General features: G+C 59.9%; 1 protein-coding gene across 4 annotated transcripts; it reads left to right on the top strand.

Annotated features, from left to right (window-relative positions):
* Positions 1 to 10,119: 10,119 nt before the first annotated feature.
* KCNH2 (potassium voltage-gated channel subfamily H member 2) lies at positions 10,120 to 45,968 on the top strand. Of its 4 annotated transcripts, XM_065939420.1 has the most exons (15): positions 10,121 to 10,423; positions 13,245 to 13,475; positions 30,461 to 30,625; positions 32,325 to 32,792; positions 33,392 to 33,603; positions 38,140 to 38,568; positions 39,285 to 39,672; positions 39,970 to 40,169; positions 40,638 to 40,890; positions 41,984 to 42,177; positions 42,434 to 42,533; positions 43,143 to 43,415; positions 43,503 to 43,689; positions 44,015 to 44,192; positions 45,435 to 45,968. In XM_065939420.1, exons 1-15 carry the CDS (start codon positions 10,348 to 10,350, stop codon positions 45,561 to 45,563), a joined length of 3,483 nt encoding a protein of 1,160 aa, XP_065795492.1. In that variant the 5' UTR covers positions 10,121 to 10,347; the 3' UTR covers positions 45,564 to 45,968. The 4 variants fall into 4 exon arrangements, with proteins under 4 accessions (XP_065795494.1, XP_065795492.1, XP_065795493.1 ...); XM_065939421.1 differs by lacking the exons at positions 10,121 to 10,423; positions 13,245 to 13,475 and adding an exon at positions 28,142 to 28,345; XM_065939422.1 differs by lacking the exons at positions 44,015 to 44,192; positions 45,435 to 45,968 and having other exon boundaries at positions 10,120 to 10,423; positions 43,330 to 43,415; positions 43,503 to 43,638.
* The last annotated feature ends 5,657 nt before the right edge of the window (positions 45,969 to 51,625 follow it).

The following is a 51,625-nucleotide window of genomic DNA, read 5'->3' as shown; positions in this document are numbered from 1 at the left end:
GTGGGGAGCTGAGGGGAAAGGAGGGGAGGGGGGCTGGAAGCGGTGAGGAGGGAGCGGGCGGCCCTCTGGGCCCCCCACCCCAGGCTGCGGGGGGAGGCGGGGGTTGATCCTTAGGATGTAACTCATGTTGGGGTTGGGAGCGGAGAGGTTGGCTGAGCTTCCCGACTGCAAGGCAGAAAGCTGGGTCTTTGTGGGTGGTGGTGGGGGCTATGGGCAGGGTGTGGGGTGTTCAGGGCTCAGGCCCTGGAAGGTGCTGGCAGTCCGCAAGGGGCTCCTGGCAGGCACCAGGGCAGCCATCTAGCGAGCCCTTCCTGAGGACGCCACAGGGAGGCAGTAGAGAGCTGGAGAGAAGAGATTGCTGCAAAGGCCTGAGCTCAGATCCTCAGATCCTCAGGGAGACCCAGGATGCGCCGGGGACCGTGGCGTGTGCCCGGCTGGGGTGGTGGGTCCACATTAGCTCCCTGGGACCCTGGAGTGGTTAGTCTGCATAAACCTGAAGCCGCTGATGATGACTCTGTGACCAGTCCACCCCCAAAGGAGCAGGGGTCCTCCTCTTAGAAAACCCCCCACCCCTCCAACCCCCTGCCTTGGAGCTCCTGGGGAGATGGTACTAACTTCCTGAGGAAAACCTGGTGTCTCCTTGATTCTCCTTGAAGTTTCGACTCTTCCTTCTCAGCCACAGTGTATTCTCTGCCTGTGTGTGTGTGTACATGTAAGTAGGAGGATGTGTGGTTGTGTATGAATGTGTGTGTATATGATGTATGTGTGTGTATATGATGCATGTGTATATGTGCATGTGTCTGCGTGTGCACATGCCCTTAGGCAGTGTGACCCTGTGCTCACTCCTTTCCCTGCCTTGTCTTCTGGTCCCTGCCCCTTCCAAAGTTAACGTGGACCAAGAACATCAGGGTGGAAGTGAATTTTTTCACATCCCTGGGGACTAGAAAATGCCCTTTGTTCCCGAGATCCCGAGTGAAAATGAGGTGTTTTTAGGGTCAGGCTGAGGTTTCCTGATGGACGACCATGGGGGTCCCTACGTAGAAGCTGTGGTTGTCGGGGATCAGCCTGACAGGCCCTAGCCACTTGCTCTCTCCTCCTCTCGCCTACAATCCCTCTGGCTGGCCCAGTTTCCTGGTGCGGTTGGTGGTGTGGTTCTGGGTCTCTAGGGAACGGGGACTTTGAGCATCCAGTGTGCCCAACATGGAAATTCCGTAGCAACAATCACCGAGGACTGGAAGGGCAGCCTCCCTTCCCACTGCCTCTCAGGTGCTGGGGCGGGGATGGGCTCTCTCTCCAAACCAGAGTGGAAGAGAAGCCTTTATATCTTTGCTTCTGCTCTGTGAGATGGAGAAACCCTGATCCCAAGCCCTGGTACACCTTCAGTCATTTTGTCTTTCTCCTGTCCTCCCAATCAGATTACAAGCCCCTTGACTTCCATCTCATCCTCTGCTGTCCCCTTCTCCTCTTGCCTTCCATCTTTCCCAGCATCAGGGTCTTTTCAAATAAGTCAGTTCTTCCCATCAGGTAGCCAAAGTACTGGAGTTTCAGCTTCAGCATCAGTCCTTCCAATGAACACTCAGGACTGATCTCCTTTAGGATGGACTGGTTGGATCTCCTTGCAGTCCAAGGGGCTCTCAAGAGTCTTCTCCAACACCACAGTTCAAAAGCATCAATTCTTCAGCGCTCAGCTTTGTTTATAGTCCAACTCTCACATCCATACATGACCACTGGGAAAACTATAGCCTTAACTAGACAGACCTATGTTGGCAAACTAATGTCTCTGCTTTTGAATATGCTGTCTAGGTTGGTCATAACTTTCCTTCCAAGGAAGAAGTGTCTTTTAATTTCATGGTTGCAGTCACCATCTGGACATGAGTTTGGGTAAACTCTGGGAGTTGGTGATGGACAGGGAGGCCTGGTGTGCTGTGGTCCGTGGGGTCGCAAAGAGTTGGACACGACTGAGCGACTGAGCTGACTGAACTGACTTTCAGTCACCAGCAAACGAGCCATTCCTGCTTTATTTGCTGTCAGTGCTGAGCTGGGCCCTTGCTGAGTCCTCGTTCTGTCGCCTGCCTTCCTTGGTTCTAGTCTAGGTGGCTGTAGGAATCAGCCTCCGCCTGCTCTATGTGCGTGGGTGCTCAGTCACTTCAGTTGTGTCCAGCCCTTTGCGACCCCGTGGACTGCAGCCCGCCAGGCTCCCCTGTCCACGGGATTCTCCAGGCCAGAATACTGGAGTGGGCTGCCATGCCCTCCTCCAGGGGATCTTCCCGACGCAGGGATGGAACCCTCGTCTCTGATGTCTCCTGCACTGGCAGGCGGGTTCTTTACCACTAGCGCCACCTGGGAAGCCCCTGCTCTAGAGGAGCCTGATTTATATGGTGTTTGGCCTTGTGGATCCAGAAGGGGGAGCCCTCCAAGCCTCCGCTTTCTTATTTCCAGGGGAGAAAGATAAGAATCCTGGCTTCCTGGACGTTTGGGGCCGGTGCCCCCATGATCGGTTTCTGCTGTCACTTTCACAGCCTCACCAACTCTGTCTTCCTACCAGGAGGGCCCATGCTGGACTGATGTTCTCTAGAGGGACAGAGATGAGGTGTCCTGACTGCTGTCCTCAGCTGGCCAAATTCCCCTTAAGCCTTGCTCCTTTGTGAAGACTTCCCTTTCCTTTCCAGCCTTAAAATGAATGATCTCTCCCTGTTCCGAAGTCACAGCTTCATGGTCTGCTACCTGGTACACTACCTGGTACTTGCGATCTTGGACCATGTGACTTACCTTAATTGGCTGCCATTGTTTGTAGTTGGTCCCTGTAGCTTTGTCTATTTCTGTGTAAGCATCTTTTCTTCCTAACTAATTACAAACTTTTTCAGGCCCAGGGGCTGGATTCCTCACATCATGGGGTGCATAGAAAGGGATGGATAATTGCTTGTGAGTAGATTGGGGAGATGGTGGAATGGGGGACTTGGTTGGACCTAAGTTCTCTTCTGCGATCCTTCATGTCACCTGATGATTCATGGGGTGGGATGGACACCCTTCAGGATACGGAGCTAGTGATGGGTTAGCATTACAAAGCTCATCCCTACCACCTAGCTGGGGTAGGCTGTGAATTCTCTCTCTTTTTTTTTAAAATATTTATTTTGTTTATTTGAGTGCACCAGGTCTTAGTTGCAGCATGTTGGATCTAATTCTCTGACCAGGGATTGAACCTCTACCCCCTGTATTGAGAGTTCAGAGTCTTAGCCACTGGGCCACCAGGGAAGTCCTGAGGCTGTAAATTCTGCCTGATGAATTTAACTGAATGAACAGTTTTTAACAAAATGAATAGTTTTGGAGAGCTGACATAGCCGCATCTGTATCTAGGGTTCTCTGGGTCTTGCATCTTCTGTCTGTCTCTCTCTCTCACACACACACACCTTGAATTCTCAATTTCTTTTTTAAAAAATAATTTTATTCATTTATTTATTTTTGGCTGAACTGTGTCTTTGCTGTGTGGGCTTTTCTCTAGTTGTGGAGAGTGGGGACTATTCTCTAGATGCAGTGCACAGGCTTCTTGTTATGGTGGCTTCTCCTGATGTGCAGCACGGGCTCGAGGGTGCGCGGGCTTCAGTAGTTGTGGCTCCTGGTCTCTCGAGCACAGGCTCAGTAGTTGTGGTGAATGGGCTTAGTTGCTTTTTGGCATGCGGCATCCTCCCGGACCAGGGATCGAACCCGTGTCCCCTGCATCGGCAGGCGGGCTCTTTACCACTGAGTCACCAGGTAAGTCCCCCAGTCTCCTTTAGCTCTTGCTGTATGTGGTATGTGACTGTGGACCCTGCCTGGTATACGCGACGAGGAAATCCCTTGACTGAGATCTAGGGGAACTGCTTCTGTTTCTCACTCATAGCATAACCTTAAGGAAGGGTCTGTACTGCTCTGAATCTCTTTTCTCATCTGAAACATGAGAATTATTTATTTCTGGCTCTAATATTTCATAAAGCACCAGAAACCTCCAGGGGAAAGAATTGCAAGCATAAAGCTCAGAGGAGGATTCGTATCCTTTCCTTGATGATGTGTGTGGGGTGGGAGTGAAAGGCCTGTTCTGGTCATATGGAAATGAGATGAGCTTCTGAGCACTGATTGGCAAAGCCAGCTCTAGATTCATCATATGCTGCCTCCTGGAGCTACGGACCAGTTCTGGAAGCATTTTCATGGCTTTGCGGGGCTGTTTAACTCACTTTTTTCTGGAGGAGAGCCCTGGTCTTGATCACCTGAGCTGCCCTTCCTGGTTTCTGGCTGAGCCTGGCATGAAGGGCTTTCAGCACCCTGGACAGAGACAGATCTCCAGGGCAGCCAAGAGAGCTTGGGATTGCCTGCCAGGCCAGCTTCTCTGGCAGAGTGGCACCAAAGACAGTTTGCTCCTTAATATTTTTCAGTCGCTCAAAGGCACTCTAAAATAAACCTCCAGTCTATGTCAAAACGGTGCGCTCATTCTGCAAATTCTGATGGCATGGCTTAACAGCAACTGCCACAACAACAACTATATCCTACAACAGTTTCAGGTACATATTAATAATAGGTGCTTAGTAAACACTTACTTTAAAGAACATATGAAAAACCCAGCCTCCAGACACGTGTCCTAGGCCCCCCCCCCCTTATAATCAGGTTTCCCCCTCCTCATTAGAACCTCCTATATAATAATTCTGGAGCTTCCACTACTTGTTGAGCTTCAGAGCCTTGCTTAAGTCCCTTTTTGTGTCGGGGATGGGGCCAAGCCCATCCTTTAATCAAAAGAACAGATAGATGGCTGTTAAGTTCTCAGGCAGAATAAACTTAACTTGGCCCCTCCTCTTTTTCATCTGGGAGTAAGTAGATGGGTGTGAGAACTCACATCTGATGCCTATGAGGACCTTGCCTTATGAAGATGTTCACTCCCTTCTTCTGTGCCTGAGCGAACCCTTCCAATCCAGGGGGGCTCAGCTCTCCCAGGAAGCCCTCCTAGCTCCCCCAGCACCCTCAGAGCCCTCTCTCCCCTGGACTCCCTCGCACATGTTGTCAGCAGAACAGAATCACACCAGAGCATTTTTATTTCAGGTTCGTTGGTTCTCCCTCCCCAGTTAGATTATGAAATCCTTGCAGGTGGGGGTCCATATTATACATCTTTCTGTTTTTAAGAGACCCCACAGTGATGAATACACAGCAAGGTGGACTGAGAGGTGGGTGGGTTTAAGGATCTTCTCACCTGCCCTTAAGGTATCTCTCACTCCACTTATTTTTAGTCTGAAATAAACATGTAGAATGGGCCAAGGTCCTATCTGTGGAGTAACCAATGGTCTCAAGGACTCCTAGGATCAGAGAGCAAAGGTAGGAGGTGGAAGTGGAGGTGGAGATGGGTAAGGAGGGCAAATGGAGAGTGGATTGGTGGGTAGGGAATGCTGTTGTGTAGAAGGAAAGAATCACTCACTCTTGGGGCTGGAAGGGATCTCAGAGATCAGCTTGTTTGGTCTCCTCGTTTTACAGGTAAGGAAAGTGAGATTTAGCGATCCTCCTAAGGTTACACAGCCAACAGGCCCCTTTCCATCACCTCTGACCTGGTTCAAGTCTTCCACATCTCTCCTTGGACTACTATTCAGCTTCATGTGGCAGGTGATATTTTTCCAAGATAGTCATGCCAACAGATCCATTGCACGTGCTTGTCTTATGTCAGTGACGCTCCTCCATTGTGAAGAGGGGGGTCTGTGCTCCTCTCTTTGAATCTGATGGGCCATCACTACGGCAAAAGGTATTTCGTGTGACTTTCTAGGTTAAGTCATTGAAGGTGGTGCAGCTGCTGCCTGGACCTCTCTGGGGACACTTGTCCTTGGAACCCAGCCACCACGCTGTGAGGAAGCCAGGCAGCCACGAGGAAAGGCTTCATGTAGGCATTCTGGCCCCAGTCCTGAGATCCCAGCTGACAGCCAGCAACAACCACCAAATGTGAGTGAATGAGCCTTTCAGTCCTGGGTTGAGTGGAGCAGACACAAGTGGTCTCGGTGGAACCGGCCCAAATGGCAGACCCATGAGCAAAATAAACGCTGTCATTGATTTAAGTCACTGAGGTTTGGGATGATTGAAACACCTTATGTCTGCCTCTGTTTCTCCAAACTATGATACACATTTCATTAATTCAGTGGATCTGTATTAGATGCCGATCATATGCTAGAATATGTATGAAGACAGACATGATTTCTACACTCAAGGACAATACATTTCCTCTGTTCCTCTGCACAACACTGTTCCTCTGCGCACACACAATAAAACCCATACTCCTCAGCCTTCTGCTCATGGTTCCAGCCTACCGCTCCACTGACACCACACCGAAATATTTCGTCCCCGGACCTGAATTCACTCTCCACTCTCTGCCTTCGTTCATGTTGTCCCTTCCACCTGCCCCGCCTTCTCGGTCTTCAAGGACCTGCTCTGGAACCTCTCCCCTTCACCAGGCCCTGCCGGACTCCTCCAGTTGGAGGTGATCGGCACCTCCCTGGAATCCCATGGCACTTACTGCAGACTGCACAGTTTCTGTCTGCACACTGCCTCTTCAAGCTGCAGCAGACTGTGAATCCCTGGAGGAGGGAACCTGGCTTGTCCCTTCTGTCCCTCACAGCACCTGGCAGAGGGCCCAGCACCTAGGAGGCCCCAGCAAACATCTGTTGACGTGACTAGTAGCAGAACCAGAAGGGAAAGTCAGGTGTCCTGAACCCTAGTCTCCAGTGCCTTGCTTGCTTCTCTGGATAGCGCCATGGCAGGGGAAAGTCCCAGCCGTGGAGGGTATCAGGTGGGTGGGAGAAGACCCTGGTTATGGCTAGGGGTGACAGGATCATTGCGCGTGAAGCTGCAGATGGCTGGGAGGGGATGGAGCTCTGGCTCCTGGCCAGGGCTTTGTGGTGGGTCCCTCCCTCTCTCCCTTCTTGCTCTCAGCCAGCCCTGAGCACCCATTTCTGGAGGGAAAATATGCTCTTTCTTTGACCTCCCTCTCCTCCAACAGCCATTCATTTCTGAGAACACCTTCCTTCTCAGGGCCCAGTCACACAGAAACCCAGGCCGCACCTGCTATCCATGCCTCCCCCTGCACCAAAAGGGCTGGCTCTGCGTTCTGCGTTCTTCCCCGGGGGTTTCCGAGGCGCCCCGTTCTCTGAGTTCTCTTTCCTGCGCCCACCTGATCAGCACTGCTTTCTGGTCCCAGTGGTTGTCACTGGCTCTCCTGGGCCCCATGCCGCTGCACCTTAGGGGTTCACCAACAGGAGCAGGCTTCAGTTCGTCTTTGTCTCCAGGAACAGGCGCCCTCAGACTGAGCAGGAGCAGAGAGTGGGGTGGGCAGGATGTCTTCCAAAGACTTTTCTCCCTGCTCTCTCTTTCTAGGAGCTGGGAAGGGCCTCTGTGGCTCACTGGCCGTGTGCAGCCTGTCCCCTCTCCAGCTGCATGGTCTCAGGCTGGGTGGGGGAGGGCGCTTCCTAGGACTCATCCCTGCAAATGGCTCTGTGAGCCCCAGTGGGGGTGGGGCGGATTCTGGTGGCTCGGGTATTAAGGCTGAGCACTTTCCTCTCTCTGCGGAAACTGGGGTCAGTGAGGGTGGGGAGGTGGGTGGGCAAGGGCGGCTTCTCTATCACCTCCTCTGCTGCCCCTGATTGCCTGGGGGCCTGGCACCTGTGGCCACAGGAAGGATGTCTATGCCCTGAGCTCCTCCGTATCTCCCTGTCCTGGGCTGCGGGGATGCTTCCATCCAGCTACCTTCAGGCTCTCTGCTCGACCTCCAGGAAGTCAGTAACCTGCATTTGGCTGTGACTTCTGAGTGAGAGGTGTGTATGTGTGTATGTGAGACAGAGAGAGACAGAGACTGGCCTCTCCTTAGCCTGAGGCCACAACTCCCGCCTTGCCTGCCTGCCTCTAAGCACAGGACAAGGGCTACCCTGTGCGGGCGGTGTCCTCTCTGTTGGGAGGATCACTGGTCCCTCTGATTCCTTCATCCTCCGGGGAACACGGGAGCCTCAGGGTGGACAGCTGGCCAGGCCAGAGGAAATGCCCCTTCCACTTCTTTCCCCACGCCCAGTCTCACTGCAGGCCCGTTCTCACTCTCTCAGTCCCTTGACCCGGAGGGGAAGACACCCCAGTTGGAGGTGGATCACCCTAGACTTAGGGCTGGCAAAGCAGCATCTAGGGGGTTAGCATCTAGGGTCATCAATTGGGCTCCTCCCGGCACCCTCAGGGGTGGGTGTGCCTCGTGCCAGGTCACCGAAGATGGGGCGCCTGTGCCACCGAGGGCCTTGGGCACCTTGAAGGGCGAGTGAGGAAGCTGCCGGAGGTGGTGAGGGCCGAGGGGATGACTGTACAGACAAGAGCCTCTGGTCTTTTTTAGCATCAGCTGGTGGAGCCACCTCCTTCTCTCCCACTGGCTGCCTCCCTGAGTCACTGCCCACCCACCAGCAAATTAAAAAGGGGTGTCATCTGCTGGTCAGTGGCCCCATCTGGCCCCCAGGGTTTGCCTCTTTCTGCTCCCGGGTGGAAGGTGAAAGTCTAGGTAGGGTTGCCTCCGCAAGACCTGGTTCCCCTGGGCCTGTCTCTTTCCAGCCTCCGCTTCCTCCTCTGCCCTTTGTTCCTCCCCTCCCCCCACATGCCGTGATGGTTCTCCCCGGTGACAAGACCCACCCCCTTGCTCCAAGGACAGAGGCAGCTGCAAGGCCTCAGGGGCCCCCCACATGGCCCCATCCATCTCGCCCGGTCTGTGATCCGGGCTGCAGGGGAGGGGACCCGCGGAGTCCGCGGCTCCCTCGCGGACTCCTCCCCGCCGGCAAGCCCAGCTGTCAACACTCGCCTGCCGGCCCCGGCCGTCCTGAGGCCCTTCCTGGCCGCTCCGGCCGGGGACATTGCGCCCCGGAGACCCTCAGGCAGACCCGGGCGGGCGGTGGGCAGGCGGCGGCGGCCACCCTGCCTTGCCCTTGAGCATCCCTGGGCCTCTTTGCCTAAATAAGGGAGCTGCAGCTGGAGGGAGCCAGCTGGCCGCGGGGAGGGGCCTGCGGCTGGGCCAGGGTTTTCCGAGGGGATGGGCCGCCGCCGCGCCGCAGGGCCCCGAGCCCGCCGATTGGGCCTGCACCGCCGGCCCCGCGCTGCAGCGGGAGGGCGGGCCCTTCGCACAAGGGGATCCCCAAGGCTGGAACCTCGCGTTCGGGGGCCTCTCTTTGATTCCGCAGTGAGGAGGCCGAAACCGCTGTCACCATGCCCCTCTTTGGGCAGGAGAGCCTGAAATCACCCCCAGAAAGGGCTGTGTGTGTGTGTGTGTGTGTGTGTGTGTCTGTGTGTTGGGGAGCGCCCCTACCCTGGGTGTGTGTGTGTGTGTGTGTGTGTGTTGGGGAGCGCCCCTACCCTGGGCTACCCCCCAATCTCACGCACCCTTATCTCAGATCTCAGTGACTGGGGGGCCTCCAGGTTGTCTGGCCCTTCACGCTTCTCGGGTCTCCCCTGACCCTGGCCTCGTCGCCCCAGGGCCCAGGCCTCGCCCGTGTGGCCGACAGCGGGCGTTGGGCGCACACCGTGTGTATACGAGCGGGTGCTCGGCGAGGTGGGGGACCCGGGCGTCCGGGCCGGTCCTCTCCCTTAGGGGAGAGGTCAGGTCCCTCAGTCCCTCCAGGAGAGAACTGGGCGGGGGCGGGGGCGGACCCCCCTTCCCCCCCCCTCCCCCGCTCCCACCCCCTCCCTGGAGCCCTCAAGGCCGGCCCTCGCACCTGTCCTCACGGTTCCCCTGCCTAAGGTCCCTTCCCCCTCTTGGGGCGCGCGAGTCCCGGGGGCTCTGGGGCTGAGCTAGGGGCTGGGGTGGGGGTGAGCCCTCGGCGCGGCTCAGCCAATGGGAAGGGCGGGCGCGCGGGGTGTGTGGGGGGAGAGGGCGGCGCTGCGGGCGCGCGGCGGGCGGGAGGGGGGCCGGGAGGCGGGGGCCGGAGCCCGAGGGGCGCGCGCCGCGTTAACCCTTCCGCGGCCGGGCCGAGCCGCAGGCGCAGCCCGAGCCGCGGGCGCCGGAGCGGCTGTCGGCGCGGCGGGCGGGAGCCGGGAGCCCGGCGCGCTCGGGCGGGCGGAGCGCAGCGCGGGGACGCGGCAGAGCGGGGCCCGCGGCTCGGGCTGGGGCCGGCAGACAGGTGTGCGGGCTGCCGGAGCTCAGGCCGGGCCCGCGGTCCAGAGCCGGCGCCGAGCGGAGGGACCCCGCGCCCGCAACCCAGTCCGGGCCGCGCCCGTGCTCTGCCTGGCCGCGGGGTGCGGGGACCACGGCCGGGCCGGGCCACCCGAAGCCTGTGTTGGGCCGGGCCGGGCCGGGGTGGGTGGGGGCCCGCCCGGCCCGCCCATGGGCTCAGGATGCCGGTGCGGAGGGGCCACGTCGCGCCGCAGAACACCTTTCTGGACACCATCATCCGCAAGTTTGAGGGCCAGAGTGAGTGGGGGAGGGGGCCAACGGGGAGGGGTCTCTGGGGGCGGGCCGAGCTCTCCTGGAGAGTCAATGGGGGGGCGTGCCCGCCCGTGTGCAGCCGGCAAGTGAGTCTGTGGTGGCTGGTGACCCCAAGGCCCTGCCCGGGGGTCGCAGGGGCCGGGCTTGGTGCTGGGGGGCCGTGGGCTTGGGGCCAAGGGGCCTGGGGTTGGGGCACGCAGCAGGAGGCTCAGGTTAGACTGCGATCGATCGATGGGGGGAGTGTGTGATTGTGACACCCTGAGTGTGCAGGGAAGGGAGGTAGGATGGGAGTGTGCAGGTATCTAACTCTGGGGGCCTGGGTGTGAATGGGGCTGTGTGGACCGAGAACAGGAGAATGTACCTGGCCGGAACTGTGGGACCTTCTGTACAGGTGCTGGTGGCGTCTGGAGACTGAAAGCCAAGCATGTAGGGTCAGCGCCTCCTGTGGTCTTGGGAGTGTGTGTGTGTGTCACCCGTGAGTTCGACCCTGCATGGGCAGTGGGGAGGTATCTGACAGGCTGTGAGCTCTGGGCCTTGGGGGTGACAGGGAGCCAGGACCCAGGCTGGGTTTTTGCGTGTCTAAGTAGCCTCTGTGTTGCAATGACCCTGTGTTGCTGTTTTTTCTCTGTCCTGAGCCCCTTGGTGGGGACTACAGCAGCCCTAATGCCGGCTGGTAGAAGAGGTTTTCAAAAGTGTCCCAGGCTAGGTGAACGTTCTGCGTGAGAGTGTTTGCACCCTCCTGGCATGCGTGTGTCTGTCCCCAAGGCTGCATGTGCCGTGGTGGGTGTGACTGCCAAGGGCCCTGGGAGCGGGTGACATTCCTTGCCTATGACCCTGTGAGCACAGGACGACGTGTGCTTGTAACCGAGGTGGGGGAAGGGAGGGGTCAGTTCGATGGGCAGCATTGTCTGAAGCGGAGGAACACGACGATCCTTAGGGGGAGGAGACTGCCGTGGTGGAGGGCACTGGGGCCAGGTCTTCCCTTCTCACAGGCTCGGGAGGCTTGGGAAGAAGCTGGGCTGGGAGCTGGGGGCCTGCCTTCCGGTCCCACCTCTGCCACTGACTGCTATGTGACCTTGAGCGATTCTCTTCCACATCTGGGAAGTAGGGGGGTCTGCCAAAGGGGCCTTTCGGGTCCTTTCTGTCTCGATGGTTCCAGGAGCTCAGTGAAGGAGGGGGGTGGGGTGGGTAGGGACTGCCTTCGAAGAAACTGGCTCTTCTCTCCAGGCCTGGGAGTGGGGGCCAGGTGGTTTTCCGTCTCCGAAGCTGCTGCGTGTGGGGCTGGTACCCAGGACTGCCTTGGGCTCAGGTGGAGTTGGAAGTTCAGTCAGGGGTCATTTCCTGTGAGAGGGCGCCCTGCCTTCTAGGGTTGAGGGCTGCCTGGGAATTTCGGGGGGGGGGGCGGGGAACTGACCTAAAGATGACCTGACTTCAAAAAGTAACTTCCTGGAGGCCCCAGGGCAAGCGAGGGGAGGAAGGCAGGAGAAGGCCAGCTCTTGATGTAGCAGCCCATGAGCCTTGCCCATGGGATCGCCCAGGGCTGCAGCCTGAGGGCTGTGCCCACTGGCAAGGGAGGGGGCAGGGTTCCCACTGCTACTGAAAGCCCCAGCATTAAAGGCTAAACTGGCCGGAAACTTCTGTGTTTATAAAAAGCTCTTATCCTTAGAGCATCTTTCCTGGCACAAGCTGGGGCCGCTGCCTGCCTACTGCTCACCCACCAGCCTGGCTCTTGGGGCAGGTGTGGAGGAAATGAGCCCAGTCTAGCGGCAGCGGGTCCACTGGGGCACGTCACCTTGATGGAACCAAAGTGGGGAAAACCTCGCATCCCTGGTGGGAAAGCCCCTTTCTGGGGTCTGTCTGCTTACATGCTGGCCGGCCCTGGGCTCTGGGCCCTGGACTCTGGGTGTTTTCGGGGTTTGGAGCTGCAGGTCCCTTTCCTTGCTCCCTGTGACCTTGGGCCTCTGCCCATGACCCTCCGCTAACTCCTCACCTTCTGCCAGACCTAGGTTCAAAAGCTGGTTCTAGCTTTTACAGGCTGCAAGATGAGGGCATGAACTTCTTTGGAGTCGCCGCTTCTTCACCTACAAAACGAGGATAATGATGGGGTTGTCAAGAGTATTAAATGAGAGAAGGGATTTGAGGTGCTCACGTGGTAGTATCTCCCTCCTCTTCGTCTTTTTCCATGCGCCCACTCCCCAGTCCCTGACTGCCCTTGGAGGGGGTGCAGAAGTCCCGGGAAGTGCTGACCTGGCAGGGGCCGCTAATGCTCCGAGGAGTGATTTCCTAGGGATCCCTGGGATAGGGAGTGCCTAGGGAGTGCCCCCCCTCCCCAAGTCTAGAGAGCCGGGGTCAGGAAGAGAAGCCAGAACCAGTGCAAAAGGGAACGCTGGCCGCCATCTCTGGCCCTCCCAGGCTCCGTCTCCAGGCCCAGTGTTTATCCCTCCGCCGCGGCTGCTGACACGCGTTGCCGACACCCGCCCAGACTGGCCTCGGCCCCGGGCGCGCGGAGGGGGCGGCGGGCTGCTGGCAGTCTGCCCGGGGAAGCCACGCAGCCAGCCCGCGGGCCAGGCGGCTGGGGGAAGGGGGCGCGCCGCCGGGCCGGGGCCGGCCGAGGCACCTGTGTCGGGGCACAGCTGCGTTCGTCCCCTGTTGGGGACCCCAGGCCCTGCTGTGCTTCCTGGGGCGGGGAGTCCCCGGGCGGGCAACTGGGTGTGACAAGAGAACGCGGGCAAGGGCTGGGGACCCCGGGGGGCAGGGGTCCCTGCTCACGTGCCCGCTTATCCCCGCCCCCCCTCCTCCATCCCAGGCCGCAAGTTCATCATCGCCAACGCTCGGGTGGAGAACTGCGCTGTCATCTACTGCAACGACGGCTTCTGCGAGCTGTGCGGCTACTCGCGGGCCGAGGTGATGCAGCGGCCGTGCACCTGCGACTTCCTGCACGGGCCGCGCACGCAGCGCCGGGCCGCCGCGCAGATCGCGCAGGCCCTGCTGGGCGCCGAGGAGCGCAAAGTGGAGATCGCCTTCTACCGGAAAGATGGTAGGTGCGGCCTGGGGCGGGGCGGGGCCGGGCCGCGGCGAGGGGCGGGGCCGCGGCGGGGGCGGGGCTGGAAGGCAGTGGGGGCGGGGCCGGTGGGTGAGGGGCGGCCAGAGATTGGCCGGGGTCCGGGTCGTTGACCTCTGCCGGGGCCTGGGGGTGGGCGTGAGCCCAGCCGGGACCTGTGCGGTGCGCCAGGTGGGAGGCGCGGGCTGCAGGGCGGTCCGGGTCTCTTGGCCTAAAGTACTATGTTGGGATTGTTTTATAGGGTGGCCAGGGGGCTGCTTGTCTGTGGTCTGGCGCCTCTGGTTCCTTCCTCCCTGGGCAGATGTGGGCGCGTTGAGCTGGGTGGGTTAGTTTGACGGCGCGGCCCTGGGATGGCAATATGCGTGCCCGGACGGAGGTAATGAAAGTCCAGGCTGGTGGTTGGGCGCTGACCTCCGGCCACAGGCCTCCAGCCACCCTAGTCCCTGCCAGGTGACTGGTCTGGGCGTTGTCCTCGAGGCGAGGCGGGGAAGGGCTGCAGGACTCTGGCTGGCTCTCAGCCGACCCTTTCCTGTGCCCCGTCTCTTCCGAGCTTCACCTGGGCGGGAGGTGTGTGCCTCTCCCCACAACCTCAGTTCCCTTTGTCTCATCTCGAGCGCCCCGCCCTGCACCCCTTCCTGCGCCAGGTGTCTCTGCTCAGCCACCGCCTCCCCGCCCAGCTGCTCTGGGTTTCCGGAGAGCGGATAAACAGAGCCCTGGGCGGGACTGCTCCCACACCCGCTCCTGCCCTGGCCTGGTGGAGCCCTGCTCAGGGAGGCCAGAGCAGCAAGGCTTCGGGGGACCTGCAGGTAGCAGGGGGCTGGGGAGGGGCTCCAGATGGTGCCGCTGGGCTGCCCACAGTGCTGCTGTCACGTGTGTATGTGACCAGCACTTACTGAACCCCTGGGAGCCGGATGAAGCAAGGTCTGGAGATGAGGCAAGGTACCAGACCAGAGGTTCCTGCCCACTCACTGCCTGCTTACCCACCGTGGACAGCATTCTCTGTCGCCCCCGCTGGGGGCAGACTGAGCCAGTAGCCCCTGTGTGCCCCTGGCTTTTGTTCAGGGTTCACTAAGACTTCCCTGCAAAGGCTTAGGTCCCCAGATGGTCTTGCTTTCACAAGTGTGCCTAGCTGTGAGACCCTTGGACAGAATCAGAGTGGCATATGGTCATAGGGACCCGTGGAAGAGGGTTTGCTGACAGCACAATGGGCACGCTGGCTGGGAGGCAAGGGCCGGGAAAATCAGATGCAAACTCTGAAGGTAGGGCCTTCCTTCCGACTCTTCCCTCACATCTCCCCAGAACCTTAATCAGAGCAGGTGAGCAGGTCTGCTTTTTATATCTGTCTGCCTGGCGATCTAGTACTAGTTAATGTCAGTGGGTGCTCTCTATGCACCGGACGCTGGGCTGACTGTTTCAGTTGCACTCTTTCGTGGAATCTTCACAACAAGGCTGGGAAGTAGATGCTAGTTTTTCTCCACTTTGTGGGATAAGGAAACTGAAGTTTAGGAAAATGAAGAAACTTTCCTTAAACAAAGATAAAAGAATCTGATTGCAATGCAGGAGACCCAGGTTTGAGTCCTGGGTTGGAAAGAGACCCTGGAGAAGCAAATGGCAACCCACTCCAGTTTTCTTGCCTGGAGAATCCCATGGACAGAGGAGCCTGGCGGGCTCCAGTCTGTGGGGTCAGAAGAGTGGGACTTGACTTAGCAACTAAACCACTATCACCAAGAAGCTCTCCTAGAGGATGCAGAGCTGGGAGTGGAACCATGTCTGTCCCATCAGATCCCTGTCCACTCTGCTCTGCTGTCGTGTGTGGAAAATGACACACAGTAGTTACAGATGTATCTATAGATACTGCCTGTTGTGGCATGCACACTTTTATTTGGAAAGTGTGCAAACCACTAGTGTCATGAAAAGAATGTGAATATGTAAGTCCTGGGTTTGGGACTCACACTGGAGATTCTGCAGTGTGGACCAAGTTGGTTATTGCCTTGGGCCCGTTTCTACTTCTGGGACTTCGTGCCTGCTGGGCCCCTCGGTGGCACACTAAGTGTCTTCGCCGTAGTGTGTGAGGAGCTGGCCCTCCATCCCTCCTGCCCCACCCAGGCTGCCTCCTTTGCTTTGGGAGAGGATGGCTCTGGGACCCCTTCTGCTGAGGTGCTATCATGGAATCTGGGTGACCTTGCAGATCACTTAATCCAGCCCACTCAAGTTACAGATGGAAAAGCTGTAGAAGCAGAGGTCAAGTTACCTGCGAATCAAAGGAGACAGTGGGACTGGAACAGGCCTCCCACCCAAGTTCAAGTTATTTCCCCACCCCATTTATTTCCCTACTCCAACTGGGGCTGTGACCCAGAAGGTTCTTTGCCAGCCCTCCCTGCCTGCCTGCCCCCTTCTCTGCCCTCACTAGTTTACATGGGGATCAGGTGTCTCCTGGTGGCCGACAGCCCGGCCTGGGCCCTCAGGTCACGTGGGTCCCTGCCTGTCCTGGCACTCGGGGCCCAGGGTGCAGGCAGGTCTCCTCTGCCGCCCTTCCTTGTCCCTCTGCTCAGCCCCTTGGGCAGATCTCCATGCCTGAGCTGGGCCACGTGTGCGTGTTGTTCATGAGCTCACAGCCTGGTGCATGGGCAGTGGAGGAGAGGCCAGTGCCGCCTCTTGTTTCTGTTCAGGCCTTTCTCAGGTTCTCTGCCCAGGCCGGCCAGGGCAGAGAGGGTCCCTGGGCTCCAGCCCCAGGGAGGTGGGTGGCTGGAAGGGGGGTGGGGCCTCCTGCTGGCAGGCGCCCCTGCGGACAGCTGTGCTGTGTCGGTGCCTCGAGCCTAGCTCTGTGTAGCGTCAAGGCCCTGAGCCAGACAGCCCCATTATTTAGCTGCTGGGACTGCTGGGAGGTGGGGAGGCCCGACTCGGGGCGGGAGAGCAACACGGGGTGCTGGGGGTGTTCTGGCTCTGTGTCCATGCCCCTTCACAGCAGGCCGGGGATTAAGGCTGAACTGGGGGCAGGGCCCAGCAGCGCAGGGCGGGCAGGTGGCCGGCACCCGCACCCCGGGCTTCAGGTGCTACCTGGGCAGGGAGCGATGCTGGTCATGCCTGCTTTCCAGGCCAGCCCGGGAGGGCCGCGGCCCCTTCCAGCACAGCCCTGCTCTGTCCGCTGAGCTCTTTGTTTCTGCCTCTCTGTCTCTACCGCCTGCCGGCCCTGTCCCCGTGGTCTTTGTCTCCTTCCCCCCGGCGGCTGTCTCTCTTTCTCTCCTCCCTTCGGCACCCTGGAGCCTCCCTCCTTGCCTCTGTCCCTCTGCCCTGGTGGCTTCTGCCTCTCGGTGCTCCAAGTTCTCTATCTGTCCTGGCCTGGTCTCCGTGTCCCCGTGTCCCCGGGAGCCTGTGCGTGGGTGGGGATGGGGGTGTCTCTAGAGAAGAGTCTGTCGGCTTCTTCACTCCAGCTGCAGGCTGGTTGTCATGGTAACAGGGTCAGAGGGCCCCCACTGCAACAGCTGAGCTGTGGGCTGGGGGAGGGGTGGGGGCCAGCAGGCCAGCGTGCTCCCCAGGGTCCCCAGAGCCTGTGGCGAGCCAGAACCCCAGGGGTGGCCCCATGCCTACTGATCTGTGGTCCCCAGACTCACACTTCAGCTTCCCAGGTGCTTGTGCAGGCACTCCTAGCTCCAGTGACACTTCCTCTGGGCCTCCTGTGACCGGCCACGTGGTGGTGGTTTAGCTGCTACGTCATGTCCAACTGCTGCGACCTTGTGGACTGTAGCCCGCCAGGCTCCTCTGTCCATAGGATTCTCCTGGGCAAGAGTACTAGAGTGGGTTGCCATTTCCTCCTCCAGGGGATCTTCCCGACCCAGGGATCAAACCCAGGTCTCTTGCACCGCAGGTGGATTCTTTATCCCTGAGCCACCTGGGAAGCCATATCCCGGGCCATTTCACTTATCTCCTCCCTGGTCCCTCAAGGCCAACTCCTCACTGTGACACACCTCCTTCTCCATCATGGCCCGAATCTCAGACACCCACTCCCTGCCACCCCGTCCCCTCCAAGCTGCGATCCTCAGGTCCCCAGACCCCCATCACTCAGGGTAGTTGGTGAGGGAGCCCTGGGGTAGGTTGAGTCTGGCAGGCAGGTCAGATGGAGGCTGGTGCCCGGGTGTATGTTCTGTGTCCTTGAGATGGAGCAGACCAGGGTGAGCCTGAGAGAAGTGAGGTTAGACACAGCCCTTTTCTTGGGGGGCTGGGGAAGCCGTTGGGGGCCCCCCTCCACCTTGGGCCTTCTGAACAGGGCCTGGGTCAGGCTGGAGTCGGGCAGGTGAGGCCCTTGCATGGTGGTGGCTGGGAGCTGGCAGGGGGGCTGCGTCAGAGCCCAGCAGCGCTTTCCCTCCCCGGCTCCAGACAGAGATCATTCCTGAGCCAGAGCAGGGTGCCCTGGCCTGCGTGGGGGGCTTCGTGTCCCAGCCCCACCCTGGGGGCCAGGCGGGCCTGCCTCCACCGAGGACGTGGGCCGCTCCTGGCCTCTTCTGGGGTCTGGAGAGTGTTGGGAGGGCGGCTCCTCCGTGTTGTGTCTGCCGGAGCCCCCGAGAGGAGCTATGTAAATATTTGTGCAGAGTGCGTCTGGGATGGGAGCAGAGTTTAACGATGGCCTTGGGTTCTGGGGAGGGGGGCCATGGGCAGCAGGAGGGCCAGCCTGGGGGCGTGAGACAGGGTGAGCCTCAGCCTCTTCTCTGCCCGGAGGTGGCTTCCAGGGAGGTGGGGCTTCAAAGAGCCCAAGATGGTCCTTTCACAGTTAAACATCGTCCCGAGGGGGCTTGGAAGGCCCCCCTTTGGGATCTGCTCGCCTGGGTGGAGAGTGAACCTCTCTTTATAAAGACGTTCTCTCATGTCACCCCTGCCCTGTAAGCAGGGAGGAGTGTGGACGCGGCTCTCCCTCAGTGTGAAAAACTTTCACTGACACTTTCCCCCTGCCATGGGGGGAGGCGCCCATGGGGTCAGGGTCGGAAGAGGGGGTACAGAGGGATGCCCGGCAAGAGTGATGAGCATGGGGGAGGCTCGGGGTGAACCACTGTCCCCCTGAAGTCCCTTCCTGTCCCTAGCCCAGGGCCCATAAAGAACTCCACGCTGTGACCTGTGGTGGGCCTCAGTCAGGCCGCTCTCTGAATTCTGTCTCGTGCGTACTGAACTAGAAGCACCTTGTGGGCAGGGCAGTATCTTCTTCTCCTTAACCCCCATGTCCCCTGCTCACAGTTCAGGGTGAGGCTGCCGCATCCGACTCCCCGGCTCTAGACTGTAAGCTCCAGGAGGGCAGACGGCGGCCTCTTTTGTGCTCCATTGTGACTGTCTGTCTCCTGCACAGGGGGAGCTGAGTTCCTGCTTGCTGAACAAATGAATGATTGAATGACTCTGGCTGAGTTGTAGGCGGGCTGTGTGACCTTGGACAAGTCACTTCCCATCTCTGGGCCACGGTGGCTCCCTCTGTGAAGAACCTTGGAATAAAAGAATGCCGAGGCTGGGAAGGGTCTTTTAAGAGGATGGGGAGGCTGTCAGAGCCAGAGGAAGGTGGGCCAGGTAGAGGTGGCCCGAGGTGGCCACCGAGAGCAGTGAGTCCCCCAGTCCTGCCGTGTTGGGGGGTGGTGGTCATGGTGGGGGAACAGGGATGGCATCTGGGGATTCTCAGTCTTCCCAGAGATGGACCCAGGAGGCCTGGATGGGGGGAGCCGAGCTGGGGCAGGGGGCAGTATCGTGGGCACCCTTGCTGTTGTGACTGCACTTATCATTTGCAAGCTGGGACGCAGGCTGTGGGCAGGTGGTTCTTAGCGGGGTCCTCCCGGGTGCCAGACTCACTCAGAAAAGCTAAGGGGACTTAGGCAGCTGGCAGGGGCCTGAGTGGGAACACCAGTCATTTTCCTCTTTCCACTCAAGTCCTGCCCAGCACAGAACCCCACCGCCCCTCTGGGCCATGCAGGCCCTGGCACTGGTCCGCGCCCCAGCCTGGCTTATCGCGTTGGCCTAGAAGGATCGGGACCCCCAGCCTTGATCTCTGTGCCCCTCCTGATCTGAAGCCTGTTGGTTCGCCCCCAGTACGCTCCTCACCGCGCCCTGTGCACAGACCCCCTCGTGCCCCACGGCTGCCTTCTGCCCACCCTGACCCTGCCAGGCGCCAAGCCTCGACCGCCCCGTCCTCCCCGAGCCCCGTCCACCTGTCCCCTGTACCTGCCCCCTCCCAGGGCCTCCCACTCCAGGATCTGTCTCTGACTCTCCTCTCTTCCCAGCGCTGAGACACCACCCCCACCCCCAGCCGCCACCTTCAGGAAGCCCTCGCGGACTGCACCCCTCCAACCCCGCTTCTGACTGAAGTCCACTCCCACCTCACTTCCAGGCGGTCATTTGGGCTGCAGTAGGCCCAGAGCCCCAGGAAATTTGGGTTAATAGAACAAAATGTAGATTCCTGACCAGGGATCAAACCCGTGTCCCCCTCTTTGGGAGGTGGATTCTTAACCACTGGACCACCAGGGAGGTCCCTCCTCTCTCTCTCTTCGTGGGTTTCTCCCTCTTTTCCTCTTTTCTCAGTCCCAGTCCCATTACCGTTCCCTTAGGCAGCCATTCAAATGTACTTCCTGTGAATGTGTTGCTTGCATATGTTCTTGCAGAATGTGTGTTTTGTCTGGCTGCGTATAGGTTTAATTTATGTAAATGATATGTGCTGTATATTGTATTCTGGTGTTCACTTTTGCTGCCCGGGAGTCCGCCTTCGAGTCCAGCCAGCTTGCTGCTTGATACTGAGTCGAGGGCTCCGGATTCTCTGGCGTGCGCCTCCCTCCTTTTACCTGTCCCCTCTCTTGGTGAGGTCTCTATGGTTGTCCCATAAGGATAACATAAAGGATGTTACAGTGGACATCCTCACGCATGGCCCCTTTTGGACTCATGTGAGGACATCTTTGGGATTTATCCCCAGGAGTGAGTGGCGTTGCTGGATCACAGGGTATGTGGACACTTAATTCAACCCAGCACTGTCAGGCTGTGCATGAGCGGGGCTGCAGCTAACACCACCCTCCTAAGCAGAGCATAGAATTCCCCTGCATCTCTGACACACTTGGCATTAGCCACCTTGCTAATTTCTGCAAGTGTAATAGGTGAAAGTGATATCTTACTGCTTTAATTTGCATTTCTTTGATTTCATGCGAGTCCTGAGCATCTTGTAAGTGACCGTTCCGGTTTCTTTCCTGTGAATTGCCTGCTCATATCCTGGGCTCACGTTTCCGTGAAGCTGCTGTCTTTTGTTCTTGTTGATTTGTAAGAGTTGCTTATGGATTCTGGAAATACAAATGCATACAGTTAAATATTCAGTGCGTGTGCTGGATGTTAATCCCCGTTGACTCAAGATATTGCAAGTATCTGCTCTCACTAAGTCCTCCGTCAGATTTATCCAACAAAGATACCTAATTTTGATACAAGCAAATTCACAGATCTTTCTAGCTTTCTTTATGCTTTTGAAGTTTTGTTTAAGAAACCCTTCACTGTCCTGAGACTACAAAGATCTACACTTTCTTCTCTTCACTTAAAAGATTCAGTCGAGTCTTTAATCCATCCTGAGCCTACCTCTGTCTGTGGTGTCAAATAGGGATCAAGTTGTATTTTTTTTTCCGTGTGCTGAGCCAATTTTCCCAACACATCAGTAAACAGCCTATTCTTTCCTGTTGCTTTGTGGGGCCACTGTTATCACTGGTTAATTCCCTATATACCTATGGGTCTGTCTTTGAGCTCTCTTGTTTTGTTTCAAGTATTTATTTGTTCATGAATCAAAACCCCATTAAAAGTATGGCAGTTAGTATGTCTTGGTATCTGGAAAGGCAAATCTTCCCTCCTTGTTCTTCTTTTTAAAAAAATTTTATTTATTTATTTTTGACTGCACTGGGTTTTTGTTGCTGTGTATTGGCTTTCTCTAGTTGAGGTGCATAGGCTTCTCATTGCAGTGGCTTCTCTTGTTGCAGAGCACAGTAGTTGTAGCACACAGGCTTAGTTGCCCTGCAGCATGTAGAATCTTCCCGGACCAGGGATTGAACTCATGTCGCCTGCATTGGCAGGTGGATGCTTTACCGCTGGACCACCAGGGAAGTCCCCTCCTTGTTCTTTTGAAAGGTTGAAACACATCTTTGAGGACCTATCTTCTTGTTTACGAACTCTAGAGAAAGTTTATCAAGGTCCTGGGAAGAGAAATGCCACTAGAATCTTGATTGGAATTAGATTGGCTTTATAGGTTAATTTGGGGGAGAATTGACATCTTTAGAATATCTGTCCCTTCTGAGAGTCTGGAGTGACTCTCCATTTATCAGATTATTTCTGCATCCTTTATTAGCTTAAAGCTTTTTTTTTCCCTTATAGAGATCTTGTGCATTCTTGGTCACTTCCTAGATACTTCAGATTTTGTTGCTGTTATAAAAGAGATCTTATCTTTGACTGCTTATTCTAATGGGCTTCCCAGGTGGTGCTAGTGGTAAAGAACCTCCCTGCCAATGCAGGAGACATAAGAGACGCAGGTCTGATGCCTGGATTGGGAAGATTCCCCTGGAGGAGGACACGGCAACCCACTCCAGTATTCTTGCCTGGAGACTCCCATGACCAGAGGAGCTTTGTAGGCTCTAGTCTGTAGGGCCACATGGAGTTGGACATTACTGAAGCGCCTTAGCACACACATGTTCTGATAGCTTTATGCTGGTGGAGAGAAATGCTGTATGTTCTGTGGGCTGATCTTGTGTTTGGCAGCCTCCTTGGATGAGCTCTCTTATTAGTTCTAATTGTTTATCTGTTGATTTTATTGGTCCTCTAGGGAGATGATCCTATCATCTGAATAACGCTGCTTCTCTCTGTTTATGTCTGGGTCATTGCCACATGTGTTGATGTGGGAACGTTCCAGCTGCCTTTTCAGCAGGCTTTCACATGCACATGTATTTGTCTGTTGGAGTCCTGGGAGGTGGGTGAGTCAGGGAAGGGGTGCAAGTCTCCGTTTAATGACTGAGAAGCTGGCGCTTCCCTGATTGGGTGACCTTTGGGACAGGCCCTCTAGGGTATGTCGGGAGCCTAGGTGGGAGAGCTGTTCTAGAAGCTTGGCGAACCCTGGATGGGGGCAGAGACCCCTGCTGTCCTAGTTGTCCTCAATTCTATGTGCTCTTGCTTCCTGTGGTCAGCTGGGTAGGGGTCCTCATGAAGAGGGTTGGTGGGGGTCTGAGACTCAGAGATACCCCAGCCCCCTTGCATGGATTTCCAGGCTGTCAGCCTCCATGTTCCGTGCTCTCTGTTGACCAGATTGAACTGAATAGTGCTTCCGCAGAAGGTGTTAAAGTGTTAGTTGCTCAGTCATGTTTGACTCTTTTTGACCCTATAGACTGTAGCCCACCAGGCTTCTCTGTCCATGGGCTTATCCGGGCAAGAACACTGGAGTGGGTAGCCATTCCCTTTTCCAGGGGATCTTCCCAACCCAGGGGTGGAACCCAGGTCTCCCGCACTGTATGCAGATTCTTTATCCTTTGAGCCACCTGGGAAGCCCTGCACTTCAGCAGAAGATGCCACCTAAATCCATTATTGTTCAGTCACTCAGTTGTGTCCTACTCTTTGTGACCCCATGAACTGCAGCACGCCAGGCTTTCCTGTCCTTCAACCATCTCCGGGAGGGCGTTTCCTCAAACTCATGTCCATTGTGTCAGTGATGCCATCCAACCGTCTCATCCTCTGCCGTCCCCTTCTCCTCCTGCCTTCAATCTTTCCCAGCATCAGGGTCTTTTCCAATGAGTCAGTTCTCCCCATAAGAATCCCTAGAGGGGGAAATAATTCCTAGGGGATTCTGACTACTGTCCAGACTCAGGGTGGGTTTGAAATGAGCAGATCCTGTTGTGAAAGGACAGTCAGTGCCCCTGGATCTGAAAGGGAACTGAAAGGGTGAAGGAGACAGCCCTGTCCCCACCTGCTGTAAGCGTGGGTCCCTACCCTGAGCTCAGGATCAGTTGGACATCTGCTTACCCAGTATTTCCCTTGAAGCCAGTCCAGCCCTGGCTTCAGGACTGTGGCTCTGGGCAGAGGGATAAATCTCCCCTCCCCAAGAAGCCAGGGTACAGTTACCTCCCACATTAGGGCTGTATTGAGTTGGCCAGATAGAAAAGAATGATCTTTTTGGCCAGCCCAATAGTTTTAGACAAACCTAGACAACATATTAAAAAGCAGAGATATTACTTTGCTGACAAAGGTCTGTCTAGTCAAAGCTGTGATTTTTCCAGTAGTCACGTATGGATGTGAGAGTTGGACCATAAAGAAAGCTGAGAGCCGAAGAATTGATGCTTTTGAACTGTGGTGTTGGAGAAGACTCTTGAGAGTCCCTTGGACTGCAAGGAAATCCAACTAGTCAATCCTAAAAGAAATCAGTCCTGAAAATTCACGGGAAGGACTGATGCTGAAGCTGGAGCTCCAATACTTTGGCCACCTGATTCGAAGAGATGACTCATTGGAAAAGACCCTGATGCTGGGAAAGATAGAAGGCAGGAGGAGAAGAGGACGACAGAGGATGAGATTGGATGGCATCACTGACTCGATGGGCATGAGTTTGTGTAAGCTCCAGGAGTTGGTGATGAACAGGGAAGGCTGGTGTGCTGCAGTCCATGGGGTCGCAAAGAGTCGGACACGACTGAGGAACTGAACTGAACTCAGTCATTTTAGATGAGCTTTCAATGAGAAACATCCCTGTGGACTGGATGGAGCCATCAAGAAAGCTCTGGTAGAGGGGTCCTCTGAGCACCTAGAGAGAGGGAGGCAGGTGTGGCTGTGAGGAGTGGGAGGGTCTGTGAAGCTGGGGTTCACTGGAGGGGGCTCTGAGGCCAGTCGGCTGGGGACTTGGCAAGTTCCGGTATCTGGGGATGGGAGGCCTGGCTGGGAGGGCAGCTGAGGGTGTGACCTGGTTGGAACAGGGGATTCTGAAGGGCTGAGGAGGGCCAGGCTCCAGGAAGCCCGAGAAGGGAGGTTAAGTGCAGAGGCTTCTGGGAGGAGGGGCCTGGGATGCAGCCGTGAAGTGAAGCTTTCCCCGGATAAACATGGCCTGGTTTCACCTTCCCGGGCCTTGCTGCGGCACAGGGCAGGGCTGTGACTCCCAGTTCACAGATGCGTCCCCGGGGCTTTTCTAGAAAGAGCTTTCCTCGTGAGGCCATCACAGCTGCCCTGGAGAACAGTAGCACAGACAGGCCACACGCAGTGGGTTTGGGTGGGATCTGGATGCCAGGCAGAGGCCCCCCGAGGCCCTGCAGGTCCCTGGGAAGGTGTTAGGCCAGCGGGCTTAGTGGAGAGTCTGTTTGGAGATGCTCCTCGCATGTGAGCTGGGGTCTGGACTGTGCTCCCAAGCCCGGCTTCTGCAGCGAGTTTCCCTGGGGAGGGGGGTCTGTTCCACTCAGCTCCTGGAGTTGGGGGATTGGCTACCTGCCTCTCTCTCTCACACACTGACACACGCACTCACGCACACACTCATTCACTGGCTGGCCTCTCAGGCTCCCCCGCTCCATCCCCTGGGCCTGCAGTGTGCCTGGCCTTCCCTGGGCCCCCACTGCCCAAGAGAGGGATGTTGGCGACACGGTGGCCCCCGGCCAGGAGCGACTCCCCGCGGCATCTTCCTGTCGCCGCCACCAGGCTAAATATAACCTGACACTGCGCAGCCCTGGGCCGCCGTCGGAGACAGCCTCTGCCTGGGGGCGGACAGGCTGACTGCAGCCCCAGCCTCCTGCCCTCGGCGTGACTTTGGGCCCAACTCCTCCTGCTCTAGCAAGGCAGGCCAGTGACCGGGGCGAGGATGGCTGCCTCCCCAAGGTCGCCCTCCCTTCGAGGACCCGGCCCCCTGCCTCGTTACTGCTCCGGATACTTCCACAGGCCGTCTGTCATCTCATCCGGCCCCCCGGGGCTAGAGTCACTTGTCCCTGCAGTACCGAGAGGAAATCTGAAGCTCAGAGAGGTGGCTGACCTGGCCACAGTCACACAGCAATGGTCCGGTCTCCTGAGGATGGGGGCAGATCAGCTCAGCTCAGCACCCCAGGACTCCTCTCTCTGCCAACTCACTCTGGACCCCGAACTGGGAGTCCCATTGACTCCTCGACCCAGGGAGGGTGGGGGCCCGGCCTGCCTTGTTCATGTGCTCAGAATGTCTCAGGGGATGAAAAGCCACCTTTCAGGGGGATGAGGGAGCTGTGATGATACCTGGTTTGCAGACGAGCCACTGGAGACTGACCTGGGAAGCTTGTCCAAAGTCACTCAGGTCACCTGCTGCCCTCCCCTTCCCCCCTCCTCCCTCCACCCCCCACCCTGGCCGGTGCTGCCCTGAGAGATAAGGCCTGCCCCTCTGAAAGCCAAGGGCAGGTCCTGCCTGGGGCCCAGCTGGGAGTGCCTAGAGGTGGGCAGTTGGGTTTGGGACTGTGAGTGGGGCCCCTCAATGGGCTGCGAGGCAGGGCAGTGATGATGCCCAGGTACACTGTTGGGCACGGGCGGACACCAGGTGGAAGCAAGTCAGCGTCGCGTTCTGGTGAAGACGGTGCCCTTCCCCAGGGGCAGGAGGAGCTGTATCTGCTGCACCTGGAAGGGGGGTGGCCAGGCCTGGTCCTCCGGGGCCCTCCCACTGCCCCTCCCCCCCTCCCTCAGTGGACTGCAGTGAGCTGTATGACCTCTGCAGCCCTTATGATCGGAGGCTCAGAGGGGCCTGTCCTTGTGGGGCGTCAGTCCGTGACTGCCTCTCCTCTCCTGGTCATCCCCACCGGGCCCAGGGTGCCCCCGTGAGCCCAAGGAGGCAGGCAGAGGAGCCTGGCTGCCACAGCTGGGGCTGGGGGTTCTGGGGGTGTGAGTCAGGCAATCTTTGGAATCAGCCACATGAGCCAGGCTGGCCCTCTGCCTCTCCTTCTCCTCCACTTATCCAGGCTTCCCTGGGGACTTACTTCCCTGCCGGTCTTCAGCACTTCCCCCGCAGGGGTTGAGGATTCTATCCCTTGGTTAAGACTCCATGCTTCCTCTGCCGGGGGTGGTCGAGGATTCTATCCCTGGCCTGGGAGCTAAGATTCTCCCATGCTGCACCCTGTGGTCCAAAACACACAGAGAGACAAACAAGACCTTCTTGGGTTCCCCTGATTCACAGTGCCCCCCTCATCCATCCCTCCAGACCGTGACATGGGGCGATGGGGCATGGTCATCGCTCCGTGTTGCAGACGAGCTCTTTGGGGCTGGGGGGTGGGGTGGGCAGGTAACTTGCCCAAAGTCCTTCTGCTGCAATTAGCAAACGCCGATTAACTCCGTACCCTGTGCCCTCGCCCCCTCACCTTTGCGCCTGGGAGCCCCATAGCCGTTCGGTGGGCCGGGCAGGAACCTCTCCATCCTCTCCCACCCATTCCTTCCTGCGCCAGCGCTCCGGGCCCCCGCGGCCTCGGGAACGCGGGCCGCGCCTGCCACACAGCGGCCCCCGGCGGAAGTGCAGCCTCACCCGGCTCTGGGCCGATGTCCGCCTCGGCTCCCTCCCCGGAGCTGCTCGGCGGGGCCGGGGCGAGGCGGAGGGAGGAGTGGCGCGGAGTGATGAACAGGGTCTGGGGTACGGGGGAGCGGCGCTCGCGGAGGGCGAGACGCGGCTGCGTAGGGCGGTGCGTCAGCCCAGGGCTCCCTGGGGGCGAGAGGGACTCCGAGTCGCCGCGCCTCTTCTCTGCTGAGCTGTGTGAAGGTCACGGCCCCACCACCCCGCAGGCGGCGATTTGCCCTCTCCGCCCGCCCGAGGCCCAGTTCTGGCTGTCCCTCTGTCCCAGCCCTGGCCTGATGACTTTCAGCTGCCCCCAGGGACCCCCCCCCCCCCCCCACCATCATTTCAGCCAGTGATGGGATGCGGTCCTCTGGCAGTTCTGAAGAGTTGGGTGTGTGCGTGTGTGAGACACGGCAGCCCATAGAAGACCCGGCCAGCCAGGCAGGGTGGTGGGAGGCAGAGCCCCTCGGAGCCCTGACCAACCTGGGCCACCTGCTTTCCTTCCTTCCATTATATCCCCTCAAAGCAGCTAGAGCCTCTCCATGACAACCCCCCTTCCACGTTCCCCCCCACAAGCCATCAGGCAGGGTTCCAGTTCACATTTTTGGAATAACAAGGGCTTTTACAGGGTTATTTGAAAGGGGAAAAGTTCTTTGATAATCGACAAAGGGAGAGAACCAAGGGGGCTCCGAGTGTGTCTGTGTGTCCAGGGGCCGGGGATGGGCCTGTGCTGTAAGGGGGGCTTGTATCTGGAGTTTCTGACATCCCTGGGCCGTCAGGGTCCGGGGATGTCTGGGTCCTGGGCTGTCTGGGCTGTAGAGTGCAGTTCTGGCCTCTCTGGCCAAGAATCCGCAACTGAAGTGGGCATGGGGTGTTGAGGCCTCAGGTTCAGAATCCTGAGTTGGTGTTCTGGGGGCAGGATTCCCCAGGCCATCCAGAAGGTTGGGCTCATCCGAGGTCCAGGCTCTGGACTTATCTTAGATGAGTTTCCCAGGGGAGAATGAGGATCCAGGGCCTGGATCACTGGACTCCCAAGGTGTGGGTGTTGGGGTGGGGGGGTCTCCAGGGCTAAGGGTTTCCTGGTCTCTGGCCTCTCCTTAGTCCTTGTGAGGGCCAGTCCCTGCTCAGGCCGCTGCCGGCCATCACCATATTAGGGCATAAACTCCAGGCGGGCTGTCTGGGTGCCAAACGGTCTCCAGCTGGGCCCAGCCTCCTGCAGCTCCCAACACCACGGCCGAGCTTCAGCCGGGCCATGTCAGAGGCCGGAGGTCAGAGGACAGGAGCAGCTACTGGAGGAGAGACCCGGACAGCGCCTCCTGGGTCAGGTCTTGCGCGCTGAGCCATGAGGGCCTGGGTGAGTGGAAGGGCTTTGGGGTGGGGCAGAGAATTCCTGGCCAGCCCCTCCTCTGGCCCAGCCCCCCTCATCTCAGTGCCTCCCCGGTTCCCTTGGTTGCAGAGGATCTCAGTCTGCGAGGTTAATCCCATAGCTGTTAGAATCACTGCTCTGCTGCCTCAATTAGCCCTGTCCCCAGCAGATCTTCCTTGGGCCCAGCCAGCCTCTCCCTCTGTGTCTGGCCTTGTCGGGTCCCTGGTGAAGCTTTGGCCGTATTCCCCAGGGCTAGCCGCCCCCCCCCCCCCGGCCTTTTTAGCCACCAGCCCCTCCAGGTTGTTGGCCTTGACTCAGTTCACCCCAGCCATGTTCCCTCCAGAATCCAGTCCCCATCCTCAACCCCTCCCCTACCATCAGCACTGCCCCATCACCAAGGCCTCTGGCCAGCGCCTGCTCCCTGGTGCATTGTTCTGGCTGCTTGGCTCGTCAGAGGGGACACAGACACTGAAGAGTTAGGCGCCTGCAGTTCACAGGACACAGATGAGCACCAGGAAAGAAGTCTCTGCCCTGGAAGAGGAGATGGCAGAGCATGCTTGGTCCCCCTCTGGTCCCTGGAGGAGGAGGAATGGGATGTTAATGCACCTTCTTGTTGCAACAGCGAGGGCTTCCTGCAGGGGGCGATTCTGAGCTGGGCCTTAGGCGGAGCCTGAAAACCCATGAGGTCTTTTTGAGAACTAAGTGGAGAGGCGGGTGAGCGGGCGGGTGCTGGTCAGGGCAGAGGCATATTGGGTACATTTGGCCTGGTGAACTGACATCACCTGGAATAGGGGCCCTGGTGGCCAGAGAGAGGTTGGGAGGGAAAAAAAAAGTCAAGAAGAGAGAAAAAGACAAGATGTCTCTCACCAGAGTCAGAGATGAAACATCTAGAAACAGTGCTTCTTGACTCTGGTGAATTTCTAATGGGTTACAGACCAGTTCTTGCTGTTCAGTTGCTCATCTGTGTCCCACTCTTTGCGACCCCATGGTCTGCAGCATGCCAGGCCTCCCTGTCCTTCAGTGTCTCCCAGAGTTTGCTCAAACTCACGCCCATTGAGTTGATGATGCCTCATCCTCTGTCGTCCCCTTCTCCTCCTGCCTTCAGTCTTTCCCAGCATCAGAGGCTTTTCTAATGAGTCAGATCTTTGCCTCACGTGGCCAAAGGATTGGAGCATCAGCTTTAGCATCAGTCCTTCCAATGAATACTCAGGACTGATTTCCTTTAGGATGGACTGGTTTAATTTTGTTGCTGTCCAAGGGACTCTTGAGTCCTCCAACACCACAGTTCGAAAGCATCAATTCTTCAGTGCTCAGCCTTCTTTACAGACCAGTACTGGTGTGAAGTGCAAAAATCATATGCTTGGCTATTGTGGCAATGTCAAATTGCTGTAAAGCTTTTGAAATTCTAGCTCGCAACTTCTGAACTTTTTGTGGGCAACACACCAGGTGGGGACTGAGAAAGAGGAGGAAAGACAGAACGAGGGGCCAGGGTGCCCGCTAACCTCTAGTGTTCAGCGCATGCCAGGTACTACACTAAGCACCTGGCACATGTTGACTTAATCGTCACAACTCACGAGGAGGGAATGGTTAGCGTTCCCATTTTCGGATGAGGAAAATGAGGTCCAAGTGGGGTAAACATGGAAGAAAAGGCATCTGTGGTTAGGCAGCAGAGCTGGGATCTGGACCCTGAGATCCTGGGCTTAAAGTCTGGGTGTCCTCTCTGGGTTGCACCATCTTGCCTGAGGAAGAGCAGAGAAACAACGTGAGAGGAGGGGAAATGATGCAACAACGTAGGAAGAAAGGAGCAGAAGGCAGTGTGAGGAGAAGGCACACGGGGAGAGAGGGCAGGAGTGACACGGCTGGCAGAGAGAGAGGAAGGGAGAGCTCTGGAAGGGGAAAGCTGGCGCGGCCCATCAGGGAGAAGGCTCTGGCTGGCACCTGGCAGGAGGAGGTGGGGTGGGGCACGAGTCGCTGGCGAGACAAGGGGGCAACAGTGGGCTCGGGAGTCGTGGAGGTGTCAGAAGTGGACAGGCCCCTTCAGGTTCCGGGGGAGGGGTGTCCATCCCACCTGGGAACACAGGGGCTCGTGTCCGCACTTTGCAGGGAGCTGCTTCCTGTGCCTGGTGGATGTGGTACCCGTGAAGAACGAAGATGGAGCCGTCATCATGTTCATTCTCAACTTCGAGGTGGTGATGGAGAAGGACCTGGTGGGGTCGCCAGCCCGGGACACCAACCACCGCGCCCCTCCCGCCAGCTGGCTGGCCCCCGGTAAGTGCAGCTGTGCTGTCTGGCTGGTGCAGGAATATATGGTTTCCCTCCCCTGGGGCCAGGAGGCTGCCTAAGACCAAGGCTCTGCAGGCAAGGATTCGGAGGCAGCAGAGGGGGAGGACCTTTCAGAGATGGGGGAGTGAACACGAAGGATGTGGCTGGTCCCATGTGGCTCAGCGTGGACAGATGGTGTGGAGTGACCGAGTCCAGACTCCCCTTTCCTTGGGGGGCAGGATCACGCCTGGCTTCACAGCCTTACCGGCTTGGGTTCCCCCTCCAGCAGCCCCCTGGGAGTGGTCCTCTCTCCAGCCCCAGGGATGGGGGGGGTGTGCCCCTTCCCAGCTGGCCCTGGCCACTCCAGGGTGGCTCCCACTGCTCATAAGAAGGCCCCGTCTCTAATGGACTCAGCTCTGGGACGTTTCTGTTCCTGGTCCTAGTTCTGAACTGGCCGCTTCCTGGATACTTGGGAACATGAGGGGACTGCTTCCTGGGGATGGAGACAGGGAGGCCTCACCTCATCCTCCTGTGACTCAAAGGCTCAGACACCCCCCCACCCCCCTCTGTGGCCTCTTTGGATTTAATTTAAAATGTTCCCTCAGAGTCACGGCAAAAGAAACCATCTCTTGGTTTCCCAAGTTCTAAAATGGCAATAAAGCTGGCCCGACCTGTCCCATGGGTACCACCCGCAAGGTGGCGGGGTACAGCAGGAACCCATGGCATCACTCCTTCTCCACTCAGATGCAGGCCCTGCCAGCTCCTGTGTTCAGTTCAGTTCAGTTGCTCAGTCGCTCAGTCGTGTCCGACTCTTTGCAACCCCATGGACTGCAGCACGCCAGGCCTCCCCATCACCAACTCCTGGAGTTTACTCAAACTCATGTCCATTGAGTCAGTGATGCCATCCAGACATCTTATCCTCTGTCACCCCCTTCTCCTGCCTTCAATCTTTCCCAGCATCAAGGTGTTTTTCCAATGATTAAGCTCTTCGCATCAGGTGGCCAAAGTATTGCAGTTTCAGCTTCAGCATCAGTCCTCCCAATGAACATTCAGGATTGATTTCCTTTAGGATGGATTGGTTGGATCTCCTTGCCGTCCAAGGGACTCTCAAGAGTCTTCTCCAACACCATAGTTTAAAAGCATCAAAAAGCATCCAAAGTTTCTGTGTGACCTCCCACAAATGACATAACTCACTGATGCCTGAGTTTCCTCCAGTCTAAAACGTGGAGATACTGACACCCACTGGGCGCAGTTGGGAGAGTCACAGGTGGTTTGGTGGAGACCACCAGGAAAGACAGTGGTTTATTATTGCTGGAGTCTCAGATAAGATTGTGTTCTAGGCCAGTGGTCTCCAACCTTTGTGGCACCAGTGATAGGTTTCCACCGACCAGGGGTGGGTGGGGGTTGTTTCCGGATAATTCAAGCCCATTACATTTCTTCCCTACTTGATTTCTGTTATTGTTACATCAGCTCCACCTCCGGGCATCAGGCATTACATTCCGAGGTTGGGGACCCCTCTTCTAGACTTCTTTGGAGACTTGAGTCCTGGGTAGCAGGGGTGGGGGTGGAGGGGTACTCTCTGGCTATCGGGGCCTCCACTTTCCCTCCTTCCTCCCCTTGGTAACTGGGGCTCCAGCTCCTAGGCCTTGCCCCCTCCCGGGTTGCTGGGGCCACGCACCTCCCCTCTACCCACCCCCACCCGCAGGCCGCGCCAAGACCTTCCGATTGAAGCTGCCCGCGCTGCTAGCTTTGACTGCCCGGGATTCGTCGGTGCGGCCGGGTAGCACAGGCGGCGCGGCTGCCCCGGGGGCCGTGGTGGTGGACGTGGACTTGACTCCCGCGGCCCCCAGCAGCGAGTCCCTGGCCCTGGACGAGGTGACGGCCATGGACAACCACGTGGCGGGGAGGGCTGCAGAGGAGAGGCGCGCTTTGGTGGGTCCCGGCTCGCCGCCGCCGCCGCCTCCGCCGCCGCCGCCCGCCTGCCCGCCGGGCCCGCACCCGTCGCCCCGGGCGCACAGCCTCAACCCCGATGCCTCGGGCTCCAGCTGCAGCCTGGCCCGGACGCGCTCCCGAGAGAGCTGCGCCAGTGTGCGCCGGGCCTCCTCGGCCGACGACATCGAGGCCATGCGCACCGGGGCGCTGCCCCCGCCGCCGCCGCGCCACGCCAGCACCGGTGAGGGTCGCTTCCCCCCACCCCCCCTGCAGGAGCGGCCCCTCCACGGGGTCCCCACCCGCAGGACCTCAGCTTCCTCCCTCTCCGCCCTGTCCTGTGTGCCTGGGAGATGGAAATCCTATTAAGCACTTATTTAATCCCATTAAGTAGCCTTTTACTCCATTAAACCGTGCATTCATCCCTGTTGCATTCTTCCACTCTGGGAGCCGGTGCGGGCCGGCAGCTGGCTCTCCCAGGCCTGCCTGCAACCGGGATGCCCACAGGGGAGTCGGGAGGGCTGGAGAGGCCTCAGGGGCCCTGCCACACCACCTGGGCCTGGGGCAGGCTCCCAGTGCCTGTTGAACAGACCCCAGTGAGGGCTTTTACTACTTCCTCTTCTCCTAGTGCATCAGGGGCCTGCTTCCATAAAGTGGGGAGGGGTTCTGGCCTCACTTGTTTCTCAGGGACACTGCTCCCCCATCTCCTGAGCTGGCCTGGCTCCCTGGGCCCCATGGCCTGGCTTCTGCCCGGCCCGTCTCCATCCCAGCTCGGAGTCGTTGACCTGACAGCCTTTGCCCCTGCCCGCCTGCCGCCCTGATCGCCTCTCCCTTCCACCCCAGGGGCCATGCACCCCCTGCGCAGTGGCCTGCTTAACTCCACCTCCGATTCGGACCTTGTGCGCTACCGCACCATCAGCAAGATCCCTCAGATCACCCTCAACTTCGTGGATCTCAAGGGCGACCCCTTCCTGGCTTCGCCCACCAGCGACAGGGAGATCATCGCCCCTAAGATAAAGGAGCGGACCCACAACGTCACCGAGAAGGTCACCCAGGTAGGCGCGCCTGGCTCCCCACTCACCTGGGAGGAGCTTGGAGGGGGTGGAGGGGTGCAGTCAGTGAGGGCTTCCTGAAGGTGGCAGCTGGGGGTGGGGGTGGTGTCTCAGCGCTGGGAAGAGAGAAGAGTCTGAGACAGATCCTGGAGGGGGAGGCCCTGGGAGGGAGCAGGTACAGGGGACGGGTGGATGGGGCTCGGGGAGAACTGGGCTCGGGGAGGACAGGGCAGTCGAGGCTTGGCACCTGGCAGGGTCAGGGTGGGCGGGAGAAGGCAGCTGTGGGGCACGAGGGGATCTGTGCACAGGGCGCGGTGAGGAGCGTACTGGGGGCGAACCAACAGGCTTCACACCAGGAGGGGCACAGAGGTCAAGGTGGCTTCCCTGGTGGCTCAGATGGTAAAGAACCTGCCTGCATTGCGGGTGACATGGGTTCGATCCCTGGAGAAGGGAATGGCAACTCACTCCAGTATTCTTGGCTGGAGAATCCCATGGACAGAGAAGCCTGGCTAACTGCAGTCCATGGGGTCGCAAAGAATCAGACATGACTGAGCGACTAAAACATGCAGAGGTCAAGGTTGGGGGGTCCTGATTCTTCTAGGCTAATGTGATGAGCCAGGCTGGGGTTGGGGACCCAATGCCAGGGCCTGGATGACCCAGAGGCGCCCACCCCTGTCTCCAAGTCACAGAAGAGGAGAGTTTCCTTCCCAGGTTGGGAGGGGACTTGATGGAGGTTTGGGCACACATAGAGAGGGGGTCAGGTCCTTGAATCCTGTGCTGGAGAAGACTGCCAGTCTTGGGGGGAACCTGCCCAACGCTGCCCAGTGCCAGAACCAGCCTGGTGTCCTGCCCCATCTTGGCAGGAAGATTGTCTCTCTGCACGACTCCCCCGCCCCCAGCCACTGCCCAGTCCATCCCAGCCCCTTCCCATCCTGGCCTGGGGGTAGGGGAGGGTCAGGACTGAGGAGCTAGCGACAGCCGGGTTCACCCGGTTGCCCCCTCCGGCCCCTTTGGCAGCAGTGACCGGAGCAAGGGAGCTGTCCGTCAGCTGGGGCCTCCACGGCCCTCCTCCTGGCCCTGCTCCCGCTGCCGCCTCTGGCTCTCTGGGTCCCTGCCAGGTCTCCAGCCCCTTGGCCTTGACTCCAGAACCTTCCCCCCACACGCTGGGCCCCTTATCTGGCGGCCGACCCCACTTTCCCCCTCCCCGCCCTCTCCCCTGGCCCCACCTGGAGCCCTGCCGGCCACCCTGCTCCCGCGCGCCCATGGGGTGTGCTATTTGTTGTGTTGTGGGCTGTGTGTATGTGTGTGAGTGTGTGTGTGTGTACGCACGCGTCTGTGTGTGCCAGCGTGCGGGTGTGTTCCTGGGCTCTCTGGTCACCGGGCTGGCGGTCTCTCCATCTCTGGGTGTCTGTCTGACTCTGGCCGGCGGGGCGGGGGTGTTGAAGGGCCCATTAATCTGCGGTGACAGGCCGGGCTGCCGGGGGCCGGGGGAGGGGCGCGGGCTGCAGGAGCGGCTGCAGCAGGAGCCCCAGGCGGGGGCCGCGGGGGAGGGGGCCTCCGGCCGGCCAGGGCGGGGTGGGGGTGGGGACCCGGGAGGAGGAGGGGCCGGCTGGAGGAGCTGGAGGTTCCGAGAGCGCCGGGCGCCGGCTGCTGGGCTGGCAGCGGGCAGAGCGCAGCGCCCGGCCGTGGGGCCCGCACCGGGCGGGGGCGGGGGGAGCCATGGGCCGCCCCAGCCAGGTGGGCTGCTGGCCACACTCCCTGCCAGGGTGACCCCAGCCCCAGGGCCCAGCCCCGGCGACCCTGGCTGCCAGGCCAGAGGCTGCCCCGGGAGCCAGGCCGCCAGCCTCTGGGTGCAGGTGAGGTGCTGGCGTGGGCCCTCGGGGCCCCAGGGCAGGCAGGCTGGGGGGAGCCAAGTCCTCCATGGCGGCCCCGACGGGGAAGGCGAGCAGAACAGGGGCCCTGCAGCCCAGGGCCCAGAAAGGCCGGGTGAGACGGGCCGTGCGCATCTCCAGCCTGGTGGCCCAGGAGGTAGGTGTTGCCCCCAGCTTCCCCCTCCCACCCCCCACCCTCATGCGGGTCCGATGCGGCTCAGAGGGCTCTGACTCCAGGTCAGGAGATGGCTTCCGAGGTGCAGTGGTTTTGTGGGGGGAGCCCCGGGAGCTGTGACCCGGCCTGTCCCACTCTTGGCTCCAGCTTGCTCTTCTCCAGTGCTGCCGGGCCTAGGTGGACAGTGTTTGTCTTGCCAGGGCTTCCCTCCTCCTTGGCCTTCCTGGCCTGGCCTTCTAGCTGGAAACTCAGAAGGAGAGGGGAGAACAGGAAAGTGGGTGCCCCGGAGAGCTCGGTGGGGAGCATGGTTGGGGTGGGGGGGAGGAGAGGAGCCACTCCGGCTTCCACCCCACCTCCCCCAGTGAGCGGGTAGCAGCTGGGCCTGGTGCCCAGGCCCGGGGCTCCACCCCGCCAGCACTTCATGCCTTGGGGGTGTACTCTGGTGGGTGAGGGAGGCATGGGCCGCTTCAGGGGTCTGGGTTTGGGGGCTGGGGGTCAGAGGCCACTGGAAAAGCGGAGAGGGCCGTCTGAACCAGGCACCTGGTCCAACCTGAAGAGCTGGTGGTACCCCCGGGCTGACAGCTTGGTAGGCACCTCCGGGGAGCCAGCTCTCGATATCCCCCTCCATCTGGGGTCAGTGGGGTTGGGGGGGTGCTTCTGTCACAGAGCCAGGGGCCAGCTTAGGGTGGCAGGGGGAGCTGGAGGCGGCTCAGGGCGGAGTCTGAGCACCCTCACCTCTGTCATCAGCACCCGAACCATCTGCCTTGGCTCTCTTGCTCCTCCCAATGTGGGGACAGGTAGGGGGGGCGGGATTCTCCCAGCCGCAGGTGAAGACCTCATGTTGGGCTTAAAGGAGCTTTAGCATTCTGTATGACCGTGGGTCAGGGGAGGTTACGCACCCGCCCAAGTCCAAGGCCGTGTGCTGAGCTGGTGGCTGCAGACCTGAGCCTGGCCGGCCCCTGTAAGATGGGGTCTGTGGGTCCCGGGCTGGTGCCCTGGGCTTGCCCCCCGTGTATGCTTGTGCCCGGGGCGGTGCTGGCCCTGCTGTGGGCAGACGCGGGGTGGTGGTGGTAGGGGCAGGATCACATTTATCAGGTGTGGTCCAGCACAGCCTAGGGGGCCTGGCCACTCAGCTGGTGTGAGGAGCCCCCTGCAGGAGCCGCCTTCTGCCTCCTGTCTGCTGGGGCCCTGGTCAATTCCGTTTTTTCAACTCCCTCTTGATCCCCGGAAGGTCACTGCCCCATGTTCTCTGCCTTAAGGAGCGAGTGGCTGGGGCTGAAGTCAGGGCAGAAGTGGGGGCCTTGAAGCCGCAGACTCCTTCCCTGCCCCAGGCCCCATCGCGTGCCTCCGGAGAGCCCCTGTGGTCACCCCCGGGTGGCCAAACCCTCAGCCACAGCCGGTCTTAACTTCCAGTTACCTCTTCTAAGGAGGTGCCTTCTAAACAGTCCATCTGGTGAAGGTGGTTCCAGGGGGGTCCCCAGCGTGGATGCGAATGGGAGCCTTTGGGATTCCACCCCCTCCCCAGCACAAGGCCTGAGGATGTGGGCCCTGGCATTTTGTGCTGCTGCTGCAGCGCCGGCAGCCTTGGCTCTCAAGGGGGAGGGTGGGTGAGGCCTTGGGTCTGGCTTCTCAGGATGGCAGAGCCAGGCTTGGAGAATTTGGGGATTGCGTGGGGGCAGGGGGAAGCCCCAAGGGGACAGGCTGAGGCTCCGGGGATGGCGTGGGAAAGCTGGTCTCAGCTCTTCCTGGTCTGGCTTGAAGGTGTGGGGGAGTGTGGTGGCTGCTGTCCCCAGATTTGGGTGGCGTGCTGCCTCTGCCTGATGAGGGGTGGGAGCCTGGGTGGGCTCGGGGGTTGTGTCTGAATGGCGGCCCCGGGCCAGGGTGAGTAGAGAGAGGGGAGTGAGTGTCATGCTGTCTCTCTCTCTCTCCTGGGTGCCAAAAACCTGAGTCTGGGTGGCTGGTATCACTGGGTCAGTGGCAGGAAGGGACACTTAGGTCCTCAGTCCCTGGGCTGCCAGTAACGGGACTTGCAGGAACCGTAGTGACCACCGCTGTTTATGTCTCCCAGGCTGGAAGCCATAGTCCTTGGAGCATTTCCTGGCGGAGACGGTGTATATGGGACATGTGTGTGTGTGTGTGTGTGTGTGTGTGTGTGTGGTTGCCGTGGGGGTGAGCAAGGTGGGAGTTATATCCGTAGCTGTGGGTCTGTATCGCTGGTGGGGAGCCGTGCTTGTGGGTGTTCCTGTGAGGTGCCCTGGACTCCAGAGCCAGCCAGAAGGCCACATGGGGAATGGCAGTCAGCAGCCATGTCCACGTGGCTGAGGGTGGGGTGGGGGGCTCCCCTCCTACAGACCCCCTCTTACACCCCCCCTTACACCCCTTCCTGTTACTCCGCTTGGCCCCTTCTCTGAGGGCCCCGCCCAGGAGTCACAGGGCCGGTGGCCTGCCCTCCCCCCCGGCCCACCTTCAGCACTGCCTTCCCCGCCCGCCCAGGTCCTGTCCCTGGGGGCCGACGTGCTGCCGGAGTACAAGCTGCAGGCGCCCCGCATCCACCGCTGGACCATCCTGCACTACAGCCCCTTCAAGGCCGTGTGGGACTGGCTCATCCTGCTGCTGGTCATCTACACGGCAGTCTTCACCCCCTACTCGGCTGCCTTCCTGCTGAAGGAGACCGAAGAGGCGCCCCTGGCCCCCGACTGTGGCTACGCCTGCCAGCCGCTGGCCGTGGTGGACCTCATTGTCGACATCATGTTCATCGTGGACATCCTCATCAACTTCCGCACCACCTATGTCAACGCCAATGAGGAGGTGGTCAGCCACCCTGGCCGCATTGCCGTCCACTACTTCAAGGGGTGGTTCCTCATTGACATGGTGGCCGCCATCCCGTTTGACCTGCTCATCTTCGGCTCTGGCTCCGAGGAGGTGGGCTGGCCAGGAGGCAGGGGGCGGGGGGGAGGGCAGCAGGGGGTGGGATGAGGGGGTGGCAGACGCATGGTGCCCCCAGCTCACCTGGGCCTGCACCCCTTTCCGAGCCAATTCCTGGTTGTAAAGGTCCAGGGGGCCCGCCTTTTCCCAGTGTGTCTGTCCAGAGTCGCCACTGCCCTCTGATTCACATGAAAATGCTCTGAAGCTGGCAGCAGCTCTGGCCAGGCACCTGAGGGTGGGTGCACCTTTCCAAGCCCCAGTTGTTTCATCCTGGTTTTGGGGAACTGTGAGCCCTTTGTCACTGTGAAGCAAAAGTGTTAAGTCGCTCAGTCATGTCCGACTTTTTGCCACCCCAAGGACTGTAGCCCACCAGGCTTCCTCTGTCCGTGGGATTCTCCAGGCAAGAACACTGGAGTGGGTTGCCATTCCCTTCCCTAGGGGATCTTCCCAACCCAAGGAGTGAACCTGGGACTCCTGCATTGCAGGCAGAGTCTTCACTGTCTGAGCCACCAGGGAGCTGGCACAAAAGGGGACTGGGACTCTGCCGGGCGCAGCGGGTGGGAGGCGCGCCTACTGATATTAGGAGGAGGTTCTGGGGAGAAGTCTTCGGGGATCTTACCTCCGCTGACCCCCACTGAGGGCTGCAGTGCCCCCCATGCCTCGTCCATCACCACCCCCACTCCACCCCACTGAATATCTGTTGCTCCCTGTAGCTGATCGGGCTGCTGAAGACAGCGCGGCTGCTGCGGCTGGTGCGTGTGGCCCGGAAGCTGGACCGCTACTCGGAGTACGGGGCGGCCGTGCTCTTCCTGCTCATGTGCACCTTCGCGCTCATCGCGCACTGGCTGGCCTGCATCTGGTACGCCATCGGCAACATGGAGCAGCCGCACATGGACTCCCGCATCGGCTGGCTGCACAACCTGGGCGACCAGATCGGCAAGCCCTACAACAGCAGCGGCCTGGGCGGCCCCTCCATCAAGGACAAGTACGTCACCGCCCTCTACTTCACCTTCAGCAGCCTCACTAGTGTGGGCTTCGGCAACGTGTCCCCCAACACCAACTCGGAGAAGATCTTTTCCATCTGTGTCATGCTCATCGGCTGTGAGTTCGCCCCTGGGGGCGGGCGTGGGCACAAGACACACAGGAGAGGGAGGGTGTTAGAGGGGCCGGAGTGGGTGCCCCACACTTCCAGGGGCCCCCATCATGGGCATGTTCAGTGGCTGCGAATACCAGGGCAGAGATGCAAGGTGGGGGTGGAGGAATGTGTGTGCCCGGGCTTCTGTGCGTGCATCTTGTGTGTGTGCTCACACTGAGGCAGGACTGTGTGTTGGCACTGACCTGGTGCCGGGGTGGACAGGGTCCCTCAGAGGCTGACGGCCCCACGCACCCCGCCCCCAGCCCTCATGTACGCCAGCATCTTCGGCAACGTGTCGGCCATCATCCAGCGGCTGTACTCGGGCACGGCCCGCTACCACACGCAGATGCTTCGCGTGCGGGAGTTCATCCGCTTCCACCAGATCCCCAACCCGCTGCGCCAGCGCCTTGAGGAGTACTTCCAGCATGCCTGGTCCTACACCAACGGCATCGACATGAACGCGGTGAGGGCCCAGGCTGGGCCTGGGGGGCTGCGGGGGGTGGGCAGGGCGCTGGTGGGGACTCCTCCAGGTTCGGCGGGTGCTGTCCCAGCCCGCCAGAGTCACACTCCCCCCAGGTGGGCCCAGGTGGTACCGGCAGGACCCTGAGAGGTCCTTCTGCGCGTGGAGCTTGTTTCCTGGGTGAGCTCTCACTTTGGGGCAGGCTCTGGGTGATCATGGTTGATCCATAGGACAGCCCCAGGCAGGAGATGGTCTCCACGCCTCACACGTTAGAAGGTGAAGGTGAGAGCAGTGAGGTGTCGTCCCAAGGGTGCACAGTCTGCAGGGAGGAGGGGTGGAGCTGGCGTGGACACCCAGGTCCTTCCCCTGATAGATCCTGGACACCCTGGTGCTCCCCGGCCGGCTCTCCAGGTGGGGGGTGGGAGTGGGGGTCCCAGGAGAGGGTGTGCTGAGCCGCCCCCCTGCCCCCAGGTGCTGAAGGGCTTCCCCGAGTGCCTGCAGGCCGACATCTGTCTACACCTGAACCGCTCACTGCTGCAGCACTGCAAGCCCTTCCGAGGGGCCACCAAGGGCTGCCTGCGGGCCCTGGCCATGAAGTTCAAGACGACGCACGCGCCGCCCGGAGACACGCTGGTGCACGCCGGGGACCTGCTCACCGCCCTCTACTTCATCTCCCGGGGCTCCATCGAGATCCTGCGGGGTGACGTGGTTGTGGCCATCCTGGGTACGGCAGGGACCGGGAGCTGGGCCCGGAGTGCCTGCTGCGGCTGCAGAGGTCCAGCCCTTGAAGGACACAGCCCCCGGGGGCCTGTGGCCCTGTGACTGCCCACAGGGGCCTTGGGCTCCTTTAATTCACCAACCTCAGGCCCTCCCAGGGGGCCGGGGAGAGGAGCCCTGCGTGGTGGTGGGGGTTGGGTGCTGCTGAACTCTGGAGGTTTCCAAATTCAGTTTCCCTTTGGGGGGCTGTGACACTCTTGTTTCTTAAAATGGCACCAAATCCGAATGCTCCAAGGTAGGCAGTGGGGGAGGTTGTGTGACGGATTTCTACTTAGGGCCCTGTGGTACAGCCAAGTCCTTACCTCCAGAGCAGAGGGAGTCTGCCCCTCTTCCCCTCACATCCCTTCTTCTCCTCCCTACCTGAGCACGTGGACAGGTGTGCCTGGGCGCTGGGGACTTCCTGCCCTCTGCCTGTCCTCCCCTCGGCCCTGGCCACCTCAGGGCTGATGTGTCACGGTGAGGCTTAATGCTCATGCTGCAAACACCCCCAAACACCACTGCAACCAAAGTTTTGGTAAACCGCAGTTGCCTTAACTGCATCCCGGTGTTTTCCGTTCTATGCCTGTGCTCAGCTATGCTATCCTGTTTTCTCTCAGTAAACAAAATGCTGGTCTTGATTCATTACTGTGTTATGATCTGTAGCTAGAACGTTGTTCATGGGGGTGCAGTGCTTAGCCCGGGGATGTGTGGGAATGGGCTTTGGTGGGGGTTGGGTACCAGAGGAGTTAGAACCTAAGGAGGAAGCCAGGGTCTTGGGCAGAGCTGGTCATCCAGGCTGGAGCTGTTGACTGGCCCTACAGTAGCTGGGAGGCAGAGGTTCCTGGCCCTTCTACTCCAGGGGACCACACTGCACCTGTCCTGCCTTTGGGAGCTGGGGGCAGATGGGCCGGCTGGTGCCCCCTGGCCCTGGGGGCTGGGGCTGGGCAGCCCATGATCAGACTGAGGGGAGGTGCCCGGCCAGGGTGACAATGCACGGAAGACAGGTGCCTGCTGCCTCCGCGGCCGCCCCGGGGCTGAGCCCCCCTCTCGGTGGCCTCCAGGGAAGAACGACATCTTCGGAGAGCCTCTGAACCTGTACGCGCGCCCTGGGAAGTCTAACGGGGACGTGCGGGCCCTCACCTACTGCGACCTGCACAAGATCCACCGCGACGACCTGCTGGAGGTGCTGGACATGTACCCCGAGTTCTCTGACCACTTCTGGTCTAGCCTGGAGATCACCTTCAACCTGCGCGATGTGAGTGGGCCACGCGGCCGACCGCCCTGCTGGGTGGCTGCCCCTTCGCCGCGGGACCCTCTCTCTGGGCTTGTTTAATGGTATCTGGGTCAGACCAGGTTGTGAAAAGTGCCAGTCTCAGCCCTGGTCCCGTGGCGGAGCTCCCACCTCCCCCGGCGCGGGCACGCCCAGTCCCGCTGGTCATGAGAGGGTCTTCCCCGGGACCGGGAAGGGCAGGTGGGCGCGGAAGGGCCCTAACACCGCTCTTGGGTTTCAGACCAACATGATCCCCGGCTCTCCGGGCAGCGCGGAGTTGGAGGGCGGCTTCAACCGGCAACGCAAACGCAAGCTGTCCTTCCGCCGGCGCACGGACAGGGGTGAGGCGGGGGAGGGGAGGGGAGGGGGCGGGGCCCGGGAGGGGAGGGGGCGGGGCCCAGGGGAGCCGGGAGCCGGGCGGGGCCTGGAGGGGGCGGAGCAGAGGGCGGGACCGGCAGGTCTGTTCCTCCCAGGCCCCACAGAGCTCCCACCCCTACCGTCGGCGTTCCCTCCTCCTCACCCCATCCTTTCAGGCCCACTTGAATGTCACGTTCTCCAGGAAGCCCTCTTGCACTCTCCAGGGCAGGGGCGCGCCTAAGTTTATTGGGTCCTCACAGGGCTGGCGTCTTGATGGGCGCTGCTTTGAACCGATGAGGGGAGGAAAGTCAGGGCAAAGGAGGGAGAGGCGGCCAGCATGGCCGGGAGGGCTAGGGCCCGGGGTCCCAGAGAGCCCCGCCAGGCAGTGCTACTGACCCAGCTCGGGCAGCCAGCCTCACATACGATCTGGTCCCGCCCGCGGAGTTTAGTCCTCTTGGAAGTAGGGGAGAAAGCGCAAGACAGGACTGGGGACAAGCCAGGGCGTCCGGCCCCCTCCCCTCCCCTCCCCGGCCCTCCCCTCCTCTCTCTGCCTCCTCCTGCCGTCTCAGAGGCCCGTTCTCTGTCTCCCACAGACCCGGAGCAGCCAGGGGAGGTGTCGGCCTTGGGGCCGAGCCGGGCGGGGGCAGGGCCGAGTGGCCGGGGCCGGCAGGGGGGGCCGTGGGGGGAGAGCCTGTCCAGCGGCCCCTCCAGCCCCGAGAGCAGTGAGGATGAGGGCCCAGGCCGCAGCTCCAGCCCCCTCCGCCTGGTGCCCTTCTCCAGCCCCAGGCCCCCCGGAGAGCCGCCGGGTGGGGACCCCCTGACCGAGGATGGTGAGAAGAGCAGCGACACGTGTAACCCACTGTCAGGTAGGGTGAGCCCCCCACCCCCCACCTCTGCCCGGCGGGTGGGCTGTGGGCCTCTCTTCCAGCCTCAACCCTGCTCTGTGGATGCAGGCGCCTTCTCAGGAGTGTCCAACATCTTCAGCTTCTGGGGGGACAGCCGCGGCCGCCAGTACCAGGAGCTGCCTCGCTGCCCTGCCCCCGCTCCCAGCCTCCTCAACATCCCCCTGTCCAGCCCTGGCCGCCGGCCGCGGGCAGACGTGGAGACCAGGCTGGACGCCCTCCAGAGGCAGCTCAATAGGTGAGGGCGGTCTCTGGGGTTCCGTGAGTGTCCAGGGGGACAGGCTAGGAGGTGTTGGACGGGGAAGTGCTGCAGCGTGATCTGTGGGTTTCGGGCAGTGTTGTCGGGTGCCGAGGGGGTTGTCCGCTCCGTCTAGGCCTGTCCGTGTGTCCCAACGGCTTCGCCCTCTCCTTGCGTTTGGAACCAGGTTGGGGCTGCCACGCCTAGGATGGAAAGTGGGCCTGGGGGGTTGACCAGCTGGCTGTCCACAGGGCGGTCTTGAAGTCACAGTTGCTGGTGTCTCCACTTCTCTGAGACCCAGAGCATCCTCCTCCTTCTCGCCCAGGCTGGAGACCCGGCTGAGCGCAGACATGGCCACCGTCCTGCAGCTGCTGCAGAGACAGATGACGCTGGTCCCGCCAGCCTACAGTGCTGTGACCACCCCGGGGCCCGGCCCCGCCTCCACCTCCCCCCTGCTGCCCGCAGGCCCCATTCCCACCCTCACCCTGGACTCACTTTCTCAGGTGAGTCCCCAGCACCCCCGGCCTTGCCTTTTCTGCACCGATTCCACCCGAGACCTGCTTTGCTACCCCTTCTGTGGCCTTGGGCCCCAGCCTCCTCCCCTCCCCCACCCCTGCCCTCCTCCCAGGCTGTATTCTTGGAGGAGGAGGAACTATGAGCACGCAGACAGCTGGGCCAAGGCAGCCCGCAGCCCGCAGGGCAAGTGGCGTGCGCTCCCCTGGGGTCACCTGAAGGGCTGGGTCTACTCCGGGTGCCTGTGTCCATGGCTGCATGTGGAGGAGACTGTTGAGCCCTGGAGGGCCTGGTGGTGGGTGCTGGGTGCCAGTGCGCCCTGGGGACAGGGTCCCACGGCCCTGCTGTTGCTGACACCCCCAGGTCTGACTCTCCACTCGACCCATGACTTTCATGCTCGGCACTTTGCAGGGTTGTCCCAGAGACTTTGGCTAAGTCCCAGGGTGGCACTTCTGGTCGGCTTCTCTCCCCTCCGGCCAGAGGTGGGCCTCTGTCATACTTTGTCCTCCCCTGAGTGGACCTGTGTGTTCCTGGCCTCCTGACAGGACAGCAGTGTCTGGGTCTCAAGCAGGGGGTCCTTCGGGTAACCCGAGATGGCCTGGGCTCTGCTGCCCCCTCCCCCTCGGGCATCTGCTCCCCTCCCATATGCTGCCTGCTCCTGTTTGCAGACACCAGGGCCCACGTCAGCAAATGTGCCAGTCTCCCTTCACAACCTCCCCCGCAGAGATCTCACAGCAGACTCGTCAGCACCCACAAAGCCCCTCCCGCCTGCCCTGGCACTCTCCCTGGCCTTCCGAAGCCTGGCCGCCAGCCTGCCTCTGTTTCTAGGTCCTGGAGTCCTTTCGAGACTGCAGGCAGGAACCTTGTCTGTTTTTCTGTCTAGCTTCAGTGCCAGCTCAGGGCCCCTTATTCCGGGTTGGCGTTGAATCCAGCGGCCAGGTTCCCCGGGGAGGGAAGTGGCTGAGGCCTGGGGCTCCCCGCAGGATCAGACAGAGGCTGCCCCGGGACCCCCCGCTGCCCGGCCCGGCTCTTGTCCACTCAGAGCACGTTTCTCCACGTCCGGTCTTGCCCCCCTCCCTTGGCAGTTGGAGTCCTGCTGTCTTCCTCAGCCCTTCTCCTGACCCCTCCAAACCCCCTCCTGTCTGGCTCCAGAGTCCCCAGACCCTCTCTCTCCTCTGACCCTCTCCCGCTCCTCGGCTCCTGGCCCCCCACACTCTTTGTTTTCTCCGCAGGTTTCCCAGTTCATGGCGTGCGAGGAGCTGCCCCAAGACGGCCCCGCTCGACGCCTCTCCCTGCCGGGCCAGCTGGGGGCCCTCACCTCCCAGCCCCTGCACAGACACGGCTCAGACCCGGGAAGTTAGTGGGGCTGCCCAGTGTGGACACGTGGCTCACCCAGGGTTCAGCGCACAGCCTGGGCCCCTCCCCGTGGAGGCCCTGCCCGGGAGGCCCTGGCCACCGACGGGAGAGGAATAGGAAGGCACGGCCCCTCCCCCAGCCCTTGGGGGCCCACTTCCTCCTGCGGTCCCCGGGGCCCCGGTGGGGGGGCGCAGGGGCAGGGACAGGGCCGGGCAGTGGATGGGGGTCTGTGGTCCCCCCACTGCCCTGGGGCAGTAGCTGGTCTAACTGCCCGGAGGCACCCGGCCCTGGGCCTTAGGCACCTCAAGGACTTTTCTGCTATTTACTGCTCTTATTGTTAAGGATAATAATTAAGGATCATATGAATAATTAATGAAGATGCTGATGACTATGAATAATAAATAATTATCCTGAGGAGACTCCAGTGATGCTGGAAGGTGTAATACCCACTTGCTGTATCCCGTGTGTGTGGCCATAGCATTGCGGGCATGGGCCTGTCCAAGGGAATCTGGGCCAGTCCGTCTGTGTGCACCGGGCCTGCAGGGGCAGCTCCGATGTCTGGGTGTGGGGTGGGTGCAGTGGGGGTGCTCCCTTGGGGCTGACACACATCACCTCCAGGGCCTCTTGCCTCCGGAGGGCCCTGGTTCCCTGTGGTCCTGGATTCAGGTTGGCAAACAGTCACCTGGCCTGTGATGAATATAGAGGTTGTCCTAATGAGATGCCGGGCCTGGGGTCCCACACTTCAGACCTTTGGTGGCTAGCGGATTGGCACAGTGGCCCCTGAAACTGACCCCACGATGATGGCTGATGCAGCCATGTTCTTCTCCCCCACACACAGCTCTTGAGTCCAGCCCATGCTGACTTGAATCTGGGGTTATATCTGGCCATGCCCCCAACTTGGTCTTGCATGCATGCTAAGTCCCTTGAGTCGTGTCCAACTCTTTGTGATCCCATGGTCTGTAGCCCACCAGGCTCCTCTGTCCATGAAATTCTCCAGGCAAGAGCACTGGAGGGGGTTGCCATTTCCTCCTCCAGGGGATCTTCCTGGCCCAGGGATCAAACCTGAGTCGCTCATGTCTCCTGCAGTGGCAGGTGGGTTCTTTACCACAAGCACCACCTGGAAAGCCCTTATCCTGACCTTTAACTCAGCCTCACGTGGATCCTGTATGATTGGGCCCCCACAGTGAACTGAGTCCGGGCACGCTGGTTTTCTCAGCCCCTATCAGAGCCCCACTGGTGTCTGCCTGCAGACGGGCTTCACCTTGACCACCTGCATCCCTTGGTCACCTGTGATCCTTGACCAGAAGAGCTGGAAGTTTCTGAGTGGCTCATTCCCATCCCTGGAGGAAGAAGTCAGATGTCCTGGGGTCAGTGAAGGGTGGAGGCTGTGTGCACCTGTGTGTGTGCGTGTGTGTGTGTGTGTGCACCCATGTGCACACATGTGCTGCTGGTCTTGTGGGAACACGCAACCTCTCAGAGGACCTGCCGTGCAGTGGCCAAGTCAGGGCAGCTGCCAGCCAGCCGGAGGAGCCGATGGGCATCATTGCTGCCCAAGGCCTCCAGGGCCACTTAATCCTACAACCTCCCACCCTTCGAGCTGGGTTGGTTAGCCTTGCTTTGAGGAAAACACATTACTTCCCAGGCCTGGGGTCAGGAGGCTATTGGGAGAAGAGCCTGGTCTCTGAGCCACCTGGAGGGAGCCCTTTGCCCAGACGGTAGGAGAGACATTCCCAGCGGTTCTGTGCCAGGGCCCAGGCTCCCCTCCCAAGGGTGTGACCAGGGAGGGGCCCCTGTGTGTTCAGTGTGCCCTGGGGTTCGGGACCTGGAAGATGGGCACGGGGCAGAGAGTGGGGAGAAGGATTAGACCCCCGGGGTGTGGGGAGGGGTGACACATAGAGGGGGGCCAGGCAGAAAGGGTAGCTTTGTGTGACAGGATCTGGCACACGTGTTCAGGCATGTACACGTGAGTGTGAGCACGCATCTGTTCACGGCTCACACACAGGCCTCCCTGGTGGACTGATGTGCGTGGGTGCGGGGTGGGGGGTTCTAGCCGGGGCAGTGCCCTCGATCACGGGTTCTGGGCACAAGTGGGCACCCAGGGCAGGACACAGATGTGGTCAGAGGCCGCTGCGAGGCTGATGGCAAGAAGCAAAGGTGCAGACGGCGCTCACTCCACTTGGCCCGCAGGGGCTGAGACGCTGGGCCACGTCCCTGCCTCCGTCCTTCCCGTCTCCCCTGTCCTGACAGCACCTTCTTCTGGCAGCTCAGCCCGATTCACTGCACTCTGTCCAAGGACAGGGGGCAAGGACTGGGGGAACCCGGGGTGGGGCCTGGAGCAGAGGCTGGGGGCCAGCCCAGCGCGTCAGCGCTGCGTGCTGGTGGGCATCGGGAGGAGAGGAGAGGAGAACTTTGCGCATGCTCTCTGGGCTTTGTATCAGGTTTGACGCTGGTTATTTCTCTTCGGCACATGCCAGCCCCCTGGTCAGCTGCCTGTAGCCAGGGGACGGCACTGCCTGGCCTGGAAGCCTGATGCATGCGTTTCCAGGGATGAGTGTGTGCGTGTGTGTGTGTGTGTGTGCAAGTGCACACATCTATGCTCAGGATGGGGGCTGGGCCAGCAGAGGAGAATCTCTAAGTGCTTGTCCTCAGTGAAAGCACATGGGTGCCCAGGGCTTGGTCCACTCCATCTGGGTAAAGGAGCTTCCAGTGTGGCTGAGACACCAGCCCCAGGTCCCTGTCAGGAGCCGCCACTGAGATTTGAGAGGCTGGGTGGGGAACGACAGCCACGGTGGCTCCATCTCCTGACAGTTCCATCTGTCCAGCTGCGTCATTGAGCCCCTAACAGCCTGTAGAGGGAGGCGTCGCTAGTCCATGTGAGGACGGTCATCTCGGGGTGGTCAGTGACTGGCTGGGGGTCGTGCTGCAGGCAGATGGCAATGCAAAGCTCCAGGCTGCACAGGAGGGTGGCGATGATGCTCAGACACAATATTGGGACCAAAACTGTCCAGCTGCAGGGTGTGGCCTCAGACCTGGGCCTTGTGGGGGGGGGCCTGAGAGGCTGGCAGGGGTGCTGTGAATGGGCATCGCAGCTCAGCGTGGAGCCTAGCACAGAGACTGTCCATTCTCAGCCTGCTCTGTCCTCCCCTCCCCCGGCCAGGGGGTAGCACTCTCCCCCTGACAGTCAGGAGGCCAGGCTCCACCCAACCCAGCAGTGTATAAACCCAAGCTATGCCTGTGTTCCGGGAGCTCTCTGCTGGGCTGCATTAAGTTTTTGGGTAGGGCCTGGTCAAGGCTGAAGGCTTCCTAGAACAGTGGGGTAGCCTTCAGCCTTGACCAGGCCCTCCCCAAGAACCCTAACCCTAACCCTAAAGTGAGTGAAGTTGCTCAGTTGTGTCGGACTCTTTGCGACTCCATGGACTGTAGCCCACCAGACTACTCTGTCCATGGGATTTTCCAGGCAAGAATACTGAAGTGGGTTGTCATTTCCTTCTCCAGGGGGTTTTCCAGACCCGGGGATCGAACCCGGGTCTCCTGCATTGTAGGCAAATGCTTTACTGTCTGAACCCTAACCCTAACTCCCGCCCTAGGCTGGTTGCACCTCGTGGGGGTCCTGCTGTGTCCCTGGCCGGGTTCTCTGGTGTGTTAGTCGTGTTGGGGGCAATTCTGGGGGCTGGCTGGGAGTATGGCAGGCTATTTTCCACCAGGGGCCACTTTAGTTCACCGTGCATTGCCCACTCCTTTAAGATCCAACTTCATCTTTTTTTTTTTAAATAGAAATCATCAGTGAAATTGCTTTGGACAGGAGAGGAAGGACCTTCAGAAGTCAGTAGCTTGTGACCCTGAAGGGCATCTCATTAGTGGGGGCTCAGGAAAAGAGGAAGGAGGGAGGTGTGGGAGTCAGTGTGCACCCATCTGCCCCCAGCGGCAGGTCCCACAGCCGGGGAGTTAATCCCTGCTGGCCCAAGCCTGGGCTGCCTCCCCCTACCCCCACCTCTGCACCTAAAGATCCAGGAGCGGAGAGAGGCACTCCCGGGTGTGTCTCGGCCTCCCGACTCGTGACTCGCTGGCAGGGGGTCCAGGTGCAAACTCGCCCCGCCCTGTCCTTACCGGGACTCCGCCCCTGCCCCGCCACAGCAGCCTTAGCGCTCACATTTCAGTCTCAAATAAGAATCATGGGTCTTCCCGGGGACCATCCTTTGTGGTGAGCCTTATTCTCACGGCCTGCCTGAAATCTGAGGCCCAGAGGCTGGCGGAAGCTGCTGGGTCCACGGCTCCCGAGGGAGGGGCTGGAGCGTGAATCCTGGCAGAACTTTGCCCATGTCTGAGATTTCTAGAACCTTCGCCCCCCTGCAGGCTTTTGTGCCTTCTGCCCCTTTTGCCTCCCAGCCCTTTGGTGACCGTTCTTGGACACACGGGGGCGCGCCCCCTCCCGGGGCTGGGAGCCCCTTCTGCCTTCCCCAGCCCACCCTCTGTATCCTAGACTGCCGGGTCCGGGGGCTCCTCACCTCTCTGTCCCCCAACACCAGGCACAGTGCCTCTCCCAGAGCAAGCACTCTATAATTTATTCACTTAGTGAGCATTTCTGGATTTAGGGAATAATGTGGCTCAGCTGATAATTAATCCTCCGGCAATGCGGGAGAACTGGGTTCAATCCCCGGGTTGGGAAGATCCCCTGGAGACGGAGAAGGCTACCTACTCCAGTATTCTGGCCTGGAGAATTCCATGGACTGTATAGTCCATGAGGTCGCAAAGAGTCGGACAGGACTGAGCGACTTTCACTTTCACACTTCGGCAGCAAAATCCTTAACCTCCAAAGGGCCTGTGTGCTTGACTTTGGGAGCCAGTGACTCTCTGGGCAGCCAGGGCTGAGGAAGGGACTGGGGTAACTGGCACTCCCTGAGCCTCCTCGGCTCATAAGCAGACATGGGGTCTCGTACCCCAGGGATGATCCCAAAGGGCCCTCGTGGTTTACATCTTCTGCCCCACTCTGCTGGCTCGGCGGCGCGGGGCTCGTCCTTGTCTGAGCTACCATTAGGGAATGGTCTGGTGCTCTAGAGGGCTGGAATCCCTCATGATGGGCATCTTGAGGGCACAGCTGGGTGTCCCATGATGGCCACTGCTCACCTGGGCTTTGGGGAGGCCCCGTCTCTAATTCTTATCACAGCAAGCTCACCACCCTCTCAAACGCTGGGTCCCCAGCCTGGGCGTAGCTCCACGCACAGCCCCTGACTCTGTTCTGCCACAGGGCAGGCGAGGAGGCCCTTTCCGCAGCCCACCTGCCCACATCGCAGGAGCAGATGGACTGGAGCATGCCCAGGTCCTGAAGGGACAGATGGCTTCCTTCTCTTTGCTGGCAGGACGCAGCCCTCCTCGTCAGCTTGGCACTGAGGGTTCTCGTCTTCCTTTCCAGACTCACCTGCCCTTCTGCCTGCTGCTGCCGCACGCCCGATACTCCAGCCATGTGAGATTCTGTCCTGTTCCCTGTGCTTGAGTTCTCCCTGCATCTTTCCATCTTTCTCTCTCCTTGGAAATAAACTCTATCCTTCCCGGCCTGGAGAGAAACCCTTCCACTTCAAGTCCCAGCTCAGACGTCACCTCCTCCAGGAGGCCCTCTCTAGGTGTCTCAGAGGACTTAAACCTCCCATCATTCTCCTGTCTGTCATCTGAGAAAGGACTGGCGGAGTACTGGCGGTCTGTGCGTCTCCCAGAGGCCTCTGTCGTGGGGCCAGGGAGATGGCAGGCACTTTGCCAGCGTGTCTTGCTCTGTCTCCACTTCCCAACTGGCTTCTGTGCGGAGGGCTCCTGCCTGCCGATCTCTGTGACTGCTTATTTGTCCTTTGATGGTCAAGGCTGAGAGTAAGTCCCCCTTGGGCTCTTCTGTTCCAACTTCAGGTCTCTGGTACCCACAATCCCCCAGATGGTGGCCAGTCCGGTGGGAACTGAAGGGCACTCGTCCTGGCTGCTCAGGGTGACCTCCACTGCTCACATGGGTTCTGAGCAGGAGTTCTGGTGGTCCTACCAGGACAGGGGTCATGGAAAGCACACAAGATGTGAGTCTAGTCTATCT

This window comes from Muntiacus reevesi, chromosome 6, assembly GCF_963930625.1.
Source record: "Muntiacus reevesi chromosome 6, mMunRee1.1, whole genome shotgun sequence".
NCBI lineage: Eukaryota > Metazoa > Chordata > Mammalia > Artiodactyla > Cervidae > Muntiacus > Muntiacus reevesi.
The sequence above is the reverse complement of the archived record's forward strand: the minus strand, read 5'-3'. Positions and strand labels throughout refer to the sequence as shown.

Excerpts from the sequence above, each read along its gene's own strand:
- KCNH2 (XM_065939420.1), top strand. The coding sequence starts at position 10,348 with ATGCCGGTGCGGAGGGGCCACGTCGCGCCGCAGAACACCTTTCTGGAC. Across the intron at positions 38,569-39,284 it reads TCGGCTCTGGCTCCGAGGAG|CTGATCGGGCTGCTGAAGAC; the intron begins GTGGGCTGGCCA and ends TGCTCCCTGTAG. Across the intron at positions 42,178-42,433 it reads TCACCTTCAACCTGCGCGAT|ACCAACATGATCCCCGGCTC; the intron begins GTGAGTGGGCCA and ends CTTGGGTTTCAG.